The sequence below is a fragment of the Xenopus tropicalis genome, chromosome 8 (genome assembly GCF_000004195.4).
Source record: "Xenopus tropicalis strain Nigerian chromosome 8, UCB_Xtro_10.0, whole genome shotgun sequence".
NCBI classification, from domain to species: Eukaryota; Metazoa; Chordata; class Amphibia; order Anura; family Pipidae; genus Xenopus; species Xenopus tropicalis.
Genome location: NC_030684.2, coordinates 135443654 through 135511244, shown reverse-complemented (window position 1 = coordinate 135511244; position 67591 = coordinate 135443654). Strand labels below are relative to the sequence as shown.

At 42.9% G+C, this 67591-nt stretch overlaps 1 protein-coding gene across 4 annotated transcripts; it reads right to left on the bottom strand.

Moving 5' to 3' along the window:
• Window positions 1–10605: 10605 nt before the first annotated feature.
• btnl8 (butyrophilin like 8) lies at window positions 10606–27347 on the bottom strand. 4 transcript variants are annotated; one of them, NM_001113107.2, is given in 7 exon segments: window positions 10606–11178; window positions 18123–18227; window positions 20025–20294; window positions 21152–21496; window positions 23829–23923; window positions 24380–24466; window positions 27110–27276. In NM_001113107.2, coding segments are annotated over 5 exon segments (813 nt in total). In that variant the 5' UTR covers window positions 23902–23923; window positions 24380–24466; window positions 27110–27276; the 3' UTR covers window positions 10606–11158.
• Window positions 27348–67591: the final 40244 nt, after the last annotated feature.

Genomic DNA, 67591 nt, shown 5'->3' with positions numbered 1-67591 from the left:
TCGCATCTAAATTTTCGCGACTTATTGCATGATTCACTATAAGCATACTTGCGTTAATTTACTCGTGATACTGCATGTGATATTTTACTGTATGCGCATTAAATAACGTGTGCGCTACTTTTCGCATGTGCGCTAATTAACGCACACGCGGTATTTTCCGTAAGTGCGCTATATAGTAGTATTGTATTTGTGCGACTAAATATTTACCGCTACAGTAGTTAATATTATGGCGACTAAATATTTACCGCTATAGTAGTTAAAATTATGGCGACTAAATACTCACCGCTACAGTAGCAAAATTATGCGACTAAATGCACGCCATGTTAGCCATACATGCCAATACTTTTGTAAAATTGCTAAAAATGCCCATTTCGCTGCAAACTGGCAGCTGCATCACTCTGGGGCCAACACAGACTTGGATAAATCCCACTGCAAAGTCCATATTTTATTGCCAAAAGCACGAAATTTAACGCATGCGATATGCGACTTAACGCACGCGGTAATACTGTAGTGAATCGCGCGCTAATTTTCACGTCTATTTTCACGCAAAAAAATATGCGATAAAATTTTTCGACCTTTAGTGAATCAGCCCTCAGTTCTCCACTTGAGCTATACTATCACACATTTGAGAATTTTTATTATTTCCCCCATTTCCCTGATTAATAAACATATTCCTTTGATGCAAGATTTGTTACAAGCAGTGAAACCAGACCCATTGCCTGCCCCACAGCCTTCCAGCTATAAGGTAAATGAATATATATAGCATTATAATGTTACACTCCCCGCTACACACAGGAGTAACAGCACAATACCCTGCCCACCCTGTTACATTCCCTGCCTGTATCTGCACCTTAGTACAGGGCCCATATATAACAATCCCACAGGTCCCTGTATTGGCAACGGCCTCTGTACCTTGTGAATCCTGTCCCAGAATCTGTGTGCCGGCTCCAGCAATGGTCTCTTTCTCTGCAGATTGGTACAGCTTCTAAAGAAATTACATGAACATTTGCACGTATATGAGTGATATGGACTACAGCAGTCTGTTTCTCTGTGACAGGTTTTATAGGTAATAGGAGCAGCAAGCCAAATCAACCAGTTCACACCCAACACCAGTGTAGTTAGTTATTAAGTATTTGTGACCGTAAGAAATTCTTTCTGATTTTTTTTAAAAACCTGTTTGAGAGCTCTGCCTAAAGCACGGCATACACAATTGTGATGTAATATAGAGATGCACTACTATGAGCAAAAAGTGCAATTGATGTGCAAATCCCCGTGCTTGCTGGCTGTACCATATACTGTATGTATAGAATTAAGGACAGTATGAGTAGCGGGGCGCAAACAGAGTAGCAGGCCCTGTGCAGCCGGGGAGTCTCCTGTTCTGTTTATTCAGGTCTTGGATTTCATTCCCTTTTCTGCTCTGAGTTTTAGATTTTTTCCATTATAAGCAAATAATGCTAATATTTTAAATTGATTTCCTTTTATCTGTAATAATAAAAGAGTACCTGTACTTGATCCCAACTAAGATATAATTACCCCTTATTGGGGCAGAACAGCCCTATTGGGTTTATTTAATGGTTAAATGATTCCCTTTTCTCTGTAATAATAAAACAGTAACTGTATTTGATCCTAACTAAGATATAATTACCCCTTATTGGGGCAGAACAGCCCTATTGGGTTTATTTCATGGTTAAATGATTCCCTTTTCTCTGTAATAATAAAACAGTACCTGTACTTGATCCCAACTAAGATATAATTACACCTTATTGGGGGCAGAACAGTCCTATTGGGTTTATTTCATGGGTAAATGATTCCCTTTTCTCTGTAATAATAAAACAGTACCTGTACTTGATCCCAACTAAGATATAATTACCCCTTATTGGGGGCAGAACAGCCCTATTGGGTTTATTTAATGGTTAAATGATTCCCTTTCCTCTGTAATAATAAAACAGTACTTGTACTTGATCCCAACTAAGATATAATTACCCCTTATTGGGGCAGAACAGTTCTATTGGGTTTATTTCATGGTTAAAGGATTCCCTTTTCTCTGTAATAATAAAACAGTACCTGTACTTGATCCCAACTAAGATATAATTACCCCTTATTGGGGGCAGAACAGCCCTATTGGGTTTATTTAATGGTTAAATGATTCCTTTTTCTCTCCTTGGGCCAGGTTGGAGCTACAGAGTGCCATTGAGCCCTATGGGAGACTTTCCTTAGGCCGGGTTGGAGCTGCAGAGTGCCATTGAGCCCTATGGGAGACTTTCCTTGGGCCGGGTTGGAGCTGCAGAGTGCCATTGAGCCCTATGGGAGACTTTCCTTGGGCCGGGTTGGAGCTGTAGAGTGCCATTGAGCCCTATGGGAGGCTTTCCTTGGGCCGGGTTGGAGCTGCAGAGTGCCATTGAGCCCTATGGGAGACTTTCCTTGGGCCGGGTTGGAGCTGCAGAGTGCCATTGAGCCCTATGGGAGACTTTCCTTGGGCCGGGTTGGAGCTGCAGAGTGCCATTGAGCCCTATGGGAGACTTTCCTTGGGCCAGGTTGGAGCTGCAGAGTGCCATTGAGCCCTATGGGTGACTTTCCTTGGGCCGGGTTGGAGCTGCAGAGTGCCATTGAGCCCTATGGGTGACTTTCCTTGGGCCGGGTTGGAGCTGCAGAGTGCCATTGAGCCCTATGGGAGACTTTCCTTGGGCCGGGTTGGAGCTGCAGAGTGCCATTGAGCCCTATGGGAGACTTTCCTTGGGCTGGGTTGGAGTTGCAGAGTGCCATTGAGCCCTATGGGAGACTTTCCTTGGGCCGGGTTGGAGCTGCAGAGTGCCATTGAGCCCTATGGGAGACTTTCCTTGGGGCAGGTTGGAGCTGCAGAGTGCCATTGAGCCCTATGGGAGACTTTCCTTGGGGCAGGTTGGAGCTGCAGAGTGCCATTGAGCCCTATGGGAGACTTTCCTTGGGGCAGGTTGGAGCTGCAGAGTGCCATTGAGCCCTATGGGAGACTTTCCTTGGGGCAGGTTGGAGCTGCAGAGTGCCATTGAGCCCTATGGGAGGCTTTCCTTGGGCCGGGTTGGAGCTGCAGAGTGCCATTGAGCCCTATGGGAGACTTTCCTTGGGCCAGGTTGGAGCTGCAGAGTGCCATTGAGCCCTATGGGAGACTTTCCTTGGGTCAGTTTGGAGCTGCAGAGTGCCATTGAGCCCTATGGGAGACTTTCCTTGGGCCGGGTTGGAGCTGCAGAGTGCCATTGAGCCCTATGGGAGACTTTCCTTGGGGCAGGTTGGAGCTGCAGAGTGCCATTGAGCCCTATGGGAGACTTTCCTTGGGCCGGGTTGGAGCTGCAGAGTGCCATTGAGCCCTATAGGAGACTTTCCTTGGGCCGGGTTGGAGCTGCAGAGTGCCATTGAGCCCTATGGGAGACTTTCCTTGGGCCGGGTTGGAGCTGCAGAGTGCCATTGAGCCCTATGGGAGACTTTCCTTGGGCCGGGTTGGAGCTGCAGAGTGCCATTGAGCCCTATGGGAGACTTTCCTTGGGCCGGGTTGGAGCTGCAGAGTGCCATTGAGCCCTATGGGAGACTTTCCTTGGGCCGGGTTGGAGCTGCAGAGTGCCATTGAGCCCTATGGGAGACTTTCCTTGGGCCGGGTTGGAGCTGCAGAGTGCCATTGAGCCCTATGGGAGGCTTCCAAAATCATGCACTGAAGGTTCAAAGTCAGAAAGGTTTTCCCGCTGTTTACGATCGTTCAGATATAAAAATTTTGTGACTTTCGGATCGCCAATACGATACTATCATGACTATTAAGATTTTTTCGTTAGCATTTTTGTGACATTTCTGATCATCAGACATTATCATATGTAATCTTAATTTTACCCATTTTGGGATTCAAACTCGTACTTTGATGAATCTGGCCCTTACGGTATGGAGATGCAAATTATGGTAAGATCCCTTATCTGAGAAACCCTGGGTCCTGACCATTCTGTATAACAGGTCCCATACCTGTACTGACAAAAATGTCTGCTGTGGAACTCACTAATGGACTTTTTCTTAGAAGCCAGGAAGTGCATTTGCTACCACGCAACTGTTTTGATCAGCAAGACTTTTTTTTGACATACTGTAACTATGACTTTTTTGCTGTGACCTCAACTTTTTTGATGTGAGCACGACTTGTTTACATCATTTTTTCTGTTTCACTTTAATTTTGATGCGGTTTTCTGAACAGCTAAACCCACATACAGACTTTCCCATTTTATAATATGATATATATCATATAAAGCTGCCCGTTCTGCAGAGAAATAAGCAACAAATAAAACAATGCTCAGTTAAGGGAGTATTAATGCTATTGTACAAAATATACTTGGGTGCAGGCTTTGACCTTCCTGATCCTGAAAATTAAAGGTATTTTAAACCTTCCCTTTGTAGATCTTATAAACACAACTCTTGGCGGCACAGACAGACCCGCATCCCATTTGTGGCAGCCAAGGGTTGTGTTTATGCAACAGTTACTCCTCAACTTTGACCTAACATTTAATTGGGTGAAGCTATACTCCAGATGCTGGGTTTTGTGACTGATATAATTGTTATGAATTTGCCTTATAGTTATAAGATGTATATGAATATTGCCCTTGGGAGAAAGACTTTATATCCCCTTTAAGATTCTGATGTTCTGCCCAACCAGTCATCCTTATAGAACAGCAGGGGGGGCTCTCCCATTTATCAGGAGCTTTCCAGCAATCTACTGTAGGCAGGTGTTATTTAGCAGTTGTGTACGATTTGGGTAAGTCTGGCATTGAGCTTCTAAATCCCAGGTACCTGGTTGTTGATTGTTAAATTTGTCTGACCCTGTCTGTATCCTGATAGCTCCTTTGCTGGCCTCTCCTGGTTTAGTTGCCTACGTTATCTTTATGAGTCTTTATCTCAGCTATAACTACTTCCACTCAAGTATTGTTTATCTCACTAGTAATTTGTTTTGTGTAACCTTCCTGCTCTGCTAAAAGACTCTTTGCCTCCTTCAACTTTGTAACCCTTTTTTCAGTACTGGGGAATTATCTGTAGACACTGAACTGCTGCTTATTGATACTGAGCCACTGGGATCCAATTAAAAGGGATTCTGTCATGATGCAGTTGCCTAAATTCTCTGTGTGACTCTCTATCTCTATACATCTGGTTACATGATAACCGCAACTTTTTCGTATTGTCGCACAAAAGCCTGCGTTAAAAAAACCCAGTAACCTCTAAAATTACAAAGCAAAGGAAGATCTTTCAGTAGTAAAAGCAACGCCTGCCATTGACTTCTACATTATCTCGGCAGGTTTTAGCTGGAGTGTTTTCGGATTCAATTGTTGCAGTTTTATCGCTTAATAAATCTTGCAAAAGTTGTGCTATTTTTTCTGTGATTTTTTGGGGGGTTTTCAAAGCCAAAAAGCCCCACCTGAAAAACTTGATAAATGCCCCCTCAGTGGTGGGGATTTAATCTTTGAATGGCAGTCATTTATAAAAAAAATCTGAATTGAAAAAAAAATGTTGCAGAAAAAACACAAAAAACTTGACTTTTTTTTTATTTTGTGGCTCAAAAACCATGACCTCTAAAACCACAAAGCAAAGAAAGATCTTCCAGTTATAAAAGGGACATTGGCCATTGATTTCTACATGATCTCGGCAGGTTTTATATAGCGTATTTTTTCATTCAGATTTGTTGTGGTTTTGTAGCATAATACAAAAGAGGAAGAGGAAGCAGACCCCATGGTCATGGGGGAGGGGGGCCTGAACCGTGGGGTCTGCTTCCTCTATTGCTGGAAGTAAATTTAAAAAATTGTTTAATTTAAAAAAAATCCCACATAGGGGCAAACAGAATATAAATACGAGATCATTCGTTATAATTAGTTACTCAGCACTCACCTATTTGGAATTCAAAAAGCCAAGGAAGCAAATGGTTTGTTATGATATAATGCTCTTTATATTGTGAGTCACTATTAGCAAACAAGAGTGTCCCCCTTCAGTGCATAGTATACACAATTAGCCTTGGCACAACAGAACTGACTGATATAGAAAACCCCAGTGTTTCCCTTGTCAAGTGGATTGTGATGTGCAGGCATTTTGTGTTTATTTACCTACAGAGAGCTGCAAGCAAGCAATAAAAGGTAAGATACAAAAGGTCAAGTGTAGTATTAAAATGTGTTCCCATTACTTCGCACATGCTCCTTCTGCCTAATCATGCTTCGCTTCCTTTGCCCCAGCCATTAGGCGGGCGGGAGGTATTTTTTCCTTTTTTCCTTCCAGCTGCCAGCTGGAGCCTTACCAAGGCTTTATTTGCCCCTTGTACCTGATGAAAGTCCCTGCAGTCCTAGCTAACTTTAAATGCTTTAAAGTGGACCTGTCACCCAGACATAAAAAGCTGTATAATAAAAGCCCTTTTCAAATTAAACATGAAACCCAAAGTCATTTTTTTATGAACACATCTATACCCATTATAAAAGCATTTAAAAGTCCCAGCTGTCAATCAAATATTGCCTGCCCCGCCTCTATGCCTTAGGCAGACAGTTACTTTCACTTTCCATTCATAACTTCTTAGATGTCTCTGCTCTCCTCACATTCCCCCTCCTCACCATGATTTTGGCAGGATGCACAGCTTGCCTTAATAACAGTGTCCACAAAATGGCCCCTGCCTGTTTTCTGCAATGGTGATTTCCAGTGCTGAAGGAAATAAGTTTAAAAATATGTATATAGTGTAATTGAAGTTTATTTTGCTTGACAAACACAATAGAAAACAATTTGTAATTATTTCTATGGGTGACAGGTCCCCTTTAAAAGCAGGTTTTTTCTTACCAACCTCGACACTAACACTTTTATTCAGCCATAAAGGTTTTGCATTCAGCCATAAAGGTTTTGCATTCAGCCATAAAGGTTTTGCATTCAGCCATAAAGTGAAATATAATATAAAGCTGGGTACAGGCAGGTAGACCTGCACATTTGGCCCACTGGCAATCTGAACTAATACAATGCTGGTTAGGGCACAAGGATTGGGGGGCACACCAGGCAGGTACCTCTCCTGCCTACCCCTAGCCCGTGCTCCCTTCTCTTGCCCCCGGCACTTGTCATTATGCGGTGGGGGCAATGACTCCCTCCCCGCACTCGACGGAACTGTACATGTCCTGATTGTTAGATGTGGGCAAAGTTTACTGTATGTGAGTAATTATTAAACCTTCTCTTGTCTCCGCGCCCATGTAACATTGTTCCCCAACTGCAGCTGATAATGTTACCCAGTCAGGTTTATAGTCACTGTTTCACTTTCATTTGCAGTTTTCTGAATAGCCAAACCCACATACACACTTTCCCATTTTATTCTTGTGTATAAATGACACCAATACCGGAACCGATACTTCTTTCTGCCAGACTATAAAGCTGCCCGTTCTGCAGAGGAATAATAAACAAATAAAACAATGCTCACTTTAAATGAGATTATTCACCATTGAGTTAACATTTAGTAGAAAGTAATATTCTCACACAACTTGTAATTGGTCTTCATTTTGTATTATTGGTAGTTTCTTTTAATTATTTTTATTTTTGTTTAGCAGTTCTGCTCTTTGGAGTTTGGAGTTTCAGTGAATATTTGGTTGCTAGGGTCCTAATTACCTTAGCAACCAGGGTGTGATTTAAATGAAGGACTGATATACAGTATATATATATATAGTAGAGGGCTTGAACATAAAAATAAGTACTACAAAGTAACAATAGCAATAAAACTGGAGCCTAAGGCTGATGCCACACCAGGCGTAGGGCTGATTTTTTCGGCAAGCGGAAAAACGCTTGCCGAAAATTCAGCCCTACGCCTGCTACTTGTGCCTGCACCCGAATGAATGGGATACGCTCGGGTGAAGGCACAAGTAGCCGATATACGCATGAAAACGCGAGACTTTGCATTCTCTCGCGTTTTCATGCGTATATCGGCTACTTGTGCCTTCACCCGAGCGTATCCCATTCATTCGGGTGCAGGCACAAGTAGCAGGCGTAGGGCTGAATTTTCGGCAAGCGTTTTTCCGCTTGCCGAAAAAATCAGCCCTACGCCTGGTGTGGCATCAGCCTAACAGAGCAATAGTGTTTTGGCTGCCGGGGTCAGTGACCCCCATTTGAAAGCTGCAAATAGTTAGAAGAAGAAAACAAATAATTTAAAAACTATAAGAAATAAATAATGAAGACCAATTGTGAAGTTGCTGGGAATTGGCCATTCTATAACATACTACAAGTTAACTTAAATGTGAACCATCCCTTTAATGCTATTGTAAAAACTGAATTTGGGTTCAGGTTTTGACCTTCTTGATACTGAAAATCCAGATTACAATGCAGGATTCTGCTGGAGAAGCTCTATTAACTGATGGGTTTTCCTGTGGCAGTATTGCTTGAAATGTGGTGTTAATCTGTGCTAATATTAACACCTACTAGGAGTGGGCGGTACTCAAAAAAACATTGTGGTTGCTGAGCGTTTGTGAAGACAACATGGAGTTTGCAGTGGGATTTTTGTTGGATTGGGAAGAAGAGGATAAAGTATATGATCACCCTCAATAAGAGCTTTTGAAATTCCGTAAATTTCAGATATCTCAGCCTGCTCTCATGTTGTTGTTTCTTGCTTGGTTTGGATGAGGAGGGGGTGTCAAGTTCCTCACTTTCTACTTCACTTGAATTCTGAGCTGCTATTGTAGCCAGGCCTCTCTTCCTCACTGTAGGACAAATGTAAAGTTGCACAAGTTGTTTGGTGGTTTGGGCTAAATCTCTGATATAGAAGTTGGTTTCTTCCTTTCTGTTTTCAATTGTGGCCTCTGCTGGTGTTTTGTATTCTGTTATTTCTGCTATTTATATCTATGAGCACTCATGCCTCCATCTACTGTCACCTCCATCATGCCCCAGCCTACCTTGGTGATCCTTCATTTTATTCAGTTGTTTATTACCGCCAGTACTGTGTGAAATATCGCTGTTGCCCCTCCTCTCCATTGTTTGCCTTGCCAAGGGGTTTTTTAGAAGCACTCCAGGCGGTGCTTGCGCAGCTGCATTTTCCGCACCCTCCATCTTGTGACTCACAGCGGAAATGGGCAAAATGGTGGAAGTCATTTGGTATATGTTGCGTAATGTTTTAACTTTTTTTGGCCTTTAGTGAATCAGCCCCCTTGTGTCTTGTACCACACTCCCCTTTTATATTTTAAGCTCTGTTGGGCAGGAGCCTCATTACCCTTTGCATCAGATATTGGTTGTATCCATAATCTCTGTGTTCATTGTGTGCATTGAATGTACATGGTGTGGAGTACATGGGTGCTTTCATAAATATGTAATAATAATGATAGGGAAAGCCAAAGATGAAGTCCACTTAGCAAGGGGTGATAAAGAGAGTGGGGGGAAGAGTAAGATAAAAGTCTTTGGCAAGGGTAGAGGATGGTGCAGTGGACTGGAGATGGGATAGGAGCTGTTGATAGGACAGAAGACAACAAAAGTGATCAGGTGGGGGCAGAAGATGCCAACAGGCCATAGGAATAATAGATGGTGCATAAATTGTCTTCCCTGTCTGTACTTTTCTACACTGTAGATGTGCTGCATACTAATGTAATGCTTTATAAATAAAGTTATACATACATGTGTAACACTATTTTGGCTATAAAGTGGTAAATCCAGGCTAGTAGATGATGTAGAGCATGTGTTACATGTGACCCCCTTTCCCAGGATGGGCCTCCGCTATATGGGAGAAAGTAATATAGGAGCTGAGGGTGTAGTTGAACTACAACTTTCTGAGGCTGTGTTGTGCAGTAGATGTAAATGGACGCCAGAGAGGTTCTTATGGTGATCTATAATACAGATTAATTGGTCCAAGACACAGATGTTTAGCAGGCTTATCATACTCACAGACAGGCAGATTGAGATGGTACAATGAGGATATACTCTTTTGCAGAAGAGAGGGTATGCACCGTTTTATCCCACATCTTAGAGTCTGGGCCGGGATACACACCTTTCAACCAGTACCCCTTGGGAGGTAGGTCAATTAGTAGGAACTCCTTCAGGTTGATAACCTCTAGTGGATGAGTCCTCTGGTTGAGTTGGGATCAGGGGTTATCCTGCCTGTCTCTATCTCTACTCCTTGGCCCTGCACTGAGGCAACATTGCTGGATAGGAGAACTACTCCTGGATCTAATCACTCCTTTGGTGGGGCTAATTGCTGCCCTTTCTAGCTAGAGCTAACTATGCTCATTTTCCTAGAAAGTGCTATTAAACAATCTGACTGTGCTTACTAATTCCTTGTTCATGGGGCCCTGTCCCCGACTTTCACTTGAGGATAGTGTCCTCTAGGGTACAATTGCTTCTGGGGCCTACTGTCTGCTCCCAGGCTCAATGGAGTGTTGCTTGGAAGGCAGCATGCAGCCAAAAGAGTAAGTCACACCCTCCTGCCAGACACTATATCAGTCTGTATGGGGCATGTACAACCTGGCTAAACCTATAGGGAACTGTTATACAACAGTAAAGATGTGAAGAGGTAAGGGATAAAGCCATAGGGAGCTTAACCCTATGGATCCCTACACATGTAACAGTTGTTGTGTGATATGGTTACAGTATGTGTATATACAGTGAATACAAATGTAGAAAGTAATACAAAAGTAACACTTATATTTCATTCAATTTATCCATCCAGATTGGGATCTTTCTAATGCAGAAATAATGTGGGAATGTCACATATAGCTAAATAACTAAACTCAAAGAGGCCCTACATGAGAATCAACTACCCATCCTACAGCTGGCCATATGTGCCTGGATTTGGTTGGGCAGTTTGGCCAATGTTGATCATAAAGACTGACCATTTGGGCATATGGGTCAACTGATTTACATACATGCAAATGATGATTTTACAGCCAATCCTTGGATCTCAAAACTGAACACTTGATCTGCTGATGTACTATGTCCACTGGGGTCTGCACCAGCACCGGCTGTAACCCCCTCTTCCCTCCCTGCAGTTCTGAGTGTCCAAGCTATTGGCCCATACAAACAGTACCAAGCAATGTAGCATCCATGTGTATGGCTTCTTGTACAGTATCCCGCCATTCAGCCGGCAGGCTAAATGCTTGGAAGGTGTGGCAGGTCAACCAGTTATATGGATAAATGTTACAGAATGCAATTTATTTTGATGCCAGCACCATTTAGCACTTACTTATCTCTTCATGTATTTTCCTGAAAAAGAATGGAAACTCATTAAGAATTGTCAGTAACTGTATTTATAAAGTAGATTTTACTTCATATACACACCAAGGAACCTACTGATTACTAGCAAACTACAAGAATAACCCAACAGTTAGCCTTCTGTCCATTTGGATACACTTTGGGTCTCTTCAGTGCCACAGAGCCTGCAGAAGCTTACACAGGTGAAGCTGAATCCTGACTAGCCCCAGCTGCGTGACTAGCCCCAACTGCGTGACTAGCCCCAACTGCGTGACTAGCCCCAACTGCGTGACTAGCCCCAACTGCGCGACTAGCCCCAACTGCGCGACTAGCCCCAACTGCGCGACTAGCCCCAACTGCGCGACTAGCCCCAACTGCGCGACTAGCCCCAACTGGGCAAGCAGCCCCAACTGCAAATGGCCCTGCAGGGTCTGTGTCGTTGAACCGACCCAAAGAGTATCCGAATGGACAGAAGATGGTGCCTAAGAACTCCACTGCACTGCTCTGGTTTTTTAGCTCAAGTTTTCAAATAGGGGCATCTATGTAATAGACTGTGTGGGATGGGGGTGGGGTTGGTGAACGGCAGCTGATTCGATTGGAGGGGGGGTTTGTGAGCCGTCTGGCTTGTGCTTTTCAGCCCATACAGACTTGCTGGACAAGATGGCGGTGCCATTCATTGAAACAAGTATGTAGTTAGTGTATCTCTGTAAATCTTTCATTAGGCAAGCCAGGAATATAGCGTTTTTACTCAGCAATAGTAGTACTATTTAATAGTGTGCTTAATAGATTTTGACTTTCCTTCTCCTTTAAAGAGGGCCAAAACTTTGGATGTACAGATGCACAAGATAAAAATGACTTGATTCACTGCAAATTAGAGCGCGGGTTCTTTTGGAGATATATATATATACAGAAAAGAACAGAGCACACCCTAATAGTAATCAAATGCCCCAGGTGCTTGCAAAAACCATGTATATAGCAAGACAATGAGCTGCACATGCAGGGACTTTGTTAGAAAACCAAAAATTTTTTAATTGGATCGTTTTCATTAAAAAAAAAATTGTTTTCTAACAAAGTCCCTGCATGTGCGGCTCATTGTCTTGCTATAGATATATATATATATACACACAGGTATGGGATCCCTTATCCGGAAACCCATTATCCAGAAAGCTCCAAATTACAGAAAGCCCGTCTCCCATAGACTCCATTTTAATCAAATAATTAAAACTGATTCCCTTTTCTCTGTAATAATAAAACAGTACCTGTACTTGATCCCAACTAAGATATAATTACCCCTTATTGGGGCAGAACAGCCCTATTGGGTTTATTTCATGGTTAAATGATTCCCTTTTCTCTGTAATAATAAAACAGTACCTGTACTTGATCCCAACTAAGATATAATTACCCCTTATTGGGGCAGAACAGCCCTATTGGGTTTATTTCATGGTTAAATGATTCCCTTTTCTCTGTAATAATAAAACAGTACCTGTACTTGATCCCAACTAAGATATAATTACCCCTTATTGGGGCAGAACAGCCCTATTGGGTTTATTTCATGGTTAAATGATTCCCTTTTCTCTGTAATAATAAAACAGTACCTGTACTTGATCCCAACTAAGATATAATTACCCCTTATTGGGGGCAGAACAGCCCTATTGGGTTTATTTAATGGTTAAATGATTCCCTTTTCTCTGTAATAATAAAACAGTACCTGTACTTGATCCCAATTAAGATATAATTACCATATATACTCGAGTATAAGCCGAGTTTTCCAGCACTCAAAATGTGCTAAAAAAGGAACTCTCGGCATGTAGTAGAGGCAGCGCAGGTTAACCTATCCAATTGGCCTTATCCTTCAATTCCCCTGAGGGATCTACTTTAAAGATAAACTTGACTTCTTTGTCTGACGTAACAGGGATCGTGACACTGAGTCTATGGAGCTGTACATCACTTTGCACGTACCGCACGTTGCACGCACGCACGGCACCCCCGTGCACCCCCCTTGCACGTGACGTGTGACGTGCCGTGCGACGTGCTGTGTGATGTGTGACGTGCCGTGCGATATGCTGTGCGATGTGCGACGTGCCGTGCGATGTGATGTGCGACGTGCCGTGCGATATGCTGTGCGATGTGCGACGTGCCGTGCGATATGCTGTGCGATGTGCGACGTGCCGTGCGATATGCTGTGCAATGTGCGATGTGCCGTGCGATGTGCTGTGCGACGTGCCGTGCGATGTGCTGTGCGACTTGCCTTTCATACTTTCATGTGTACAATAAGTGAATATACTCTATCAGGGCCGCTGCTGGCCAAATGGGTGCCCTAAGCAGAAATTTACTTTTGTGCCCTCTCCCCCAAATATTACGGAAGTAAAAATAAAATAATAAAAAAAAACACCTACTATAGGGGTCAAAATAGAACTTTATTCAAATAAACAATATTAATCCAGGTTGTTATTTTGTCAGGCTGATGTCATATGGGGGCCGATTCTCAGCCTGTGCTGTGCGTGCGTGTGTGCAATGGATGGCCGGTTGTATAGGTAATACGGGCTGCCCTTACTACTCTGCCCTTACTACTCAGACACAAGCTAGTGTGCAGGTGTGTTAAAAGAAATGGATGCCTAGGCTTATACTTGAGTCAATAAGTTTTTCCACTTTTCTTAGGTAAAATTAGGTACCTCGGCTTATATTCGGATCGGCTTATACTCAAGTATATACAGTACCCCTTATTGGAGGCAGAACAGCCTTAATCCTTATTGAAGGCAAAACAATCCTATTGGGTTTATTCAATATTTAAATGATTTTTTAGCAGACTTAAGTTATGGAGATCCAAATTACGGAAAGATCCCTTATCCAGAAAACCCCAGGTCCTGAGCATTCTGGATAACGGGTCCCATACCTGTACTATATTACTCAAAGAACAAATTAACTGCAAAAGAATCCTGGGCATAATCAGCATAACTGACCCCACCCACACACACACAAACTCTAACCCATAATAATAATAACAAACACTGCTGCAGTGAAATTACTGCTTGAAAATCATTGATACTGATATTCTCGGAATTAACACCATAATTTGGAGGGAAAAGCAGACCTACACAGGAAAGACTTACGTTGTCATTCAGGTGGGTATAGCTGGACAAAAACTGGGATAGGGCCTGGGGGGGTGCGCATCTCCGGTTCCTCAGGATATATAAGGGCTGATTCACAAAAGGGTGAAATAGCGAGTGTTATTTTTTGCATGCTTTAATAATGGTATCCCTTCCTATATTTTTAGAATTAACGATTGATTCCCCAAAAGCCCACTTGTCTGACTTAAGAAGCGATTTTATTGTTGTTATTTTTCCGTGAGCCATGCGCGATATTTTTTCGTTTGTCATATTTTAAGCAATATTTTAGTGCATGCAATATGTTTATGCATTATTTTATAACACGTGATATTATTACATGCTATTACCCAGGTTACACGTCACATGACCTTTTCCGGTCTGAATCATAAGCTGGATGACACCGATGACGCAGGTGCGCAATCACCACCTCAAGCGCTTACAAGGAACCCCTTTGCTACCCAAAGACTAAAGAGGAGAGGCAACAGTGATTCAGGTCACAGTGGTGGTATTAAAAAATATAAAACAAATGAAATATGACCAAGGTAGGCAAGGCATGATTGGGCATGATAGAGGTGACAGCAGATGGAGGTATGAGTGTTCTCAGAACACTAAAGCAAACACAATGCAAAAAAAGAAAGAAGAGAGTAGAAAAGAGCAGAGGCCTGAATACAGAAAAGTCAGAATTGGAAGCAGAAGGGACAAAGGGAACTTTTATATGAGAGATTTGGCCTAAACCACCAAATATGGAAGCATTACTGTATGTGAAAGAAAAATTGAAGAACCTATTAACCTTAATGAGAGCAGTGAGAGCTCAGGTGTAAGTAGATACGAGAGAACATAATCTCAAGAATAAAAAAAGGAATCACGTGAAAAAATTATAACTCACACAAATTGCCTAACAATTGTCTAACAATGACATTGAGGAAGAAAGGCCTCACTACCAAGATAATATATAAAAAGGGTCCTCAAGAAAAACTTTCTGATGAATACAAATATAGGTACACATCATAGAGATATTTTATCTAACACTTGCTGATCTGCTTTTCTGATATATCTGCTTTTACTTTTTGCCTTCCTTTTTTGTTTTCGTCTTTACTGCTTTCTTTACTTTTATGTTATGTACTGTATGTATGTATGTTATGTATGCATGTACGTACATACATACGCACACATATCTTTATCTGCACTACTTATGTACCCAAGGCTGTTGAGTAGAACAAAAATTTAATACAGTAAATAGGGGGGACATTACCATAATATTCTAAAAAAAATGTTAATGCCCTGTATGCTCCTTTATGAAGGAGGATTATTGTGGAAGCTTTGTTTAATACAGAATATAAGGGAGAGGGATGGGAGTTAGTGAGGCCAGTTAGTAGCAAGTTGCAGTAGTTTAGTTGGCTTAGAGCATGCCTTAGTATTCTACTTTTTACACTTGAAAGAAAGGGAATAATTTGGGCAACAATGAGTAGCAAAAAGGTACAATGTTGTTATGGGATTGCTTATTGTAGCCAACACAATTAAAGCATTCATATATTTTATTTAGGTCTGGAACTGGAGGTGGTCCTTCCAAACAGGTTTTCTTCACTGTTTATGAAGAAATGCTGATGCCTCTTATACATGGAGACTGCATGACTGGTGTCGCTGGTGTTTTTGATTCTGACAGAAATGTCAGCAAAGGTAGGTGTAATGACATTAATACAAGTGTATTTTCACTTGCAGAGAAGCTCATTATCCATGTAATCATATTTTTTTTTAACAGATTCATCATTAATAGCTGTCATAAGCAAAGGCAGACAATCCTCACTTTCTAGCATTGCAGGTAATATTGGTTACTAATTTTGTAGAGTGTTTTGTGTTAGGTTTGTGCAATGGTATGAGAGGGAATTGTGTCTGTGTATATTGCAGGTGTTTCAATTACAGAAGTGCAGTGTATTGCTAATAAGGGGTAGAAGGGGTATTATTGGACACGTGGGTCTTGCTGGGTTAGGTGCAGTCAGTTCATCTTGTATTTATGTGCAGTCCAATCTTTCAAAAAAAATTTTTGCCTTGCAGTGTGAATGGCTAAAGATTTCACCTTTTTTGTAATTTTTAATTAATGTCCACAAATTATAGAATATTATCCTCCATCAACTTGTTTGTTTCATGTCATGATGAACATGAAGTAATTGCTGTGTATTAGTTGCTGCGGGTAAGGCCCCAGTACCCCATACAGGCTATAGATTGCTGGGGGTTAGTGGCTACGGGTAGGCCCCAGTACCCCATACAGGCTATAGATTGCTGGGGGTTAGTGGCTACGGGTAGGCCCCAGTACCCCATACAGGCTATAGATTGCTGGGGGTTAGTGGCTGCATGTAAGGCCCCAGTACCCCATACAGGCTATAGATTGCTGTGTGTTAGTGGCTGCGGGTAAGGCTCCAGTACCCCATACAGGCTATAGATTGCTGGGGGTTAGTGGCTGCGGGTAAGGCCCCAGTACCCCATACAGGCTATAGATTGCTGGGGGTTAGTGGCTGCGGGTAAGGCCCCAGTACCCCATACAGGCTATAGATTGCTGGGGGTTAGTGGCTGCGGGTAAGGCCCCAGTACCCCATACAGGCTATAGATTGCTGGGGGTTAGTGGCTGCGGGTAAGGCCCCAGTACCCCATAAAGGCTATAGATTGCTGTGTGTTAGTGGCTGCGGGTAAGGCCCCAGTACCCCATACAGGCTATAGATTGCTGGGGGTTAGTGGCTGCGGGTAAGGCCCCAGTACCCCATACAGGCTTTAGATTGCTGGGGGTTAGTGGCTGCGGGTAAGGCCCCAGTACCCCATACAGGCTATAGATTGCTGGGGGTTAGTGGCTGCGGGTAAGGCCCCAGTACCCCATACAGGCTATAGATTGCTGGGGGTTAGTGGCTGCAGGTAAGGCCCCAGTACCCCATACAGGCTATAGATTGCTGGGGGTTAGTGGCTGCGGGTAAGGCCCCAGTACCCCATACAGGCTATAGATTGCTGGGGGTTAGTGGCTGCAGGTAAGGCCCCAGTACCCCATACAGGCTATAGATTGCTGGGGGTTAGTGGCTGCGGGTAAGGCCCCAGTACCCCATACAGGCTATAGATTGCTGGGGGTTAGTGGCTGCGGGTAAGGCCCCAGTACGACATACAGGCTATAGATTGCTGGGGGTTAGTGGCTGTGGGTAAGGCCCCAGTACCCCATACAGGCTATAGATTGCTGGCGGTTAGTGGCTGCACATAAGGCCCCAGTACCCCATACAGGCTATAGATTGCTGGGGGTTAGTGGCTGCAGGTAAGGCCCCAGTCCCTTATACAGGCTATAGATTGCTGCTCTATTTAAGCTATAGCACCTCACTATTTCCTCCTCTGATAATCCCTCTAGAGTTGATCTTTCCCTGAAAACTCCAGGATGCATCACTCTAGGGCGATCCCATACTTGATCCTCTTGTTTACATTCAAGAAAAGTCCGACTGCAAACTCCATCGTCTTCACAAATGCTCACGAATTGCAGTGTTGTTTAGTAATGCCCACTCCTAGGATGTGTTAAAATTCACATTAATTATCGAGATATTTCATGCTTTTAACGCTTAAAATATGTCTGTGAATTATGCGTTACTATTATTTCTATTAGATAATTATCGCAATGTGATGGACATAGCACTTTGTGATAATTGAGATTTTTGCGCATGCGATATGAGTAGTAACGCATGCGAAATGACTTTTATGAATCGTTACTTAATTAAACATCATGCATAAAACTGTGTGTTAAGTGATAACGACCTTTTGTGAATCAGCCCCATAGTCTGTTCATATAAATGCTGCTAAAGGCTAAAGGGGATCAACTTAGGTACTTACCTAGATTCATTGCTGGAAGGTAGATACAACACAAACATATCAATGATACAGCGACACTGGGACAGGTTAGAATACAGTGAGTGGCTGTGTTCCTCTGTCCTTCATCTGTTGGGGAAAATACATCATTTATTTGTCACCCAAGAATCTGACATTCTTGGGGCAACTGGTTTCTTTGATCTGTTGATCAAAGCAAGGCAATTGTGGATGTAAGAACAGCAGGGGGTGCAGCTAGGAAAAAATATGGATTATAGAAAGGGGTCTATATCTCCTTTACTTTAAGGTTCACATCCTCATAAATCACATATTGGTTATGAGGAGGCCCCATACTTCCCAATGATACCAAACAGGGACTGCTTATACTAACCAGTTAGGGGGGATAGTTTCTGGGGGACTGGAACAGGAGACACCCCTCATGTTTGGTATCATTCTGATCGCCCACATATGGGTTAAAGCAAGCCCATATTTTCATAATAATATTGGGTACAGGCAAGTGCCGATATAATATGACAGAAACTGGCCTGGAAAGCGCAGCCCTCTACAGGGGGCTGTAAGTAACAAGTTCCTGGGCACTGCCCCCTCATGCACACGGTAATGAGGGAGGGTCCCAGCGGGGGATAAAAGGGCAAAAGACCCAGTGACTAACAGCTCATACCTGGGGTCCCAATTTCTGTTGGGGTGTGTGCCCAGGTTTCCTACCCTTGCCTCAGGGGGACACAAAGGAAATTCCTAACTTGGTAACGTACATAGGGTTTCTCTGTGTTTTATTCCCTTTTATTTTATTTACTGTTTGCAATGTTATGTGTACTGTATGTCTCTTTTTTTATATCTTTGTAAATGCACTGTTTACTTTTGTAATATTAAATATAAAATTTAATAAGTTATATCCTTTGGCTCTAAAACTCACGTGCTTGCATGAACGCTTGGGTATGAACTTCTTGTCTGTGTGTTAAGGGCAAGTTGTCTGTGTAAATGCTAATTAACTAGTTGACTGATAGCAGGAGAGAGTGTTTGACTGTAATTTAACCCTTTGGCTGCTAGAGCACTTACTGAATTAGTAGAAGCGAACCCTAACTGTAGCACTCAATAGTAAGAAATCCAAGTCCGGCTTGGGACTCCCCCAGTTACATGGGAGTAGGAGAAACAATAGGTTAGCTGAAAGCAGTTCTAATGTGTAGCGCTGGTCCCTTCTAAAAGCTCAGACTCAGGCACACTTTACTGCTGCGCTGCAAGTTGGAGTGATATCCCCCCCCACCCCCCAGCAGCCGATCAGCAGAACAATGGGAAGGGAGCAAGATAGCAGCTCCCAGTAGGTATCAGAATAGCACTCAATAGTAAGAAATCCAAGTCCGGCTTGGGACTCCTCCAGTTACATGGGAGTAGGAGAAACAATAGGTTAGCTGAAAGCAGTTCTAATGTGTAGCGCTGGCTGAAAGCTCAGACTCAGGCACACTTTACTGCTGCGCTGCAAGTTGGGGTGATATCCCCCCCTCACCCCCAGCAGCCGATCAGCAGAACAATGGGAAGGGAGCAAGATAGCAGCTCCCAGTAGGTATCAGAATAGCACTCAATAGTAAGAAATCCAAGTCCGGCTTGGGACTCCTCCAGTTACATGGGAGTAGGAGAAACAATAGGTTAGCTGAAAGCAGTTCTAATGTGCCTGAGTCTGAGCTTTCAGCCAGCGCTACACAAGGCACTGAGATGGCGCCTACACACCAATATTACAGCTACAAATACATTTGATGGTTCAAGAATAAAAAGGTTAAATGGCAGAGGGAATTATTTGCTGTGTAACAGTGTCATTTAGAGATAAAAAGTACCCTATAAACATGATGACAGTGTCCCTTCAAATGAATAGGCAAAATGTAACTAAAAAGCCAAAAAATATCATTCTTACTGACTCACCAATGAGCCGCCTGGAGTTCTGTTTGCTGTGATTTAGGGAACTGGACACAGTGCAAGTGATGTATGAAGTAGTCGGCTGATTAACTGCACTGATGATGTGATACAAATTATTTTCATCTCTGAACGTGTGTTCCATTAATGGGATTATTTTGTTTCCCTCATTATCTGTCCATAGCAGGTAGGGCTTAGGGTGCCAGTCACAGGACTCACAATACACAGTGTGATTATTTTCAGAATAAACAGAGGAGATATTAGGGAGAGATCCAACAGCTGAAAAACAGAGAAATATCATTAGTGGTGCAGTTGTACTGCCTGTTACCCATAACTCCCGGCAATAACACCAAACAGGCCACACAGATTTATCCTCCCATTTTCCTGGGAACCCAGACTTTCAGAAAACCAACTGGTAAATCTGTGTACAAATCTGTGTACTTAGTTATAACCCATGGCCATTTCCTTCTTGTGTGATGGGGAATAGGGTAAGAGATACTGGTGTTTGCCGCAGCCCTGTTGCTAGTGGCAATCTAATAATAAAATCAGGGAAAGGTCCTGTTTTTCAAGCCCTACCCCTTATCTCAGGTGGAGATTGAGTTAAGAAGTCATCTTTCTTGGTTTTCTTCAGAAAGGTCTATGTAAATACAGCCATAAGCACTTACAGAAGTGCTGCACTGAGTCCTCTATCAAAAGAAACACAGGATTTCTTGTCTTTTTTGTAAACATGTTCTTTGGTATCAGACTTCCTCTCCTTTGGGGCTCCTTCAGGTTTGGGGCACAAGTCTGCATAGCTCCCTTCCTCTCCCTGTTTTTGCTCCCCTCCCAAAGAATTAATTAGAATTCACTCCCTCTTTCATTAGAATGTGTGATCTGAGCTACCAGCAGTCAGAGCTGCAGCACGGATGCTACATAGTCCAAGCTAAAATGGCAGCTGCTATCTTAAACAAACAGAGGGAGCATCTAGTGCTGATAACTCAGTTATGGTAAAGCTTTTTGCAGAATAAATATAGTGTTCTAGCTTGCACTAATGTGGCTAATCTATTGACAGTAAAATGCCTCAGTAGCTTTACTTCTCCTTTAAGGTGGCCATACACATTACAATAACAAACTTTCGTGAGACCATAGCAACTTACCAATAACAAGTAGCTGTACTATTGCTTTGCCGTGATGTTCACTGGACTCAACAAAACAATGATATTCCCCAGAATCCTGAGCTGTGACTTTATGGATCTTTAAAGGGAAAATTCCCCTAGTGATGTTCTCTTTTAGCAGTTCTGTTCTGTTAGCAAACTGTGGCATCTGGGCTGTGTAATCGTCTTTCTTATTATGATAACGATGAACATAGATTTGGAATCTGTAGTTAAACCAGCGGATTTCCATCATCTCTGCGTTCATCTCAGGGGTCAGAGTACAAGGTAACAGCACATCTGACCCAAGTGCCGCAGATACCGATGGTGTTGATGAGACTTTAAATCTGACTGTAAAATGTAAATTCAGTTAGGTTTAAATAAAAAAGGAACAGCAGAAAGCTAAAGAAGAGAATGCACTGACTTATTTTTGACACAACATTCAGAATAAAGAATCTGGAAAGGAAAGAGTGCCTTCAGCTTAGGGTCTGGTGAAGACAGAAAGACAAAGCCTTGACCAGTTCTGTTTAGACCATCAAGGTTGGGGTTGTTTTCTCTGAAGAAAAGGTGCTTCTTAGGGGACATGATTACATTTAATGTACTTTTTTTTCTCAACAGTTTACTTTTATTGAAAATGATAAAAAATAAAAGCAGTGATAATCAGGGTAGAGTGTGAGATACAATAACAGGGTGTAAATAAAAGTAGCAAAAACAAGATGAGAAACATAAAATAAAACAAAAACATTACTTTTATAAACTGAATATTTCTTGTGCTGGTTTAGCATCACATTTTCTTCTTTCCTTTTTTCACTTTATCTTAGAACAGGGAGGAACTAGGTATCAGTATTGAAGTATTGAAGAAGTAAACTGATCTTGTCTTTTTCTGTAGAGCTCAGTGTCTGGGAGAAGATTTTTCAATTTCAAGGTTAAATTTGAATGCATTTTTAGGTCAACAAAACTACAATTGATAACGTCATAAGTGTAAAGCATTTTCCATTCTGATTCTCTCGGCTTCATTGAAAGAAGGAGGAGAAGTCTCTAACCATTATTTTAATATAGTTCTTCTAGCAGCAGCCAAGGTTAGGCATACAAATGTAGAGATGTTTAAGGTGCCCATGCACCAAGATCCGCTCACTTGGCGAGGTCGCCAAGTGAGTGGATCTTGTCCCGATATCCCCACCTACCCCTGGAGCCAAACGATTGAATTCTAACGGCGGCAATGGCACAGTCGGTTCGGGAACCATCCCCAATCCGACTGAATCTTTTAATTTAAATCTTTTAACCTGCCCGATCAATATCTGGCCAATTTCATGCCAGTTATCGGTCAGGTATGGCCGTCGTTTCTGCCCCTACATGGCCCGTGTATGGCCACCTTTAGTTTTGCACTTTTCAGAGAATAGGTTAAAGTTAGAGATATCATCTAAGAGGGCAGTAGTCGGAGATAATGCAAACTGACATTGAAGCGTTACATTCAAAACATTTGTATGTCTTTCCAAAATTTTGGAATTGGCAAAGCCATAACAAATGAAGAGAATTTGGAAAAGGAGAGTTGCATTTAGGACATGAATTAAGATATTTGCTGTTCTTAGATGGAAAATAAAATCCTCTGTACAAAGCAGTATTAGTTTGTATTCTGTTCTCTCCAGGTAACTTATTGCTGCTGTATTTATCTGTATTTATTGTTATACTGTGTATTTATCTATTATTATCTTATTAACCCCCTGTTTGTATTAATGTATTCTACTGTACAGCGCTGCGTACATAAGTAGCACTTTATAAATAAAGATATACATACATACATATCAATTTGTGAAACCTGAGAATTGAAGTAACCAGAGATTCAGTAGAAATCTCTGGATGTAGATAGGCGGAACAATTTTTGGCTGTGGCTTCCATAGGATGAGATTTTACATTTGTATTATTCCATATAGTTGATTGTATGGATCTAACTTTGATGTCTGTATCAGAGGTATTATAGGAGAATAAAGAATCCTTAGAGTCCATCTTTTTGAACCAATGGGAAGTCTGAAGATAATATAATATAATTTGATACTTGCCAGCATAGCATCTTATTAGTATCTTGAGATATTATGTCTTTTATGTATCGAATTCCCTTATTATTCTAAGAAGTAGCCATTAGGGGGTACATGGAGCATGGTAAAGAAAGAAAGGGATTAAGTTGATTAGTATGGAGTAATCTCCATACTGTAAAAGTGTCTCTGTATATTGGATTCTCTTTAAAAAAAAAATTAAATACTGCACCCCTTTTTAACACTGGGATCATCGGAATTCTCCGGGACTCTCCCTTACCACACCCTCTAGTTGGAAAGAGGATACCTCCTTCCTATGTCTTTTTCCTAATTCATGCCTGCCCAACATATTTCTTGGAAGGTTGACATTATTATAACAATATAATATGTTCCCTCACATCTTTCTCTGCCCAGTACATAATAACATTTCCACAATACTTCATAATGGCATCTACCTCTTTGACATGCCCAAAGACAGTAGTAAAGTGTAAAAATGAAACTTTACCAGGAGCTCCTCATCTTTTGGGCAACTGAAGGAACAATAGAATTGATACTGCTGTTTATTTCATTTGGAGATTATAGTCATTTTGCAGTTACAGATATTTTAGCACCTACAACTGGTATAAAGCCGCTCTGTGTATAAAAGCACTTACCAGAAAGAGATCTTTCATACAGTAGCAAAAGAATGAAGAAAGGAATCTTAATGCTGTGCATGGTGGATGCCATAATCCCCAACAAACAGCCAAATCTGCAATGGGGAAATAAACAAATGAATGTGAATATGGCGCCTCCTTGCCCACTCTATATTTATTAGGGAATCAAAGTATAACATGTCATATAAAGCACAAGAATTGTAAAGGGGCAGTTCATCTTAAAAAAACAGTTGATATTGTATACAATGGCATGTACTCAAATAGCCTGCATTTAGTGTTAATTTGTATTTATTTATTTATTTTTATTTAGACTATTATCTGGTTGTTTGGCCCTAATTACCCTAGCAACCAAAGCTCCTCTTTAACCTGCAACTCCTACAAAATACAAAGACGCTACATGAAAGCACTAACTGGAAATATGCTCCACCATTTTTTCCTCTTTTTTAAAAGGTTCCCCTGGATAAAGGTACAGTCCGGTCAGCTTCTCCTAAATGCATTGGGGGGGGGGAGATAGCTTAGGGTTGGTGTCTGATTTATCAAAAGTTACTTGCCTTTCTTCCACAGATTGACTTTTTCTCTATTTATCAATTATTCTCACACCTTCTCACTGGCGTTTTAGGAACTTCAGAATCTCAAACCTGAAGAGATCCAAGAATAAAAACAAGTCAAGAAATGCTCCATGACAATAAAAACTTGCGTGTCAAAAAACCCCCAAAATTGCTGCACATAACAATAGGCGAGTCAAACATATTGTCGAGTCTGAGCTTTCAGAAGGAGCCAGCGCTACACATTAGAACTGCTTTCAGCTAACCTATTGTTTCTCCTACTCCCATGTAACTGGAGGAGTCCCAAGCCGGACTTGGATTTCTTACTACAGGTATAGGACCCATTATCCAGAATGCTCGGGACCAAGGGTATTCCGGATAAGGGGTCTTTCCGTAATTTGGATCTCAATACCTTAAGTCTACTAAAAAATCAATAAAACATTAATTATACCCAATAGGATTGTTTTGAATCCAATAAGGATTAATTATATCTTAATTGGAATCAATTACAAGGTTCTGTTTTATTTCTACATAGAAAAAGGAAATCAGTTTTAAAATTCTGAATTATTTGATTAAAATGGAGTCTATGGGAGACAGGCATTCCGTAATTCGGAGCTTTCTGGATAACGGGTTTCCGGATAAGGGGTCCGATACCTGTATTGAGTGCTATTCTGATAACTACTAGGAGCTGCTATCTTGCTCCCTTCACATTGTTCTGCTGATCGGCTGCTGGGGGTGAGGGTGGGGGATATCACTTCAACTTGCAGCGCAGCAGTAAAGTGTGAGTGAAGTTTATCAGAACACAGGTCACATGGCTGTGACACCCTGGGAAATGAAGAATATGGCTAGTTCCAAGTGACATTTCAAAATTAAATACACATATGGGATCCCTTATCCGGAAACCTGTTATCCAGAAAGCTCCAAATTACGGAATGCCCGTCTCCCATAGACTCCATTTTAAAACTAAAACTTATTTCCCTTTTCTCTGTAGTAATAAAACAGTACCTGTACTTGATCCCAACTAAGATATAATTACCCCTTATTGGGGGCAGAACAGCCCTATTGGGTTTATTTCATGGTTAAATGATTCCCTTTTCTCTGTAATAATAAAACAGTACCTGTACTTGATCCCAACTAAGATATAATTACCCCTTATTGGGGGCAGAACAGCCCTATTGGGTTTATTTAATAGTTAAATGATTCCCTTTTCTCTGTAATAATAAAACAGTACCTGTACTTGATCCCAACTAAGATATAATTACCCCTTATTGGGGCAGAACAGCCCTATTGGGTTTATTTAATGGTTAAATGATTCCCTTTTCTCTGTAATAATAAAACAGTACCTGTACTTGATCCCAACTAAGATATAATTACCCCTTATTGGGGCAGAACAGCCCTATTGGGTTTATTTAATGGTTAAATGATTCCCTTTTCTCTGTAATAATAAAACAGTACCTGTACTTGATCCCAACTAAGATATAATTACCCCTTATTGGGGGCAGAACAGCCCTATTGGGTTTATTTAATGGTTAAATGATTCCCTTTTCTCTGTAATAATAAAACAGTACTTGTACTTGATCCCAACTAAGATATAATTACCCCTTATTGGGGGCAGAACAGCCCTATTGGGAATCAATAGAGCTGGAGAAGCTCTATTAACTGATGGGTTTTATTAAAAAAACATTTTTTCCCATGACAGTATTGCTTTAAGCTTTGAGGGCAGTATCAGCCCTATGGGCATGCCAAGCTACAAGGGGTGTAATTGCACCGAGCCCACACCCCCTTTGGGTCCACAGGAGATGCAATAGCGTCTCATCACAGGGTTAAACTGCAGTGAAGTATGTGCGCACACGTCTCGGAAGCATATTGGGCACGGTGTCGGTGGGGAGGGGGTTGTTACACCGGCAATCCTTAAATACATTTTTGGATATTATAAGCTCTATATTTTCAGCTAAACAAGCCTCATTTGGAAAGTCAGTGCTTCAGGCTGCCACATTTACAAAATAAGTATGTTTATTCTGTGTAAAACAGCTGGGGTGAATCCTATTGAGCCCATTGCTATGTGGAGCAACAAGAAAAACAAACAAACAAACATATGATGGAAGTTGGCACAGGTTTCTTTCTCTACCCTGTAGCTGGCTGTAGCTTCTATATCTAGGGTGGGTCTAATTTCTATTAAAGATATACGTCATTTCCCTCCTCCATGCACCAAGAGGGTTAACCCACTGTTGCCAACGCCCATATTATGGTCTAGTAAACAAACTCTCTGTAAGTAGGAATTGGTTTTCTGTTCTGTGTGAGGCCTTTGTATTGCACCCACCATGGCCATACAGCAGCTTATTACCACTGCTGAGGAACAGTACATTACATTTTAATATAAAAAAGCATTTATATAACAATTTAAATTATTTATAAGTGCAAGTGAAGTTTATTTTGATTCACATACACAATAAAAAAGAATTTGGAATTATTTCTTAGGGTGACGGGTCCCCTTTAAACATGCAACGCACCATGTTCCGCCCGATCTCTATAAATGGCTGCAACAATCTGCCCTGTCAGTACAACTTGTGAAAATGCAGCAGCTTCAGCATCACTTACCAGGGATCCTCCCTCATAGGAAACTGAGTTTAATCCCTGGAAGGGAAGGCGCTCCCATCCTGAGCTGCTTCTTTTTAAAATGAAAGTAAGCAAATCTTGGTTTAGTAATAAAAACCCATGATCAGCAGCATCTCTTACCTTAAGGGAAAGTGAAAGTGATTGTGCTGTTTTTATAATCCATTTATTGATAAGGCTCCTCAAGCATAAACCTCTGCTGGCAAAAGGCCAAATAGATTCTATTATATATAAATATATATAAAGCTGAAGTCATTCCTCTGCCGCCTCATTTGCCACTCATGAGCTTTGATGAGCTAAAGCCTCTCATTATGGCTGCTGTGCAGTGTGTATAGGAGCATCCCACTCTCTTATGGCTGAAAGAAACAGAGCACAATGTAATATCTCAGCCTGCTGCCTGCCCTAGGGAAGCAACTCCCCCGCCTCCCTGCTGTTATAGCAAGGACAGACCACTCCAATTACTTATTTAGTCATGGAAATGTAACCTCTATTTCAGCTCAATAGCTGCTTTCCCGGACTAGTACCAGTAGAACATGGGTTACACTGTACTCTCTTACCCAGAATGGGCCTTCGCTAAGTGGAAGAGGAAGGCGAGAGTGTTGTGCAACTACACCTCTCTTGCTGCTATGCAGAAAAATGAAAACAGAGGGCGCCAGAGGTTCTTGCAAATAACAAAATAACAAGTGTTTATTGAACATCCACAGGGTTACTCACAATACAGCTTCAGAGGCCATTGGTACATGCAACACATACTGAGTGTATATTCAGACTAACACTCTCCTGCGGGCAGACTGGCAGGAATCTCACTTCACCTCTGCGACACACCCTGTAGTGGATCCCTCAGGGAATTCTCTATCCTGATTCCCTATTCACTTGGATCCCTACACTACAGGCAATGTGGCCTGGGAGAACTATCTCCTGAAAAACTGCAAATCCTATGCAGGAGCTCATGCTGCTCATTCTAGCTCAGCCCTAACTGCCTTACACCCCTAGAGTGGTACTGGTACGGGGGCCCAACCCTAACTGCCTTACACCCCTAGAGTGGTACTGGTACGGGGGCCCAACCCTAACTGCCTTACACTCCTAGAGTGGTACCGGTACGGGGGCCCAACCCTAACTGCCTTACACCCCTAGAGTGTACTGGTACGGGGGCCCAACCCTAACTGCCTTACACTCCTAGAGTGGTACTGGTACGGGGGCCCAACCCTAACTGCCTTACACTCCTAGAGTGGTACTGGTACGGGGGCCCAACCCTAACTGCCTTACACTCCTAGAGTGGTACTGGTACGGGGGCCCAACCCTAACTGCCTTACACTCCTAGAGTGGTACTGATACAGGGGCCCAACCCTAACTGCCTTACACCCCTAGAGTGGTACTGGTACTGGGGCCCAACCCTAACTGCCTTACACTCCTAGAGTGGTACTGATACAGGGGCCCAACCCTAACTGCCTTACAACCCTAGAGTGGTACTGGTACGGGGGCCCAACCCTAACTGCCTTACACCCCTAGAGTGGTACTGGTACAGGGGCCCAACCCTAACTGCCTTACACCCCTAGAGTGGTACTGGTACTGGGGCCCAACCCTAACTGCCTAACACTCCTTGGGGCACATTTACTAACCCACGAATCCGAATTGGAAAAATTCAGATTGGAAAACGAACATTTTGCGACTTTTTCGTATTTTTTGCGATTTTTTCGGCGCCTTTACGACTTTTTGGAAATTGTCGCGACTTTTTCGTTACCAATACGATTTGCGCGGAAAAACGCAAGTTTTTCGTAGCCATTCCGAAAGTTGCGCAAAATCTGGCGATTTTTTTCGTAGCGTTAAAACTTGCGCGAAAAGTCGTGCCTTTTTCGTAGCGTTAAAACTTAAAAGGCATGACTTTTCGCGCAAGTTTTAACGCTACGGAAAAATCGCAACATTTTGCGCAACTTTCGGAAAGGCAACGAAAAAGTCGCGACAATTTTCCGAAAAAATGGCAAAATACCGATCATTACGAAAAAAACGCAATCGGACGCATTCGGCCCGTTCGTGGGTTAGTAAATGTGCCCCCTAGAGTGGTACTATAAAGGAAGCTACACCTGCCACTATCTAATGCCTCATTCACGGGGCCCTGTTCCCCGACTTCACTGGGCCTGGGCCCATGCCCTGGGCTCTCAGCACACATCCACCTTGTCCCTAAGGTGGAAGCAAAACAGACAGGAAGGTGCCACTCCTCTCCCAACACTATACCAAAGTCAGGCAGGATGTGGTCACTATACCTTCTAACCAATAGCACACATATGTTAATGAACTCACTTAGATACATTCCCTTCTGCCCAGCAACTAAGGGAACTGAACCTGTAGGGATTTAAAGTCATAGGGGCCATTTAACCCTATGGGTCCCTACATTCACCCCTGGGAAAAACTCATTTCATCCAGACAATGGGGTACAATATCAAACATCACATTACCCACAGAATACCATAGCACCATATGACATCCTCTTCTGGTAGTCTCTCCAGAGCACTACCGGGTAACAATAGTCACTGAAAAACAAAAGGCATTTCAAACATTGCAACATATCAACAGTGCAATCAATATCATTGGAGCAGAATGGGGTACCAGGCCTCCCCCTTATTCCAGTTCCTGTATCACCACTGACAGTCCTTCCAGAGCAGAAATCAGGGCAGACTTCAGTTCAGAGTCTTTGCTTTTCCCAATGGCTTGGGCATTTGGCATTGAGGGCATTTAGCAGCAAAATCACGCAGCTCCCTGGTGACCTCCGCATTGCACTTCCCACAGCAAGGAACCATGACCCTCCTGCCTTCACTGTCAGACTTCTGTATAAATGTGCCTCGCCAGACATACCGCTTGCCACTATCAGGCTTTGTTCCAAACGTGCCGCGCCAGATATATTTCTAGCCAATTTCAGTTACCGGCACTGCCCCTGTGGCACCACCGAGAACTCCAGCCAGAGTGTTACCTTCCTCCCAGCCATCCCAGCGGGCATCCGCCATTTTGCGTGGGTATGGGTTTACGGCCTTCCGATGCACACAGAGTCACTGGAAAGATACTCTCACAGCCCCACAGCTTATGCGGGTAGGGAAACAGTATGCAGCAGTCTCCCCTCAGCAAGGATTAGAGATAATGCGCTCACCCAGGTACAGAGCAATCACCAGACATCCGTCTTCCTCGATTGCTTTCCTCAAAATGGCGGCGATGACCTCACATCAGGGATCCTCCCTAGTCAACTCGCACCAAAAATATTCACTCGCGCCAAAACATATGCACGCGAGACTTAAATGGCAGGCAGTAACTGCAGCCAATGGGAGTAACGGAAAAGAACCTCAGAACCCGAACCCACGGCCAATTACTTTGCGCCTTTCACGAAGTGACCAAGCACCTTTCTCTACTGCATCCAGCAGTGCTTGCGCTTGTCACAAAAATTTTAAGAAACATGCACCAGCAGCATAACCTTCGAGCCCCACGCCTTTTGGGCGCCAAATGTAACCTCTATTTCAGCTCATTACCTGCCTTCCCGGACTAGTACCAGTAGAACATGGGTTACACTGTACTCTCTTACCCAGAATGGGCCTTCGCTAAGTGGAAGAGGAAGGTGAGGGTGTTGTGCAACTACACCTCTCTTGCTGCTATGCAGAAAAATGAAAACAGAGGGCGCCAGAGGTTCTTGCAAATAACAAAATGCTAAGTGTTTATTGAACATCCACAGGGTTACTCACAATACAGCTTCAGAGGCCATTGGTACATGCAACACATACCGAGTGTATATTCAGACTAACACTCTCCTGCGGGCAGACTGGCAGGAATCTCACTTCACCTCTGCGACACACCCTGTAGTGGATCCCTCAGGGAATTCTCTATCCTGATTCCCTATTCACTGGGATCCCTACACTACAGGCAATGTGGCCTGGGAGAACTATCTCCAGAAAAACTGCAAATCCTATTCAGGAGCTCATGCTGCTCATTCTAGCTCAACCCTAACTGCCTTACACTCCTAGAGTGGTACTGGTACGGGGGCCCAACCCTAACTGCCTTACACCCCTAGAGTGGTACTGGTACGGGGGCCCAACCCTAACTGCCTTACAACCCTAGAGTGGTACTGGTACGGGGGCCCAACCCTAACTGCCTTACACTCCTAGAGTGGTACTGGTACGGGGGCCCAACCCTAACTGCCTTACAACCCTAGAGTGGTACTGGTACGGGGGCCCAACCCTAACTGCCTTACACCCCTAGAGTGGTACTGGTACGGGGCCCAACCCTAACTGCCTTACACCCCTAGAGTGGTACTGGTACGGGGGCCCAACCCTAACTGCCTTACACCCCTAGAGTGGTACTGGTACGGGGGCCCAACCCTAACTGCCTTACACCCCTAGAGTGGTACTGGTACGGGGGCTCAACCCTAACTGCCTTACACCCCTAGAGTGGTACTGGTACGGGGGCCCAACCCTAACTGCCTTACACCCCTAGAGTGGTACTATAAAGGGAGCTGCACCTGCCACTATCTAATGCCTCATTCACGGGGCCCTGTTCCCTGACTTTACTGGGCCGGGGCCCATGCCCTGGACTCTCAGCACATATTCACCTTGTCCCTCAGGTGGAAGCAAAACAGACAGGAAGGTGCCACTCCTCTCCCAGCACTATACCAAAGTCAGGCAGGAAGTGGTCACCATACCTTCTAACCAATAGCACACATGTTAATTAACTCACTTAGATACATTCCCTTCTGCCCATCAACTAACGGAACTGAACCTGTAGGCATTTAAAGCCATAGGGACCATTTAACCCTATGGGTCCCTACAGAAACAATATCTATTCCAGACCAGCTTCTAGAATATTGATAAATACATTCATTATATTCATCTGTTTGGGCTGTTACTGAATGGGCTCTCCTATGTATCGGCACCTTTTAGGAGCAACGGTTAGATATATGGTGTTACAGACAGACAGAGCCCTGAGCTCCCAGCCTAACCCCCTGGGTATCTAGCCGCTTGGCAGGGAACAGGGGGGGCTCTCTCTGTGTAACTGGGGCTCCCGACCTCACCTCCTGGGTATCTAGCTGCTTGGCAGGGAACAGGATGGGCTCTCACTGTATAACTGGGGCTCCCAGTCTCACCTCCTGGGTATCTAGCAGCTTGGCAGGGAACAGGATGGGCTCTCTCTGTATAACTGGGGCTCCCAGTCTCACCCCCTGGGTATCTAGCCACTTGGCAGGGAACAGGATGGGCTCTCTCTGTATAACTGGGGCTCCCAGTCTCACCTCCTGGGTATCTAGCAGCTTGGCAGGGAACAGGATGGGCTCTCTCTGTATAAATGGGGCTCCCGGCCTCACCCCCTGGGTATCTAGCCGCTTGGCAGGGAACAGGATGGGCTCTCTCTGTATAACTGGGGCTCCCAGTCTCACCTCCTGGGTATCTAGCAGCTTGGCAGGGAACAGGATGGGCTCTCTCTGTATAACTGGGGCTCCCAGTCTCACCCCCTGGGTATCTAGCCACTTGGCAGGGAACAGGGGGGCTCTCTCTGTATAACTGGGGCTCCCAGCCTCACCCCCTGGGTATCTAGCAGCTTGTCAGGGAACAGGATGGGCTCTCTCTGTATAACTGGGGCTCCCGGCCTCACCCCCTGGGTATCTAGCCACTTGGCAGGGAACAGGGGGGGCTCTTTCTGTATAACTGGGGCTCCCGGCCTCACCCCCTGGGTATCTAGCCACTTGGCAGGGAACAGGATGGGCTCTCTGTATAACTGGGGCTCCCGGCCTCACCTCCTGGGTATCTAGCCGCTTGGCAGGGAATAGGGTGGGCTCTCTCTGTATAACTGGGGCTCCCGGCCTCACCTCCTGGGTATCTAGCCGCTTGGCAGGGAATAGGGTGGGCTCTCTCTGTATAACTGGGGCTCCCGGCCTCACCTCCTGGGTATCTAGCCGCTTGGCAGGGAACAGGGGGGCTCTCTCTGTATAACTGGGGCTCCCAGTCTCACCTCCTGGGTATCTAGCCGCTTGGCAGGGAATAGGGTGGGCTCTCTCTGTATAACTGGGGCTCCCAGCCTCACCTCCTGGGTATCTAGCCGCTTGGCAGGGAACAGGGGGGCTCTCTCTGTATAACTGGGGCTCCCAGCCTCACCTCCTGGGTATCTAGCCGCTTGGCAGGGAACAGGGGGGCTCTCTCTGTATAACTGGGGCTCCCGGCCTCACCCCCTGGGTATCTAGCCGCTTGGCAGGGAACAGGATGGGGCTCTCTCTGTATAACTGGGGCTCCCGGCCTCACCCCCTGGGTATCTAGCCGCTTGGCAGGGAACAGGGGGGGCTCTCTCTGTATAACTGGGGCTCCCGGCCTCACCTCCTGGGTATCTAGCCACTTGGCAGGAAACAGGATGGGCTCTCTCTGTATAACTGGGGCTCCCGGCCTCAACCCCTGGGTATCTAGCCGCTTGGCAGGGAACAGGGGGGCTCTCTCTGTATAACTGGGGCTCCCAGCCTCACCTCCTGGGTATCTAGCCGCTTGGCAGGGAACAGGGGGGGCTTTCTCTGTATAAATGGGGCTCCCAGCCTCACCCCCTGGGTATCTAGCCGCTTGTCAGGGAACAGGATGGGCTCTCGCTGCGTAACTGGGGCTCCCAGCCTCACCCCCTGGGTATCTAGCCGCTTGGCAGGGAAGAGGGTGGGCTTTTTCTGTATAAATGGGGCTCCCAGCCTCACCTCCTGGGTATCTAGCCGCTTGGCCGGGAACAGGGGGGGCTCTCTCTGTGTAACTGGGGCTCCCAGCCTCACCACCTTGATGATCTCAGCAAATATCTTTCTTTCCTCAGGATTGGCAGTAGGGCTCCAAATCAAGGCTAGGACCCCCTGGGCCCTACTGCTTTCTCAAAGGTACTGTAACATTCTAGTTAGATAGGAACCAGGTAGTTGGACCAGAAGTCTGACTCCTCCATAAGTAGTGGATACCCAACCAATCCTGGTGTTCACTGATGCCCTTTTGGAGACTCAGACTTTCTGCTGTGGTTTATGCTTGAGGATTATGCTAGTGGTTCTGGCTGGGAACCTACTAACATGGATGTTTAGACAGCCAAAATATGAAGTACAGGAAAGGAAGAGACAAAAATGTGGTCAATTCAGGCAAAGGTCAAGGCGGGCAGCAAGTATCATGTCTGGGAAAACAGGCAGAAGTCAGAACTGGAAAAACCAAGTTTCTGAGGATCTGAGAGACACTGAGGGTAGTGTGCAAAGTACAGATTGTGGATGCAATCATCATGTGTATTTACCCACAATGCAGTGTTATTTACCCATAATTCCAGGATCATTGCTTCCCTGAAAGGAGAGGCACCTGATACTATTGAGGCTGATGTGGATTCTGCCAGGGGGCAGTTTAATAGAGGAGTCATGAAGCTACTCCTGGTAACTTCAAATTTCCTTTCTTTTTATCAGAATTTCTGTCTTCTAGAGCAGAGATCCTGCAAATGTATAGAATTTTTAATAAATTTTCAGATTATAACATCTCAGTTTAAAAGAAAGTCAATATGAGATCAAGACTCAAAAGCAACAAATCTGTACCCAATAAACCAAGGACAGAGGAAGACAACTGAATAAATGAACTGCCCCAGTGGATAAATTAGGGGAAAAAAAACATTTCTTCATAAAGACTACCAGAAAACCCCTAGTGGGGTGGCATTGGGGGAATCAGGCCCAGAAGTGCCCCTGGCTGCAATAAATCTACTTAAGGTCTCATTTAAACAATTTATAAAGCCACCTCTTTTTGTACATAAATAAACTTTTACTTTGTAATGTGAGATTGTTTGGATGGGCTGCTCATTGAGAGTCTGGTTGTGTGAAGGCTTATGATGCTACTCCCAATTCCCTCTTTGACTGTGGTGATTTTTGACTTATATCAGGGCTACTATTACTATGCTGTGTCTTGCTCTGTTCCCTAGCCTAGAATTTAAATGAATACTTAATTAAAGATTCAAGAAAGTTCACCAATAAATGTTGTTCACCAAAAATACATCAGTCATCTTGCTGTTATCACATATAGGGAGATTATTTTATAATTCTGGCGTTGTGATATTAGACTGAAATCAAACATGGAGATAGACTGCTGCTATGTTCTGTTATAGAAACCTGTGTTTAAAGTTTCCAGTTCCAGGAAAAAAGAATGCAGAGACATATGTATCAAATGGCATTCTCATTGAAGGATTATTTTGCATTTTAATGGAGGCACGGGCCCTGGAGAGCTGAGGGAAGTTTATATATACAGTGGTTTGCAAAAGTATTCGGCCCCCTTGAACTTTTCCAAATTTTGTCACATTACAGCCACAAACATGAATACATTTTATTGGAATTCCACATGAAAGCCCAATACAAAGTGGTGTACACGTGAGAAGTGGAACGAAAATCATACATGATTCCAAACATTTTTTACAAATAAATAACTGAAAAGTGGGGTGTGCGTAATTATTCAGCCCCCTTTGGTCTGAGTGCAGTCAGTTGCCCATAGACATTGCCTGATCAGTGCTAATGACTAAATAGAGTGCACCTGTGTGTAATCTAATGTCAGTACAAATACAGCTGCTCTGTGACGGCCTCAGGTTGTCTAAGAGAATATTGGGAGCAACAACACCATGAAGTCCAAAGAACACACCAGACAGGTCAGGGATAAAGTTATTGAGAAATTTAAAGCAGGCTTAGGCTACAAAAAGATTTCCAAAGCCTTGAACATCCCACGGAGCACTGTTCCACCGATCATTCAGAAATGGAAGGCGTATGGCACAACTGTAACCCTACCAAGACAAGGCCGTCCCCCTAAACTCACAGGCCGAACAAGGAGAGCGCTGATCAGAAATGCAGCCAAGAGGCCCATGGTGACTCTGGGGGAGCTGCAGAGATCTACAGCTCAGGTGGGGGAATCTGTCCATAGGACAACTATTAGTCGCGCACTGCACAAAGTTGGCCTTTATGGAAGAGTGGCAAGAAGAAAGCCATTGTTAACAGAAAACCATAAGAAGTCCCGTTTGCAGTTTGCCACAAGCCATGTGGGGGACACAGCAAACATGTGGAAGAAGGTGCTCTGGTCAGATGAGACCAAAATGGAACTTTTTTGCCAAAATGCAAAACGCTATGTGTGGCGGAAAACTAACACTGCACATCACTCTGAACACACCATCCCCACTGTCACATATGGGGGGGCAGCATCATGCTCTGGGGGGGCTTCTCTTCAGCAGGGACAGGGAAGCTGGTCAGAGTTGATGGGAAGATGGATGGAGCCAAATACAGGGTAATCTTGGAAGAAAACCTCTTGGAGTCTGCAAAAGACTTGAGACTGGGGCAGAGGTTCACCTTCCAGCAGGACAACGACCCTAAACATAAAGCCAGGGCAACAATGGAATGGTTTAAACCAAAACATATCCATGTGTTAGAATGGCCCAGTCACAGTCCAGATCTAAATCCAATGGAGAATTTGTGGCAAGATCTGAAAACTGCTGTTCCCAAACGCTGCCCATCTAATCTGACTGAGCTGGAGCTGTTTTGCAAAGAAGAATGGGCAAGGATTTCAGTCTGTAGATGGGCAAAGCTGGTAGAGACATACCCTAAAAGACTTTAGTCTTTAAATGTTAATTTTACTGGCCAGTAATTTAGTAATTCATTAATTCAGTGTGTAAATAGCTATGTGTATAATCTGTATATATATGTGGTATATATGTTAAAAGTGGAAACTGTGCAACAGTATTAGCTTTAGTTAACAAACTGAGGCCTACGTTGCTTAAATCAGTGCTGGGAGTATGTTTTTAAATGGTGCTGAAACTACTGCGTATAGAACGCTATGTTGCCACAAGTGTATATAAAAGTGTGTGCATAAAACTTCTTTGTTTCTATACAGAACATTGCAATTGCTTGTATAAAGTAAAGTTTAATAAAGCACTTACCTGGAGCTCTCAGAGAAGCCACTTCCTAAAGGGGTGGGCAGCCTCTCTGAATGAATATTTATAGAGTTGATGCTAACCACCGGGGGCAGCATAGAGCAGTTTGAAGGCTATAAAAGCTACAGACTGGTTTCTTTTGGGAGTCTGTGTTAAGCCTTTGTAAGAGGCAGTTCTAGAGCTCCAGAAGTGTGCTTTTAGGGTTACTTTTGATCCCCTGCTGCTAGAAGTGTGTATTGCACCTTTGCAAATACTGTTTTCTGCATTTGATAATAATAATAATAATAATAATAATATTATTATTTCCACTGTGCAATAAAGGCTAGCACTCACAGGACTTTGATACGTATTTGTCAAAAATAAAACAAAAAAGAGTTTAACAAAGGATTTTGCTTACATGGTTTTTTATATAATCCTGCTAGGCAACCATGGACTCACTCAAAGATCAGTAAACAAACAGAAAATAAACATAAAGACAAAACAAAAAGGGAGAAACACAAGGTAAATCACATAAGGGATTATAACAGATAATTAAATGGAGATCACTACCAGGACGTAACAGCCCCCCAAATCCCCGTCATAACCACCCATCGTGCAGGGGAGACTCACCCAGTCAAAAGAGAGGAGACACCAGCACCTACCCACGTAGCCATACACGAGTGTGCAATACTCACAAGCCGAGGTCCGTGTGTCGGAACGAGCACGCCGTGGTGTCTCCTCTCTTTTGACTGGGTGAGTCTCCCCTGCACGATGGGCGGTTATGACGGGGATTTGGGGGGCTGTTACGTCCTGGTAGTGATCTCCATTTAATTATCTGTGTTATAATCCCTTATGTGATTTACCTTGTGTTTCTCCCTTTTCGTTTTGTCTTTATGTTTATTTTCTGTTTGTTTACTGATCTTTGAGTGAGTCCATGGTTGCCTAGCAACACCCCTTTGGCACCATTTTGTACCTTTAAATCGTTTGTGCACATACAGTGTTGTTCTCCCTGAGGAAAGTTCCTGTGAGGAACTGAAACATCGGATTAATAAAAAACCATGTAAGCAAAATGCTTTGTTAAACTCTTTTTTGTTTTATTTTTGACAAATACGTATCAAAGTCCCTTTATTGCGTTTGTATTTTGTTATTTTGATTGCATTAGCACCCAGGCAGTGACTTCTTTGTAGGTGGTGTGCTACCTTTGCTGGAACTATATATATATTTCATGCTATATACAGTATATATATATATATATATATAAGCAGAGAAGAAGCAGGCACTCACGTCAAAATAAGGTCACAGGTGCCTGGGTGCAGTATACAAAATCGTATAGTACAAGAGAAAAGAATGCCGCACTCACAGGTCTTAGTGAAAAAATAAAGACTAACGTTTCGGCCGTATCCACAGCCTTTCTCAAAGTGAACAAACATCACTAGACGCTTTGGGAAATTCCTGTGCGCTCACATAGAGGGATTCACTTAATGTCAAGAAAAGAGCTTATTTAGAGGTCCCCTACTGGATCCATAATGTTTTAATGCCTGTCCATTATCGAGCGCTGACTTCTGGGCGCCGTAACCAGGACGTCGGAGTCTCCTCCAGAGGTTTGGCACATACGGGTTACCATGGTAACCAAAGCGCTATAGCGCTTATTGCTAGTCCCTGCTGTTTTGATATGTGGTCAGCGGGGATAGCGGAGTACATACTGCGAAGGGGACCTCCGGAATAGAATATGTGGCACACTCTCCCCTTCGCAGTATGTACTCCGCTATCCCCGCTGACCACATATCAAAACAGAAGTCAGCGCTCGATAATGGACAGGCATTAAAACATTATGGATCCAGTAGGGGACCTCTAAATAAGCTCTTTTCTTGACATTAAGTGAATCCCTCTATGTGAGCGCACAGGAATTTCCCAAAGCGTCTATACGATGAGCGAGTGGGAGTTGCAGTTCAGCTATGACAGGTGGTAACTTCTATTCTTTCTGTTCTTTTGCTTATTCTCCGCACTGAATCTTCACTATATTTAGATGTCTGTATTTGCTTTGTCTATTTCTTTATAGTTAATTTTAGAAAAATTTTTTTAGTTTCTTGTATTTGGTTTTGCACTAAGTGGGTGGGAAATCACTAATTGCACTGCACATGACGTCACTAGCAGAATTTTGGCGCCATTTGGGGTTTAATAGTAGGTTTGCTGTGATGTTTGTTCACTTTGAGAAAGGCTATGGATACGGCCGAAACGTTAGTCTGACATAATAAATTTTCTTTATTTTTTCACTAAGACCTGTGAGTGCGGCATTTCTTTTCTTAAATAAATTTATTTTTTCAGCAAAGTCCCGGTGTGTGTGGCCCACTGTCTATTTTTATATATATATATATATATATAGTTCAGTGTAAAAATGAAACTGAGTGAAATAGACAGACTTTGCAAAATACAAAGTATTTTCAATATAGTTAGTTAGGCTAAAATGTAATCTATAAAGGCTGGAGTGGGCAGATGTCTAACATAATAGCCAGAACTCTACGTCCTGCTTTTAGCTGTTTAAGTTCTTAGTTAGTCAGTAACCAATCAGTGACTTGAGGAGGGGCCATATGGCACATAGCTGTTCAATTAGTTTGAATTTGAATCTGACCTGTGGGGTCACATACTGTCATGATATTTATGGGGTATTTTTTATTTCTAAATGACACTGTTACACAGCAAATAATTCCCTTTGCCATTTAACATTTTATTCTTGAACCCACAAATGTATTTGTAGCTGTAATATTGGTGTGTAGGCGCCATCTCAGTGCCTTGTGCCTGAGTCTGAGCTTTCAGCCAGCGCTACACATTAGAACTGCTTTCAGCTAACCTATTGTTTCTCCTACTCCCATGTAACTGGAGGAGTCCCAAGCCGGACTTGGATTTCCTACTATTGAGTGCTATGCTGATACCTACTGGGAGCTGCTATCTTGCTCCCTTCCCATTGTTCTGCTGATCGGCTGCTGGGGGTGAGGGGGGGTATCACTCCAACTTGCAGCGCAGCAGTAAAGTGTGAGTGAAGTTTATCAGAGCACAGGTCACATGGCTGTGGCACCCTGGGAAATGAAGAATATGGCTAGCCCCATGGGAAAAACAGATTACAATGCAGGATTCTGCTGGAGAAGCTCTATTAACTGATGGGGTTTGTAACAAACATGTTTTCCCATGACAGTATTGCTTTAAAATTACAATCCTGGTCACATTCTCTGGTCAAAAGCCCTAAACGTTACCCTTGGCTTTCACATCATTCATCCATATACAGTCAATAGCAATGACAACTGAGTAGATAGAAAACATATTTATTATTATGAAATGTATAACTATATCTATACTTTTATATGGGATTTATTTCATAACTCACAGCTCGGAATAAAGTAGTTGAAATGCTGGGTATTTACAATTTCTTTAACTATTAAAGTGCAAGGATATCTGAATGTTGTCAATGGGGTGCCAATATGTTCGGCACCACCCAATAAATTTAATCGCTACATTTTTCTGTTTATGGCAACTAATACCTTTGACAGGGGAATGTTGTAGTGCAGCACCATGCTGCCATTTTACTTAGCGATTGAATTTACTGAGGGTGCCTAACATATTGGCCTCCCCCAATGAATTTGGCTTTCCTTGTCAGTTATACATTCACCTGTCAGTAGATTGCAGAGAAAGGGACCTACAGATTAAGTTTATTGATGCTGAGTTCAACTACTGCTCATTGTTAGCTGGTCAGAATAACTGAGACCCCATCTGTATATGAGGTAGACGGAAGAGCGGGAGCATAAATAATATATGAGACAAGGTTTCCATGGCAATGAGAAAGATAACCGTGCTGATTTGCTGGTCTTTTTGTTGAGGTTTTCTAAATCTTGGTGGGAAGTTCCGTGGTTTTCAAGGCATCTATGTGTTCATCTGTCTCTTCAGTTCCGCGTAGGTTCCACTGTATGTGTCCTTTGGTTTAAATAAAAACACACAATGACATGTTAGCCAGCTGAACTGATTTGTTTTACAAATTCTCTCACAGTGTGGGGCCTCATGATGGTGGCCCTGGACACTGGTATTTGCAGTTGATTGAGTTGCAGTCTTGCTCTGGTCACCACTGTAAGTCTGCTCCCCACTGGCCAGAGCTATCTCTCAAGGATATAAAAAGAGCGACTGCCCAAGGCCCTGCACATAGTGGGGCTCAACAGTAGTGTCAGTAGGTGATAGGGCAAAATGATAATAGTAGGACAGGATGGTGAGAGTAGGACAAGAATGTGAGAGTAGGACAAGATGGTGAGAGTAGGACAAGATGATGAGAGTAGGACAAGATGGAGACAGTAGGACAAGATGGAGACAGTAAGACAAGATGGTGAGAGTAGGACAAGATGGTGAGAGTAGGACAAGATGGTGAGGGTAGGACGATGGTGAGAGTAGGACAAGATGGAGACAGTAGGACAAGATGGTGAGAGTAGGACAAGATGGTGAGGGTAGGACAAGATGGTGAGGGTAGGACAAGATGGTGAGAGTAGGACAAGATGGTGAGAGTAGGAAAAGATGGTGAGGGTAGGACTAGATGGTGAGAGTAGGACAAGATGGTGAGAGTAGGACAAGATGGTGAGAGTAGGACAAGATGGTGAGGGGAAGACAAGATGGTGAGAGTAGGACAACACTCACTGTGAACACATAATGTTAATGCTGTAATCAGCATGATACTCACTTTTTTCCTGGCAGGGGACGGACAATCTGGAAAATAAGCATTTTATTATTAAGAGCATCCAAGAGACCTGGGAAATAGAGTTTCCTGGGTGCAAAATTAACAGGAATTTTCACTGAGTCTGACTGTGGAACCTCTAGTTCTTCGCAGCATCCCTAGTTATTAGGGTTTAACCAGATTAACACTAGCCTGTGGTTTGTTTAAATGTGATTTTTAATACAGTGAAGAATTGTGTTGGCTTTATTGGAACCTTGAGCAAGTCAAGCCTGACCTTCCACCTTAAGCATAAAGGGTTAGACTGTCACTGCCGTATTTTGGATAAACCATGGAGGAGACAGTTATGCCTGGAAATGTTGCAGGGAAATGAGTAAGAGGACAACAAGCAACTAGATGAATAGAATCGACCACAATAGAACTACTGTACATAATAAAGCTAATAAACCTAAATATAGGAATAAAGGGTTTCGGTGGCACTTTAATGTTCCATCCCTTTACCATTCTCTATGACATCATTTGTACAGGGTTATTATTATTGAAGGTATGTTTTCACTATTTTGACAAATCTTGTTTTATGTAATAAAAAGGTTGCCCTATTCTGAGCGCCAGTATGTGCTGAGCTCCGGTTTATGTGGGCACCCCGTTTATCATTTCTTATGCCCCATATTTTGTAGACCTTCAAATGCTGGGAGTTGTGCCAAAGTTGCCAATCCCTGGCCTAATCTACTTGGGAAATCAAAATGACCCTTTTTAGTTTCTTGTTTAATACTGCACTGTTGGACATTGGTCTGTTCTTCAGTGTCAAGTTTTATCTTAATTCCCAAAATCTGCTCTCAGAGGTTTTGATGAAAGTTAGGAGTAAGTTGGCTATCTAGGCAGTAAAGGCTCTACTGAGAAGTAATGATGGGTTAGTACCACTGTAGGGTTGGTCTCAGTTTTACCCATGGTTAAAACCTTCACACCACCCTACTCCCAAGGCAGTTGGATCATTTTTAAATCTCTCCCTGCTCTAATTATATGCAGCACAGCTATGGAACATATGATTGCTTCACTTATATAAGGCTCTGCTGGGAATTAAACCAGGAACCTTCTCCTTGACTGCTAGGCCAGTAGAGCAGCTGGTGAGGTCTCTTCTCTCATTTACTCTCACTATTATCTTTTAACCTGGTTTTCCCATCTCATTCCAGCAGCATTACTGGTCACAAAAGATCAGTCAATCAGAGCTGGCTGTGCCCTTTCAAAACCTTGTGTTACCTCACTTACTGGCCTGAGCATTAGGTACTGCTCTTACCCCTGTTGCCCTGTTCCTGCTCCAGTTCTGGTTCAGTCCTGCCTGTTCCTGTTCTTGTGTTGAGTCTGTCCTAAGTCTCCTGCTTTATCCCACTCCTGTCTGTCATGTTTCTGATTGGTCAAAATAACTGTTCCTTGCCTGAAGAACTCACCACCCTCCAATCAGCTGGCACTGGGAGCAGTAACCAGACTTCTGCTTAGGCTTCAAACTGACCTGTTTGCACAAGTTTAAAATCAAGAGCAGCATAGGAAATTTCTTCTTCTGTGATAGGAACTAAAAGAGAACAAAGAGAATTCAGATTGAGCATCTTGTAGGAGATACTGCATAAGTGGAGAAAAAAATATAGGTGTTCATTTTAATACATTCCCCACTTCTCCTCCAATACCCCCCATTCAATCCCTTTATCACACTGCAGTCACCAGATATTGTTTATCTCCAGTAGGGTTCTAGACTATTCTTGTTCCAGTATTCTACAGTACTCTAGCACTTTATATATTTCAGCCAAGTCATACAATTTGTTTTGGTTGGGGCAATGAGAGACATATCATTGTGCACAAAATGTTGCAGGATTTTAGTGCCCAAATTCCATTAACAGCTCAAGTAATGCTGGAGTTGGAATTTTGAAACATCTATAGGCAATGATTACAATTCTTTTCTAAGATCATATAAGAAGCTTTCTCCTTACAGTTGCCATATTCAGATTGATCATTATCTCCCGCAGAGCTTTGGTTGTGTCTTCTTTTATTTCCAAACCTACAAATCAGAAGTTTTAAAAATAATTATAATGAGTATGACATTCTACAGCTATAATATTATACTTGTACTACTTGATGACTAGTGAACGGGGTTGAACTGCATGGAAAAAAGTGAAGAAATGGTGCATCTGGTGTATACATTGCAAAAGATCCACTTTGATTCACCTGGGGAACAGGGTGCGGCCAAGTGTGCCAGTTGCATGATTAAGCCTGATACAGCTGTACCTTCCATAACTTGACAGGACTTCAGCTGATTCCCCTGCACATGTAGGATAAACATCAAGTGATGGGCTGATGATGGAGGCTCATGGAGCCATAGCAATACTTTTAATGATACAAGGTGTAACCTCTATTTCAGCTCAATAGCTGCCTTCCCGGACTAGTACCAGTAGAACATGGGTTACACTGTACTCTCTTACCCAGAATGGGCCTTCGCTAAGTGGAAGAGGAAGGTGATGGTGTTGTGCAACTACACCTCTCTTGCTGCTATGCAGAAAAATGAAAACAGAGGGCGCCAGAGGTTCTTGCAAATAACAAAGTAATAAGTATTTATTGAACATCCACAGGGTTTACTCACAATACAGCTTCAGAGGCCATTGGTACAGGCAACACATACCGAGTGTATATTCAGACTCACACTCTCCTGCGGGCAGACTGGCAGGAATCTCACTTCACCTCTGCGACACACCCTGTAGTGGATCCCTCAGGGAATTCTCTATCCTGATTCCCTATTCACTTGGATCCCTACACTACAGGCAATGTGGCCTGGGAGAGATATCTCCAGAAAAACTGCAAATCCTATGCAGGAGCTCAATGCTGCTCATTCTATCTCAGCCCTAACTGCCTTACACCCCTAGAGTGGTACTGGTACGGGGGCTCAACCCTAACTGCCTTACACCCCTAGAGTGGTACTGGTACGGGGGCCCAACCCTAACTGCCTTACACCCCTAGAGTGGTACTGGTACGGGGGCCCAACCCTAACTGCCTTACACTCCTAGAGTGTACTATAAAGGGAGCTACACCTGCCACTATCTAATGCCTCATTCACGGGGCCCTGTTCCCCGACTTCACTGGGCCTGGGCCCATGCCCTGGGCTCTCAGCACACATCCACCTTGTCCCTAAGGTGGAAGCAAACAATAGGAAGGTGCCACTCCTCTCCCAACACTATACCAAAGTCAGGCAGGATGTGGTCACTATACCTTCTAACCAATAGCACACATGTTAATGAACTCACTTAGATACATTCCCTTCTGCCAATTAACTAAGGGAACTGAACCTGTAGGTATTTAAAGCCATAGGGGCCATTTAACCCTATGGGTCCCTACAAAGGTTTAAATGGCATTTCATTATCTTTACTTACCTGCCCAGAGTAAAAGAGGCCCCTGAATCTGCATTAAAGAAAAGAATAATTAAACACCACTGGTTGCTTGGCACAGCTCACACTGATTTTGGCCTTTGCGTTCTCTCCCTCCCTAAAGTGGTGACCACTGGTTTCATGGATAAATGTGCTTTTTTATTGAATGGTTGACTAAACAATATTGAATACTCAGAAACAATGGAATAACCTCAAGTCTCGGGCCAACTTGAAAAGTTTCAAGAGTATCACTCACTTACCCAACACTAGGGTCCCCAGTCTGATTCAACTACTGACCCAAATATAATTCATTAGTGAGGTTTTGAGCCTCACTACACTGACTAATACCTTACAGAGGCCCTCAGTGACTGGAATGTTTTTTTTGGAGTCTACAACACTTCAAGTTCTGAAATAGATCCATTCTCATTACTAAAGGGATACAAGAGGCTGTAGCACCATGTCAATCGTTTATACCACTGGAGAAGCCCCCTGGTACAATAAGTATGGTACTTCAACTCATTTAAAGCATTTTATATCACTCCTGGTGGGACTATAAAACCTTACTGGGAAACTGAAACCATCCTTACTAGCACTCACATTCAAGGCCCTGGCAATAAATTCCCCCCCCCCTTCCCGTATTTAGCTCTGATCTCAAAATACACTTCTTCATGCAAACTACTCTCAGCTTCTGACCTTCTCCCCTCTTCTCCTCCCATCACTTCATCTTATTCCTGACTGGAACTCAACCTTCTGCTTGTGTCTCTGAAACTCTGTGCCTATCAGACTCTCCTCATTCCTACAAACCTTTACAGGCTCCCTCAAGGCCCACCTGTTTAGGGAAGCTTATCCAATGCATCTTGACTGATCAGACATCAACTTATTATAATTTTTCATCTCCCGTTTCAAATGTACCCTAACCCTTTAGATTGTAAACTGTTGTGAGTAGGAGTCTCTAATCCTATTTTTAATCTGTAACCCCTGTAAAGTGCTGCATAACTTGCTGGTGCTATCTAAATATATTATGATGAATTTATATTTATATGATACTTGGAAGGATTTACTAGGAACTCCCATTAGATTTAACAAATTCCTATATCTGGTTCCTCAGGTGGATTCAGCTTTAGTAGTCTAAGCTAGTAGCTGTGGGAAGAAGCTCAAGTTGTCCAATGTGTATCACTAATAAAATAAGGCCTTATATTTTCTGGACTTATTCGACAGAGTGTTACAGGGGCAATAAAAAGGAACAATAAGTGAGTTACCTGTCCTGTACATCTGGCAGTTACAGTGCATAAATGGCGGCGCCTTGTCCCTGTACATGAATATGACTATAAGAGCAGCTACAAGGATCAGCAGTGCCCCGAGGATCCCACCGACCACATAGGGTAGATACTCTTTCCTGCTCGTTCCTGTTGAGTTGGGGTCGGCTGTGTTAAATAACAAGATACACACTGTGAGTGGGGTTTAGTATGTACATTATACACAACAACTCTCTACTTATATGCTGTTTTATTGTAGTTGAATACATGCAGTTGCAGGTACAAAATGTCCATACTGAACTCCCTGAATGTTATGGAAGGTTGATGTTATGAATGTTATGTTGTGCTGTTCCCCTCAGAACAGAAAGTTCCTGCTCCTTATCAGCCCAGGCCCAACCCCACCTGTGGGTAAGGAGGAATATAATGACCAGTGCCCAATGCACACTCTATGATAATGTCAGAGCATGGGCTACAAGCACACTGGGGAGGGACTGAAATTAAATGCAGGGAACCCAACATCTATGGGGTACCCAGTACAGTCTGACCCGGACACAACATCACATTATATTCACCGTGTATGTGGATGGATAAGCCTGGGCTCCCCTTCGTCACACTGACTGATGGAGCTGCTGTATCACAGGTATAATTCCCAGAGTCCTGAGGCCGAGCTGATTGGATGGTGTAATTACTGGAAGAACTGAATCCCTGCACATTGTGCCCATTTCTGTAGAAAGCAAACTGTAGCTGTGTAGCGCCTCTGGCTGGATTAAGGGCCGTATGGCAGGATAGGGTCAGTACATCTCCCCCCTGTACCCCATCTTTATCCGCTCTGATCTCTGGCCTGGGAAACAGCTCTGGAACAGGAGACAATCAAAATAACAGAAAATGGTAGCGGAGCCTCACAAGCTCACTCCACTGCCCATTCAAGGGATATTACGTTGAATATTGAGAAAATTAGGTTATAAAGCTGGGAATGTAGGGCCAGTTGTAAAAATTGTAAAGGACAGAAGATCAGGGTGTGTATGTTATTATAGTGAGCTGCCAAACAAGGGGGTATTCACCCAATGTGGCCCCCCTAGCGGTGGGTTATATGAGGCTGGTAGGATTAGTCCTGGACCAACAATGAGCCCATAACAGCGGCCTATGCAGACCTGTTCGGTGAGGACAGCATCAACCCCACAATGCAGCCATTACCTATTGGGATTATTAAACCAGTCCATTGTAATAAACTCAATTCAGTTTAGTCAGATTATATAGGGGTAAGTTGAACCTTTAGGTACTGACTTGCATCCCAGAAAACATCAGTATGAGACACAGACCAGTTCCATGAAGGTGTAGACCCCCAACCCTCGCTTCTACCGAGGGGTTAATTTATTCACAGATGAAATGATAGTAGGGAGGCACCAAATCCAGGATTTGCCCAATATTCTGCCTTATTAAGCAGGATTCAGCCAAATCCAATTACTTGGCCTACTGGAATCCATTTTTGTCACATGAATATGGAAGTTAAAAAATTTAACTGCACACTTTGTGCGTGCTTCTCTTTAGCCTTTCTGTAGCCTAATTTGCATATGCAAAATAGGATTCAGATTCAGTTTTGTATTTGTATGAACCTTTCACAAAGGATTCTGGGTTTGGTTGAATGCCAAAATAGTGGATTTGGTGCATCCCTAAATGATAGTTGTCATCAGACATCAAAGTCAGTTATATAAAGGAGGAGTAAATTGCAGAGATATTGATTTAAAAAATATTCTAGCAAATAATAGTAAACATAGAAATTTACCTTGGAAGGTTATGGCTATACCAGCAGATGAATAAGGAGAGGAATGATTAAATTCTGTTGGCTGGCATACTTTACATCTGTATGTACCGGCCAATCCCACACTTGCACCCAATGTGAGTGAGTCGTTAAGGGAAGATATGGTTTCATTATCTTTATAGAATGTTGCATTAACTGGTTTAGTATAAGGACTGTAACATCTCAGAGTCAGGGGGTCCCCTTCATAAACACTTGGGGGCGCCTGCAGAATCAGACGATCTGGAATGAAGAAACAAGGTACATAAATATATGATACAATGGGACTGGTAGAGTCTCTGCATGGCAAGAATGGATTGGATCTAATACAGGGTTTCCCTATGTAACGCCCCTACTTGTACCCTGTGTATAGAATAAAGCATTGACTCCCCCAATGTACCAGCAATGCACGTTCCACTGATATGTTGTAAGGAAACAAATATAAGCAGCAAATGATCGCCATGGGTTCAGTCGGCCATGGGAAGTAATGGAAGGGGTATGGGAAATGGTTTTAATGTGGATAAGACATGATAATAACCAATCTCCTGCCACAGACATACTGTAGCTGAGTTGCATCTGGGGTGTCAACAAATGAGGCACAGTGTGTCCCCTCTTTCACTCAACAATACATTGCCTTTGTGCAGCATTACAAGCGTGTATCCATCAGCGCAGAGTCCGTCCCCGCTCCCCTCCAACCAGCAGTTCCCTATTCATAGACATACCAGCAGCACATTATTCAATCACTGATTGGTCACTGTGGGTTACTTCCGAGGTGCCAATGTGCCCAGTGTTGATAAATAAGCCTCATTACTATAAAGCCTGACAGAATGTTACAGTTACAGACCCCCAAATCCTTCCTGACAGCTATGATACCCGGGGGGAATTCAGCGCATCACTGAAATGTTTCCCTGAAACCCGGAAGTGACGGCACACACGCTTCTGTATATGACATCATGCGAATGCGCAAATGCATCAAATGACATCATCGAACACTTCATGTGACTTTGGAAAAATCGGGACAATGTTGAAGGGGGATGGGACAGTGGGGGAGAGCCTTCAAAATCAGGTAACTCCCGAAGAAATAGGGGTGGGGGTTGACAGCTCTGTAAATTCTGAAATGACACATGATCAGACCAATAAGAGAAGCCGGGAAGTCAAAAAACTCACCATTAGTAACGTTGAGTCTGACTGGGTCACTTGTCTCACTGGTACCGGCCTGGCACTGGTAATTCCCACTGTCCTTCTCTTCTGCTTTCCCAATTATAAAGCTCCGTTCCTTTCCATTTATCCTCCTATTGTCCCTGTACCAGGAATATCTCTGGCTCAGCGGAGCAGTAGGACCCACGGTACATGTGAGAGTTATAGAGTCATTCTTAGCTATTGTGGCCCAGTTTGGAGAGAAGGAAACCACCGGCCTCATAGCAATGCCTGAGAATAGAAAGGGTTTACAGGTTTATTATAACCTCCCATAAAGGGACAATAATACCCCCTGTGCTATGTGAGTGTGGGGTAAAAAATATAATTTTATAGGCACCCTAAGGTGTGTAATATAGAAAGTGTTGCTGGTTAAATGACACTCTGGGAAAATAGAAAGGATCCTTGAAACATATTAAGACAGTTACACTGCCTTGTATAGCTCAATTGTATGCTATTTGTTTCTGGGAAAACAAAAAAGGCACCAAACCCCTCTGTTTCTTATGCTGAAGTTAACAATTCAAGAAAAATTGTATAGAAGGAGACTGTTATATAACTGTAATTAGTGAGGGTCTGGAACATCCTGACTCACACCCTACCCATCTCAGCGTTAATAAGGGCTAAATAACTCGCACCCCCATCATGTCAGAAAGGGACAAGCTCTTCAGTGGCTGCTTTACCAGAGAGGGGGGGGTATATGGGGGATGTCACAAGTGGGGAGACGTTATTAATATCAAATTGTCCCACGACCAACCCCCCGGGCCGGATACTGACCCACAGGTACCGCAGGTTTCAGGCCAACCCAACAAACGCTAACCTGTATCTTCCTGTGATCAGTGAGATAAATACAGACACACATAAAGTCTCACCTATATTTTCCATTACTGCAACTGCTGCAAAAAAATAAGAATTATATATCAGATGCAACATACAGTTTGGATGGCGTTTATATGTCACAAATGAATATATGTGTAAAATTTTTATCAGACATTTCTAACAACAGCAACGATTATTTGAAAAATAAATACCAAACCCAGTTTTTCAGGTTCCCAATCCCCGAATCCATGTTAATGGAATCAGCCGAATACCGAACCGAATCTGAATCCTACTTAGCATATGCTTATTAGTTTTTGGAAGAGTTAAATGTCGCTGTGCGTGGGAAAATCTTACACTTTCTTGTTTATGCGGCGACATGAACCCTACCAAATACTAATTAGTATATGCTAATTAGGATTTGATTCGGCCGAATCCGAACCCTACCGAAAAAGTCCGAATCCTGGATTCGGTGCATCCCTATTTAATACTAGTTTTCTAAATGAAGGCAAAGAAAAAATACATTTTTTATTAAGCGAAAACAATAATCATGATAAAGAACCCAGAGAACAAAGAAACACATTAAAAATTCAATTAAACATTTAAATAGTATTAATATAACTGCAATTTAGATAGGAATAAATAGCTGAGCTCACTTGCAATTCCATTTAATGGTCAGTGCTACACAAATAAGTCAGGGGCTTATTCCACAGTGACCCCAGGCTTTAGTTAGGCAGAATCCAGACTTTAATGCACCAACCCAGTCCTACCCATGCTGGGCCCCACACCCAAATTCCATTTTTCATGGTTTTCGGTAAATTCCCAAGAAAAAGATGTATTTTGCGCAAAGAATACAAACATTTCTGAATTCTTTAACGTTTTGGTTACACTTTCATTTGGCCAGGTTGGATCTGTCGAGTGCCATTGAGTCCTATGGGAGACTTTCCTTGGGCCAGGTTGGAGCTGCAGAGTGCCATTGAGCCCTATGGGAGGCTTTCCTTGGGCCGGGTTGGAGCTGAAGAGTGCCATTGAGCCCTATGGGAGACTTTCCTTGGGCCGGGTTGGAGCTGCAGAGTGCCATTGAGCCCTATGGGAGACTTTCCTTGGGCCGGGTTGGAGCTGCAGAGTGCCATTGAGCCCTATGGGAGACTTTCCTTGGGCCGGGTTGGAGCTGCAGAGTGCCATTGAGCCCTATGGGAGACTTTCCTTGGGCCGGGTTGGAGCTGCAGAGTGCCATTGAGCCCTATGGGAGACTTTCCTTGGGCCGGGTTGGAGCTGCAGAGTGCCATTGAGCCCTATGGGAGACTTTCCTTGGGCCGGGTTGGAGCTGCAAAGTGCCATTGAGCCCTATGGGAGACTTTCCTTGGGCCGGGTTGAAGCTGCAGAGTGCCATTGAGCCCTATGGGAGGCTTTCTTTGGGCCGGGTTGGAGCTGCAGAGTGCCATAGAGCCCTATGGGAGACTTTCCTTGGGCCGGGTTGGAGCTGCAGAGTGCCATTGAGCCCTATGGGAGACTTTCCTTGGGCCGGGTTGGAGCTGCAGAGTGCCATTGAGCCCTATGGGAGACTTTCCTTGGGCCGGGTTGGAGCTGCAGAGTGCCATTGAGCCCTATGGGAGACTTTCCTTGGGCCGGGTTGGAGCTGCAGAGTGCCATTGAGCCCTATGGGAGACTTTCCTTGGGCCAGGTTGGAGCTGCAGAGTGCCATTGAGCCCTATGGGAGACTTTCCTTGGGCCAGGTTGGAGCTGCAGAGTGCCATTGAGCGCTATGGGAGACTTTCCTTGGGCCGGGTTGGAGCTGCAGAGTGCCATTGAGCCCTATGGGAGACTTCCCTTGGGCCGGGTTGGAGCTGCAGAGTGCCATTGAGCCCTATGGGAGACTTTCCTTGGGCCGGGTTGGAGCTGCAGAGTGCCATTGAGCCCTATGAGAGACTTTCCTTGGGCCGGGTTGGAGCTGCAGAGTGCCATTGAGCCCTATGGGAGACTTTCCTTGGGCCGGGTTGGAGCCGCAGAGTGCCATTGAGCCCTACGGGAGACTTTCCTTGGGCCGGGTTGGAGCTGCAGAGTGCCATTGAGCCCTATGGGAGACTTTCCTTGGGCCGGGTTGGAGCTGCAGAGTGCCATTGAGTCCTATGGGAGACTTTCCTTGGGCCGGGTTGGAGCTGCAGAGTGCCATTGAGCCCTATGGGAGACTTTCCTTGGGCCGGGTTGGAGCTGCAGAGTGCCATTGAGCCCTATGGGAGACTTTCCTTGGGCCGGGTTGGAGCTGCAGAGTGCCATTGAGCCCTATGGGAGACTTTCCTTGGGCCGGGTTGGAGCTGCAGAGTGCCATTGAGCCCTATGGGAGACTTTCCTTGGGCCGGGTTGGAGCTGCAGAGTGCCATTGAGCCCTATGGGAGACTTTCCTTGGGCCGGGTTGGAGCCGCAGAGTGCCATTGAGCCCTACGGGAGACTTTCCTTGGGCCGGGTTGGAGCTGCAGAGTGCCATTGAGCCCTATGGGAGACTTTTATTTGGCCAGGTTGGATCTGTCGAGTGCCATTGAGCCCTATGGAAGGCTACCAAAGCCAAACATGGAAGGCTTCAAAGCAAGAAAGGTTTTTGCGGCGTTTCCAAACTTTACGGTCCGAAAAAAAACAGATATTAGTAAATGTGCCCCTTCTACTCATGGTCATCAGGCTTAAATGTTACGTATATCCCTTGCAATGGCCCCCAACATGGTGTCTCCCTGACTATCTTTTTCTTATCCCCATTGGTGTTACCTCAGAAATGTGAGTTGTTAAAGCTTTTATTCACTTCCCAGTTTGTTTTTTTGCTAACCAGAAGGCTATCCGATTGTCCCTCTTTGTTCCTTCTGACAAGTTCATGTTACAAACACAGGAGTTATATAGGAACGTGGCCTAATAGTGGTTCCCTCATAAGCCCTTCAGACAACATAATAATGTCTGTTATTTTCTACTGTATCTTTTTCTACATTTATTTCTATCGCTGTATGATCTGTTGTGCAATCACAAACTTTTGTTAACTTTCTGTAGAGATATTACTGTGTCCTAGAAATGATACACATCAGTCCTATATAAATAAAAATATAGATACACCCATCTATCACAAGCCTCGTATGTTGCTAAGAGACAGAAAACTGTTTTGTTCCCTTGCAGGGTTTATATTTAGATTTGCTTTGATGTTTGATTTCCTCTGGAAACATTTCACTCACTTCAACATACACATTCATTTAACTTCTTCCTTTATTAATGGCACTATTATTTCATCCGTTTATATTGTGGTATATCTTTATAAGATGTTTAAAACATCCCAACTTCCCATCCACAATAATATCAGTTTTGAGATGTATGGGTATCTCACCCCAGGTCCGATCTCTATCTATTGATCACTATGTCATTAGATATATTTTATTTTATGCAGAAAAATATATTACAGGTATGGGATGTGTTATCCGGAAAACCATTATCCAGAAAGTTCCAAATAAAGGAAAAGCCATCTCCCATAGACTCCATTAAAAGCAAATAATTATATTTTTTTAAAAATGACTCCTTATTGGGGGCAGAACAGCCCTATTGGGTTTATTTCATGGTTAAATGATTCCTTTTTCTCTGTAATAATAAAACAGTACCTGTACTTGATCCCAACTAAGATATAATTACCCCTTATTGGGGGCAGAACAGCCCTATTGGGTTTATTTAATGGTTAAATGATTCCTTTTTCTCTGTAATAATAAAACAGTACCTGTACTTGATCCCAACTAAGATATAATTACCCCTTATTGGGGCAGAACAGCCCTATTGGGTTTATTTCATGGTTGAATGATTCCCTTTTCTCTGTAATAATAAAACAGTACCTGTACTTGATCCCAACTAAGATATAATTACCCCTTATTGGGGCAGAACAGCCCTATTGGGTTTATTTAATGGTTAAATGATTCCCTTTTCTCTGTAATAATAAAACAGTACCTGTACTTGATCCCAACTAAGATATAATTACCCCTTATTGGGAGCAGAACAGCCCTATTGGGTTTATTTAATGGTTAAATGATTCCCTTTTCTCTGTAATAATAAAACAGTACCTGTACTTGATCCCAACTAAGATATAATTACCCCTTATTGGGAGCAGAACAGCCCTATTGGGTTTATTTAATGGTTAAATGATTCCCTTTTCTCTGTAATAATAAAACAGTACCTGTACTTGATCCCAACTAAGATATAATTACCCCTTATTGGGGGCAGAACAGCCCTATTGGGTTTATTTAATGGTTAAATGATTCCCTTTTCTCTGTAATAATAAAACAGTACCTGTACTTGATCCCAACTAAGATATAATTACCCCTTATTGGGGGCAGAACAGCCCTATTGGGTTTATTTAATGGTTAAATGATTCCCTTTTCTCTGTAATAATAAAACAGTACCTGTACTTGATCCCAACTAAGATATAATTACCCCTTATTGGGGGCAGAATAATCCTATTGGGTTTATTTCATGTTTAAATGATTTTTAGTAAACGTAAGGTATTGGGAAATAAATTACAGAAAGATCCCGTATCTGGAAAACCCCAAGTCTTAAGCATTCTGGATAATAGATTCCATACCTGTATTAGCAAAATGATATATGAGATATTTGATTTCAATCTGGGCAAATCTGTCAGTACTAAGACCAGTTTATTTTTTATGGTTTACTTTTTAAAATACAGGAGTTTCACTTGTTTTATTTGTTTTTATTTATATATTTATATTTTTTATATATATATATATATATATTATAATAAGTTCAATAGATATAACTTCTACTGTAAGAATTAAATCAGATTATAATGCCCAAGAAATTCCATGACTACATGGAGACACAAGGCTGCAGGCCAAGTACTTTTTTAAAGCTCATAGGATATCCTTATAATATAATTATATTTTATATTATTTCTATATTTTGCTATTATATGTACTGGCGCTGATGGAAATCCTGTCTTTCTACAGGCAGGATTTGTGCTGGAATCAATTATTTGAATGAGCTTTAATACTACTTGAGCTTTTAATTCAATCTTCTATAAAGAAGAGCTCCTATCTATAACATATATTGAATCTGTCAGTGAAAATCTGACCCCGACTTTTGCGTGAAGAGAGAATAGAAAGACACAGAGGCTGAGAGAGGAATACTGAAGAAAAAGTTCAGAAATCGTACAGAATGTTTAATTGATTATATTTAGAAAGTTTCTTATTTCAGTATGAGGAAGCTTATATGATATTTTCAGTTTCCCAATAGATGGTCTTTAATATGTGTAAGCGTGTCTTAATTATACACAGACAGAGAGAAGTTCTATTTGTCATTACAAACCTTTTACAATGGAAAATCAGGAACTGACCCCAACAATGGCAATGTATTTAAATCCGGAAGTTTTTTCTCCTCATAATTTCTATCCCACCATCCAAGATTTAAGACGTCTGTACACAGGCTGATCTTTATCCACATATCCATCCAACTGGCCCACAGGCCAGACTGATATATACAGTACAAATGCCCATACATGTGGGTGAGCATATTCTATCCTAATGTAGTGCCCAAATGGTCAGGCAGTATGGTAGGATAGGCTAAACTGTCTGACCAAATCCAGGAATGTCTGGCCAGCTCTACTGTTCTGCCCTCAATAAGGGGTAATTATATCTTAGTTGGGATCAAGTACAGGTACTGTTTTATTATTACAGAGAAAAGGGAATCATTTAACCATTAAATAAACCCAATAGGGCTGTTCTGCCCCCAATAAGGGGTAATTATATCTTAGTTGGGATCAATTACAGGTACTGTTTTATTATTACAGAGAAAAGGGAATCATTTAACCATGAAATAAACCCAATAGGGCTGTTCTGCCCCAATAAGGGGTAATTATATCTTAGTTGGGATCAAGTACAGGTACTGTTTTATTATTACAGAGAAAAGGGAATCATTTAACCATGAAATAAACCCAATAGGGCTGTTCTGCCCCAATAAGGGGTAATTATATCTTAGTTGGGATCAAGTACAGGTACTGTTTATTATTACAGAGAAAAGGGAATCATTTAACCATGAAATAAACCCAATAGGGCTGTTCTGCCCCAATAAGGGGTAATTATATCTTAGTTGGGATCAAGTACAGGTACTGTTTTATTATTACAGAGAAAAGGGAATCATTTAACCATTAAATAAACCCAATAGGGCTGTTCTGCCCCCAATAAGGGGTAATTATATCTTAGTTGGGATCAAGTACAGGTACTGTTTTATTATTACAGAGAAAAGGGAATCATTTAACCATGAAATAAACCCAATAGGGCTGTTCTGCCCCCAATAAGGGGTAATTATATCTTAGTTGGGATCAAGTACAGGTACTGTTTTATTATTACAGAGAAAAGGGAATCATTTAACCATTAAATAAACCCCAATAGGGCTGTTCTGCCCCAATAAGGGGTAATTATATCTTAGTTGGGATCAAGTACAGATACTGTTTTATTATTACAGAGAAAAGGGAATCATTTAACCATGAAATAAACCCAATAGGGCTGTTCTGCCCCAATAAGGGGTAATTATATCTTAGTTGGGATCAAGTATAGGTACTGTTTTATTATTACAGAGAAAAGGGAATCATTTAACCATTAAATAAACCAATAGGGCTGTTCTGCCCCCAATAAGGGGTAATTATATCTTAGTTGGGATCAAGTACAGGTACTGTTTTATTATTACAGAGAAAAGGGACTCATTTAACCATTAAATAAACCCAATAGGGCTGTTCTGCCCCAATAAGGGGTAATTATATCTTAGTTGGGATCAAGTACAGGTACTGTTTTATTATTACAGAGAAAAGGGAATCATTTAACCATTAAATAAACCAATAGGGCTGTTCTGCCCCCAATAAGGGGTAATTATATCTTAGTTGGGATCAAGTACAGGTACTGTTTTATTATTACAGAGAAAAGGGAATCATTTAACCATGAAATAAACCCAATAGGGCTGTTCTGCCCCCAATAAGGGGTAATTATATCTTAGTTGGGATCAAGTACAGGTACTGTTTTATTATTACAGAGAAAAGGGAATCATTTAACCATGAAATAAACCCAATAGGGCTGTTCTGCCCCAATAAGGGGTAATTATATCTTAGTTGGGATCAAGTACAGGTACTGGTTTATTATTACAGAGAAAAGGGAATCATTTAAACATGAAATAAACCCATTTAATAAGTAAAATTTAGTACTGACTAAATAAATTTTAACTAATCAGTTACTATTAAATAAATTAAAATACTGGTTAAACTGGAGGGAAAAAACGTGATTAAGGATTTCCAATTCCTTTTAGGGTAAAGACACACGGAGCTACTAGTAGCAGCTACTTGTCAGGGCCACAAAAATAGACAATGCTGATCATTTACTGATAACTGTCTCTACGTGAGTTTTAGCAGAGGCAATTCTCAGTATTGTCTATGGCAAGGTATCTTTCTATCTTTCTATCTCTGGCGTTTAGTAGCCACAACAAGTAGCTGCTACTGTGTGTCTTCACCCAAACTATCTATATAGTATATATTTGGTTCTTAGTGGTATCACTTGTTTCTGCAACTCAATAAAACTTGCATAGTATAATAGAAATGTATTCTATTTTGTGACATATACAAAATTAGAAGTCACCTCTGAGTTCTTTGACCTGTAAAAATGGTACCATTGTAAGTATATTAGTCCCTATATATATATATATATATATATATATATAAATCTGACCTATAGTCCCACACTACATTTATGCTATATATTATACAGGAGTTATTATTGGACAGATAATAAAATATAAGTAGAATGGGTGCTACTTACTGAGAGAGATGATTATTAGCAGGACAGACATGTCGGTCTCAGGCAGGTAACGAGCAATAGGAACATATTAGTAACGACACCCGCGATGCTCGGAAACCAACACCTTGTGTGTCAGGCAGGACTGAAGGGGAAGCTAAAACCACAGTTTAAAGGGTTCAGTTCATCTCAGAGTGGCCAGTGCCGGAAACAAATACACAACCAATGCAGCTAGTATTAGCCCCTGTGTGTTGTACTATTAGCCGGGAATGGCTGGTAAAGTTGGTTTTAAGGCCTTGATAGAAGAAAATATACAAAAAAATTTTTTATTTCATAACTATAGTTTATGTAACTGCCCATTGAGCTCATAAAGAGCAGTCTGTGTAGCACAAAGTGACAGTACACAAAAGGAGCAAATGGGGCATTGGCTTGGGCCCAAGGGGACAGGGGGACTCACCATCAGACTTTGCATCTCCTATAACTTTTAACTGAAGCCTCCCCTAGAAATAGCAGAGCCTGCCTTGTCTTAATCAGCTGGATTAAATATACCCTAGGGTAATGGCACAGGGAGTGAATGTGTATGGTTTGTTGCCCAAGCATTCTATGGCACTCTGGGAGGGGGATAAAGTACTCAGCATCATCTCCAGTCAAAGGGAATATTAATTGTCCCCAAACAGCTCTTGCTGATGTGGGAAAGACAGTATCAAAGGACCACACAGGACATTGGCATGTTCCATTCACTCACAATTATTTTGACCACCCATATGTGCCTTAATCCAATGTGTTCTCCATATCTCCATAGCTCCAACCTGTCCCAAGGAAAGTCTCCCATAGGGCTCAATGGCACCCTGCAGCTCCAACCTGTCCCAAGGAAAGTCTCCCATAGGGCTCAATGGCACCCTGCAGCTCCAACCAGGCCCAAGGAAAGTCTACCATAGGGCTCAATGGCACCCTGCAGCTCCAACCAGGCCCAAGGAAAGTCTACCATAGGGCTCAATGGCACTCTGCAGCTCCAACCCGGCCCAAGGAAAGTCTCCCATAGGGCTCAATGGCACTCTGCAGCTCCAACCCGGCCCAAGGAAAGTCTCCCATAGGGCTCAATGGCACTCTGCAGCTCCAACCCGGCCCAAGGAAAGTCTCCCATAGGGCTCAATGGCACTCTGCAGCTCCAACCCGGCCCAAGGAAAGTCTCCCATAGGGCTCATTGGCACTCTGCAGCTCCAACCCCACCCAAGGAAAGTCTCCCATAGGGCTCAATGGCACTCTGCAGCTCCAACCCGGCCCAAGGAAAGTCTCCCACAGGGCTCAATGGCACTCTGCAGCTCCAACCCGGCCCAAGGAAAGTCTCCCATAGGGCTCAATGGCACTCTGCAGCTCCATACCGAAGCTTGAATGAATCCAAAACTGTCATTATCGTTGCGGAAAGTACGATTTTTTTTGTGCAAAAACGAACGTATCATGAAAAAGTTAGTTCTAAACTTTAGTACATTTATAAATAGGCCCCTGTGTTTATGAGACTTGGTGAATATATATTTATGAGGCCCTGTATATTGTCATGAGAAAAATATAGGACACTATTGTAGTTGGGGCCTCCTATTTAAGGCAGAGCTGTCAAGGAAAAATATTGTGTAACACTGTGTGATTGGCCAGTGCAGACCCCAGCCGCTTACTCTGCAATAAGTGTTTACCTTTGCCAAGGGTCCAAAATACTTGCTAATATTTGCTATTCTTGTACAACTAGTATTGTATTTGGCAAATACTGAAGAGCTTTTTAGACTACAATACTCAAATAATGTAGCTAAATGTAAAACAAAGTTATTTCACAACCAACTTACTCTACTATCTCACACCTTTGCCCATAGTCACACCACTTGGGTAAAGCATTTAAATACATTTATATTCTCATAGTTTCCGGCCAATTCAGCTTCGGTCACTTAAAAGACATCCTGCCACTGACTTGTTTCTCTAAACCCTAGTACCATGCAGTTTATTCCTTATCTATATTGAAATGTCTAGAAAGAATTCTAGTATATTCTGCTAAAGATTTTTAGATCAGAAATAAGAAGGTAAGGGAAGCAAAAGCAATGTACCCACTGGCATTACAATGTTTGCTGCATTCAGAAATAAGATTTGTACATTTACAATACATACCGTCTAAGGGTCTCCAGCTATGTCCCATGATCCCTCTGGCTTCATCTGTAACTTGTATCCAGGGCAGAATCATGTCTGTATAATGTAGCCAATTGGCTTTAGCTGGTGGGGTAGGAGCCAGCACATAGAATGTAATCTAATCATCATATGTGTCAATATGTACATTATTATTAGGGAAAAGTGTCCTAACAAACATCTGCAGGGATAGTTCCAGGAAAGGAGAATGTGCTCATTGTGTAAGTAGATATTCTAGGCCAGTGATGGTTTATATTTAGGCAGGACTATTCCGTATGCCAATAGGATAGACATAGGATGCCCATTTTGTTGGGATATTGTGGTAGCCACCAAGTCACATCTTAGACCTGGGTAGCCAAGTATTTAACAAAAAGTATTGAAAGGGCCTGGCTCCGTCTTGTATATGAAAGGGTTATAGTATTAGCCTAAAGACTGGGGAAAGGAAAGGAAATCAGTAACCTCAGATGCCCTTTCCCATCTCCTCCCTGAGCAGAGCAACATCAGAACACTTCCCTGTTCTACTTCTGAAGGGATACTGTATCTATCTGTTTTTAGTTACAGGAATTGACCAGCAGGTGGTGTTGTTGCTACAAAATTCTTTATACTGGCAGTTAATAAAAACATAAAAAGCTCTGAAACTGAATATAATAATGTAAACTGCAGAAGTGCTAAAATAAGCTCCCTGAGCAATCTTACCATAATGTTTTTAATGTTTACTTGTCCTTTATATGGTCACAGAACCCCTCAGTGACTGCTAATATCCTTATCATTTACAGTAGGGGGTACATTATCCCTTATAATACATGAGTGATACTCAGAGTTCCCTGTATAACTCAGCCTGCAGCCTTGTGCCTTTATATGGGCACAGAACCCCTCAGTGACTGCTAATATCCTTATCATTTACAGTAGGGGGTACATTATCCCTTATAATACATGAGTGATACTCAGAGTTCCCTCCAACATCAGCAACTTATTTGGTATGTATTTGTTGGTGAAGCAATGAACACATTCGTATTGAATAATTGCTACTTTTGCGTTACATATAATATACCAAATTGTTGGCTCTTCCCTGACTAAAGACCGCAGAATAGAAGTGCATTTTCGAACTCAATTAGGTGTAATTGTACACAGCAGTGCTGTCCAACTGACCCCCCCCCCTCTGTGTGGCCCCCCCACCTGTCTGGCTGCTTTGATGGCTTACCTTTGTTTAAGTTTAAATGGTATCAGTACTGAGATTAACTGGCCCCCTGCATTACTCACACCTCAGATTCAGGCTGTAATCACTCACATTGTCTATCTGTTCACACCTCAGGAGCAGTAGAAACCCACAAATAATCCCTGCACACTATAAAAAGAACATATACTGAGGTGGTACTACAATTAGAAAGTTTTTTAATAAATAGTTATTGTGCAGACTGTAGGAGCAGTGCCAGCATTGTGTCACTGTATGCTGCCTGTGTGTTCCATACTATGCCTGCCATAGAGAGGCAGCATAGGGCAGGCAGAATATGGCACACACAGGCAGCATAGGGAAGGCAGGACATGGCACACACAGGCAGCATAGGGCAGGCAGAGTATGGCACACCATGGGCGTCCGCAGAAAATTTTCCAAGGGGGGGCAAGTAAGCTAGCATCATCCTGCAACAGATAAATATATATATATATATTTTTTTTTTTTGCAGGATGATACTAGGGGAGGCTAAATATGGCCCATACACAGACTGACCTACAGCTAATGTGACACTTAGTGGATTCACTGCTGACGTAAAAAGTTAACCTCCCAACTACCTCTTGCCGTTCCCACTGACTCCCAGGGATACTGTACAAAAGTGTGGGTGGGGGTGCTTTTTTTTTTTACCCTAAAATGTTTAGTATTAGTAGTAAAAGTATTCATACGCGCACTTCTGTTAGGGGATCTGCAAACATTTGTGTTTGGGATCAGTTAGCTTAAAGGGGTAGTTCGCATTCGAATTCACTTTTATTTTTAATGGTTTTTCAGTTATTTAGCTTTTTGTTCAGCAGCTCTCCATTTGGTATTTCAGCAGCTATCTGGTTGCTAGGGTCTTATTTACCCTAGCAACCAGGTAGTGATTTAAACAAGAGATGGGAATATGAATAGTTAAGGGGCCTACTTGGAAAAATAAGTAATACAAAATTATAATAATAATAAAATTGTAGCCTCACAGAGCAATATTTTTTGGCCCCCATTTGAAATCTGTATAGAGGCAGAAGAGAAAGGCAAATTATTCAAAAAAATTAATTAGGAAGACCAATTGCAAAGTTGCTAGGAATAGGCCATTTTATAACATACTAAAGGTTAACTTAAAAGTGAACCACCCCTTTAGATGTGTTTATGTTAGTTTTATAGCAAGAAAGGCAGTGGGTACTGACTCCCCATTATATACAGTGAGACGCAGTCCGTATTTACAAACCCAGCACATTATATACAGGGAGAAGCAGTGGGTACGGAGGGCAGATATTCAGGCCCTGGCACTATAACACTGGCACTGATACACAACATTGGCCCCACTGTAACTTACTATAAATGAACAAAACAATGACAAAAAAAAAAAAAAAATAGTAAGTGCAAAAAACAACAACACATTTATAAACACACAATGAGCTTTTTCAGAGGGAAAGAGTTAACTTACCCTCCATGTGTTAGGGTAGGGGATAGATTATAAATTAAACAATTTAATGTCCGCTAGTGATTCTTTAGAACTGTATAGTACCTGTGTATAGTACCTGTGTATAGTACCTGTGTATAGTACCTGTGTATAGTACCTGGGTATAGTGCCTGGGTATAGTACCTGGGTATAGTACCTGTGTATAGTGCCTGTGTATAGTGCCTGTGTATAGTACCTGTGTATAGTACCTGGGTATAGTACCTGTGTATAGTACCTGGGTATAGTGCCTGTGTATAGTGCCTGTGTATAGTACCTGTGTATAGTACCTGTGTATAGTACCTGGGTATAGTGCCTGGGTATAGTGCCTGGGTATAGTGCCTGGGTATAGTGCCTGTGTATAGTACCTGGGTATAGTACCTGTGTATAGTACCTGGGTATAGTGCCTGTGTATAGTGCCTGTGTATAGTACCTGTGTATAGTACCTGTGTATAGTACCTGGGTATAGTGCCTGTGTATAGTGCCTGGGTATAGTGCCTGGGTATAGTGCCTGGGTATAGTGCCTGTGTATAGTACCTGTGGGATGAAAACTGCAGCAAAAGTTGAGAGTTGGTTCTCAGGTAAAGTTACAGGGGCAGATTCATCTTTTCAGTCTTTATTTCTGTTTCCAGTTTGCAAAATCTCCCAATCCCTGTGTGCATCTGTGCTCTGATTGGTCAATTTTACTGTCTGTCAAGGAAGCTGTGCTCTGATTGGTGAATCCACAAGAAGAAAGATCCAATCGGAGCACAGCAAAAACGGGCTTGAGGGGAAAGTGCAGAAACGGAGTAAGGTTTTTGTTTTTTTTGCTACTTTTCCAGGGGGGGGCAAGTGCCCCCTCTTGCCCCCTTCTGTGGATGCCCATGTGGCACACACAGGCAGCATAGGGCAGGCAGAGTATGGCACACACAGGTAGCATAGGTAAGGCAGAGTATGGCATACACAGGCAGCATAGGGCAGACAGAGTATGGCACACACAGGCAGCATAGGGCAGGCAGAGTATGGAGCACACAGGCAGCTATGGGCAGGCAGAGTATGGCACACACAGGCAGCGTAGGGCAGGCAGAGTATGGCACACACAGGCAGCATAGGGCAGGCAGAATATGGCACACACAGGCAGCATAGGGCAGGCAGAGTATGGCACACACAGGCAGCATAGGGCAGGCAGAGTATGGCACGCTCAGGCAGCATTCAACAGGCAGAGTATGGCACACACAGGCAGCATAGGGCAGGCAGAGTATGGCACACACAGGCAGCATAGGGCAGGCAGAGTACGGAACAGACAGAGTAGGGCAGGCAGAGTATGGCACACACAGGCAGCATAGGGCAGGCAGAGTATGGAACACACAGGCAGCATACAACAGGCAGAGTATGGCACACACAGGCAGCATAGGGTAGCATGGGCGTCCGCAGAAAATTTTCCAAGGGGGGGCAAGTAAGCTAGCATCATCCTGCAACAGATAAATATATATATATATTTTTTTTTTTTTTGCAGGATGATACTAGGGGAGGCTAAATATGGCCCATACACAGACTGACCTACAGCTAATGTGACACTTAGTGGATTCGTTGCTGGTGTAAAAAGTTAACCTCCCAACTACCTCTTGCCGTTCCCACTGACTCCCAGGGATACTGTACAAAAGTGTGGGTGGGGGTGCTTTTTTTTTTTACCCTAAAATGTTTAGTATTAGTAGTAAAAGTATTCATACGCGCACTTCTGTTAGGGGATCTGCAAACATTTGTGTTTGGGATCAGTTAGCTTAAAGGGGTAGTTCGCATTCGAATTCACTTTTATTTTTAATGGTTTTTCAGTTATTTAGCTTTTTGTTCAGCAGCTCTCCATTTGGTATTTCAGCAGCTATCTGGTTGCTAGGGTCTTATTTACCCTAGCAACCAGGTAGTGATTTAAACAAGAGATGGGAATATGAATAGTTAAGGGGCCTACTTGGAAAAATAAGTAATACAAAATTATAATAATAATAAAATTGTAGCCTCGCAGAGCAATATTTTTTGGCCCCCATTTGAAATCTGTATAGAGGCAGAAGAGAAAGGCAAATTATTCAAAAAAATTAATTAGGAAGACCAATTGCAAAGTTGCTAGGAATAGGCCATTTTATAACATACTAAAGGTTAACTTAAAAGTGAACCACCCCTTTAGATGTGTTTATGTTAGTTTTATAGCAAGAAAGGCAGTGGGTACTGACTCCCCATTATATACAGTGAGACGCAGTCCGTATTTACAAACCCAGCACATTATATACAGTGAGAAGCAGTGGGTACTGATGGCAGATATTCAGGCCCTGGCACTATAACACTGGCACTGATACACAACATTGGCCCCACTGTAACTTACTATAAATGAACAAAACAATGACAAAAAAAAAAAAAAAATAGTAAGTGCAAAAAACAACAACACATATATAAACACACAATGAGCCTTTTCAGAGGGAAAGAGTTAACTTACCCTCCATGTGTTAGGGTAGGGGATAGATTATAAATTAAACAATTTAATGTCAGCTAGTGATTCTTTAGAACTGTATAGTACCTGTGGGATGAAAACTGCAGCAAAAGTTGAGAGTTGGTTCTCAGGTAAAGTTACAGGGGCAGATTCATCTTTTCAGTCTTTTTTTCTGTTTCCAGTTTGCAAAATCTCCCGATCCCTGTGTGCATCTGTGCTCTGATTGGTCAATTTTACTGTCTGTCAAGGAAGCTGTGCTCTGATTGGTGAATCCACAAGAAGAAAGATCCAATCGGAGCACAGCAAAAACGGGCTTGAGGGGAAAGTGCAGAAACGGAGTAAGGTTTTTGTTTTTTTTGCTACTTTTCCAGGGGGGGGCAAGTGCCCCCTCTTGCCCCCTTCTGTGGACGCCCATGTAGGGTAGGCAGAGTATGGAACGCACAGGCAGCATACGACAGGCAGAGTATGGCACACGCAGGCAGCATAGGGCAGGCAGAGTATGGCACACACAGACAGGGTAGGGAAGGCAGGTTTTTGCTGTACTACCACCATTAATATGGGTATGATCATGTGATAACACGGGTGTGGTTTCAAGTGGGTGTGGTTTAAAAGGGGGAGTGGTCTAAACTGGCTTCCATTATCGGCCCTCCACCATGTAGGCCAGAAAAATTCCAGCCCTCGGTACCACAGAAGTTGGACAGCACGGGCACACAGAATTCTGGGACTGCAACTGGCCTACTTTTTCTATTTTACATTTAATACATGTTAGTTTTTCTCAAAATTAGTTTTACTGACCTGAGACAAATCTGGGGAATTAAAGAATCAAAAGAAAAATCACGTTTTTATTCAAAAATCCATATTAAAAACATACAAACCCCACAAAAAAGCCGCCTAACGCATTTCATACCCTACTGGTACTTATTGATTAGCAGTTGTAACTCCATGGGTTCCAAAGGGCATATTTAAGCAAAGAGTTACCCCACCCATCATTAAATATATCTATATCTATAATCATTAATACAGGCAAACCTGGTGGATCTGAAACCTACACAGTATAGTTTCCAATAGTTTGAACATGGAATATGATTTGTCTCCTGTTTTTAGGTAAAATTATTTAAATTTTAATCTATGGTTTTATTCCCCCCCCCCCTTTTTTTTTTTTTACAGTATTTATGTGAATATATTATATGGCACTTACAATTGGACACCTTCATTGTATCGCAGATAAGTGATAACAGATTTAATTTGATATTATGTTACTATTTTGCTACTATTATCAACACGTGTTTTTGCAATATTGTATGTTTGTATTAAATATTTATTGAACACTAGGTGGTGCTGTGTTATACAGCATGAAAGGAGTACACTTGATTAATAAAATGTAATCATACATTCTAAGTTTTTTCATAGGAAGAAAACATGTTTATGCTATACAATATCATTGCAAACAGCTGTTAAGAATACATATAACCCCATTATGCAAATGGGATTCTATTTCAAACCCACAGGGTTACAAATACCTATGACTAAGTACCGGTGGGGCACGAAATGCGTATAATGGCTTTTTATGGGGTTTGTATGTTTTTAATAATGATTTTGAATCTTTTTGTTTGGGACTCGTTTGGAATTTGCTGTATGGTTCCCCTATAAATCTGGGGGTTGTGTTTTATTTATGTAGGGACCCCAAAGAATTGGGCCCCTTCAGGATGAGTTCCCCTTTAGACAGGCACTAGAGGGTGGCCTTATGGATTTGGACACTTAAAGGTGGTCCTAGATGTTTATGTGTGAAAAGGGAGTTTCCCTGCAAGTTAACAGCAACCACTAGATGGCGCTGTGCTAAAAGTATAAAAAGGGATGACTTCCATGTTCAGCAGGTTTTAGCCCTGGAACCTCCCCTCTGGAAAGAGGTGTACAACAGGCTTGTGTTTAGTACAGGAGGTACTGTAATAGGTCACTCTAGGAGTGACAGGCAGGCTAGAGAGAACGGGCAGAGATAGCCCCAACAGGAGAGAGAGGGGTTAAGACCCCCCAGCACTCATGGGTGGAGTTAAGGACCTGTAGTGTGTAGTAAGAGGAGCCAAGTCAGTACCTGGGAGTGTTCCCAGTGAAGGGGCCCTACGCGTGGACCGGGGTGAGTTCCTAGGTGGGGTCATACGGCGGGGGTACTGGGGGTAGCCCAAAGAGAGAGAGTGTGACTTGAGCCGTCTGTGTGACATCCTCTGAAGTGTTCTGCCTGCATCAACAATAAAGCGAGTTCATCTGGTTCATCATCATAACCAGTGTCTTGGCTGGTAAGCAGCTACCCCAAGGGAGGGGCAAGGTACCGGGAGTTGCTGGGAGTCTGGGTCCAAGGAGGTCCTCATAGAGTTTTCCCAGGGAGGAGACATATTGTTCTACCTATACCTACCCTGGGTGGAGGCACGCCATTCATTTATACCATACCTGTCCCCCATAATAAGCGGGGGCT

Excerpts from the sequence above, each read along its gene's own strand:
- btnl8 (XM_031906873.1), bottom strand. The coding sequence starts at position 23,901 with ATGGCATCCACCATGCACAGCATTAAGATTCCTTTCTTCATTCTTTTG. Across the intron at positions 20,295-21,151 it reads AGTACAGCTACTTGTTATTG|CTGTTGGATCTCTCCCTAAT; the intron begins GTAAGTTGCTAT and ends TCTGTTTTTCAG. Across the intron at positions 17,801-18,122 it reads CCTTCCAGCAATGAATCTAG|GAGTGGGCATTACTAAACAA; the intron begins GTAAGTACCTAA and ends AACACATCCTAG.